This window comes from Somniosus microcephalus, unplaced genomic scaffold (genome assembly GCF_052327205.1).
Source record: "Somniosus microcephalus isolate GS21.2 unplaced genomic scaffold, FLI_Smic_1.0 scaffold33, whole genome shotgun sequence".
Classification (NCBI taxonomy): Eukaryota; Metazoa; Chordata; class Chondrichthyes; order Squaliformes; family Somniosidae; genus Somniosus; species Somniosus microcephalus.
This window is the reverse complement of record NW_028225220.1, coordinates 226,983-299,071: the sequence shown is the minus strand read 5'-3', so window position 1 is coordinate 299,071 and position 72,089 is coordinate 226,983. Positions and strand designations below refer to the sequence as shown.

General features: G+C 44.2%; 1 protein-coding gene across 1 annotated transcript; it reads right to left on the bottom strand.

The window, feature by feature from the left end:
- Positions 1 to 19,670: 19,670 nt before the first annotated feature.
- Positions 19,671 to 63,095, bottom strand: LOC147083870 (scavenger receptor cysteine-rich domain-containing protein DMBT1-like). The gene is made up of 16 exons (XM_085980080.1): positions 63,050 to 63,095; positions 55,770 to 55,802; positions 54,668 to 54,982; positions 47,741 to 48,055; positions 44,959 to 45,273; positions 43,480 to 43,794; positions 41,575 to 41,889; positions 29,803 to 30,120; positions 29,642 to 29,719; positions 29,236 to 29,553; positions 29,063 to 29,102; positions 28,751 to 28,869; positions 27,674 to 27,781; positions 23,153 to 23,263; positions 20,282 to 20,413; positions 19,671 to 19,831 (listed from the first exon to the last, which is right to left on the bottom strand). The coding sequence occupies exons 1-16, from the start codon at positions 63,093 to 63,095 to the stop codon at positions 19,671 to 19,673; spliced, it is 3,039 nt and encodes a 1,012-aa protein (XP_085836206.1).
- Between the last annotated feature and the right edge of the window lie 8,994 nt (positions 63,096 to 72,089).

Genomic DNA, 72,089 nt, shown 5'->3' with positions numbered 1-72,089 from the left:
TTGCAAATGACGATTATATTGCAGTGATGTTCCATTGCAATGTTCTCTTGCATTGCAACTGACTAATATATGGCATGGTACTATTCCATTGCAATGTTCTATTGCATTGCAAATGACAATCTATTGCAAAGTGATATTCCTTTGCAATGTGCATTTGCATTGCAAGTAACTATTACATTGCTAAGTGATCACAGAATCACAGAATCACAGAAACCCCACAGTGCAGATAGAGGCCATTTCGGCCCATCGAGCCTGCACCGACACATATCCCACCCAATCCCTGTAACCCCTACACCAACACATATCCCACCCTATCCCCGTAACCCCACGTATTTAATCCCCCTAACACTAAGGGTCAATTTATCATAGCCAATCAACCTAACCCGCACATCTTTGGACAGTGGGAGGAAACCGGAGCACCCGGAGGAAACCCACGCAAACACGGGGAGAATGTGCAAACTCCACACAGACAGTCACCCGAGGCCGGATTCGAACCCGGGTCCCTGGCGCTGTGAGGCAACAGTGCTAACCACTATGCCACCTATGCCACCATTGCAATGTTCTATTGCATTAAAAATGACTTCTATGCTGTTAAGTGATATTCCATTGCAATGTTCTATTGCATTGCAAATGACGATCGCATTGCAAAGTGATATCCCATTGAAATATTCTATTGCATTGCAAATGACTATTATATTGCAAGGTAATATTCCATTCCAATGTTCTATTGCAATGCAAATTACTATTATATTGCAAACTGATAGTCCATTGAAATGTTCTATCACATTGCAAATGATGAAATTATTGCAGTGATGTTCCATTGCAATTTTCTATTGCATTGCAAAAGACTGTTATATTTTAAAGTAATATTCCATTGCCATATGCCATTGCATTTCAAATGGCTATAATATTGCAAAATGATAGTCCATTGAAATGGTTTATCGCATTGCAAATGACGATTGTTCTGCAGTGATGTAAGAATTCGCAATAATTTACAGTTCTGAAGATTCATGTTTTTTGATTAAAGTATCCCTGGGCAATTTGCTTTTTAAATTTCCAGGGATAAAATGGCTGTCACACCACATGGCCGAATGACAAAAGAGGTTTGGAATGCAGCTTTCTGTGTCTGGAAGTAAGGTTCAATGAAGACAAAGGACATTGCTTTGTTTATAAAGCAATTGAATGCTATTAGCATTTGTTTGTATATCGAGTGGATACACCTAAACTGCAGAAGAGACTCTTTGTATCTTGAATGGGTTTCCAATCACCCAGTACTGGACTATAGAGCAGATGTATCTCCCTTTTGTTTCAGCAAAGGGAGCTCTGAAAATCACATTCACTCAATCTAACCACTTTGAGTTAGCCTATCACAGCTTTGGGGTTAATTTTGCACACAGCCCTTGCAAGGCAGGATGTGAGGGGCTCACCAGGTATAAAAAAAGGGCTGAGCAGCCAGCTCGCTCTCTTGACTCTTGGCTCTTGCCTCTTGACTTCCTGGGACATAGGTGAGCTCTCTCTCTCTCTCTCTCTCTCTTCGCTGGACCATGTGAGCAGAGATTTTCTGACTCTCAACAAGGCAACCTAGCAGGAGTTAAGGGGGGATGGTGATTTAAGGGAATTGCTTAGATTGTTTAAATAACATTGTAGCCATTGTACCCCTCGTTTTCACCATCTGCAACCCCCCTGCTGTATAGTTTTACAATTTTACTGTGTTCGTGTGGGATAGTTTGATATTGTGATTGTAGTTTCTTTTAGTTAATAAAGCTTGATTTTTTTCTCTCATCCAAACCACATGTTCCGTTTTAATATCATTAATTATAAGTTCCTCCACTCATAACTAAAGGAGGGGTAGCGATTCAAAACCGCTGTTTGTAAATTGATTTAGAGTGCAGCAGCAAAAAGACTGCTGGCCAGGTAGATTACCTTAAACCAGTTTAAACGAAGCCCCCAAAATCCTTACAATGGCGAGCCAGGTAGGAGTGGAGGCAGTTTTTGATTTAATAAGTGGTCTGGATCTGGAGAAAGCATCAGCTCTTGTTTCTCTCGTTGTTTTCAGTATGTGAGTAGCCCTGCGGATGTTAGCAGCAGCGTGTAGGCTGACCTATCGGGGTATAGGTGGCTGGGTTAGGAAGGGAGAGAAGAGAGAGCAGGAGGAAAGGTTTAGGGAAGCAAGGGCAGCTTATAAGCTGGCCTGCGCCCTAAGGTTTGAGGAAGCAGATCATGGCCCCTGTAGTGCAGAGATAGAAAGCCTTAACATGGCTTTAAATGCATCAAAGGGGATGATTTGTCTGATCAGCCCGAAGGCAGGTCAGCTGGATTTTACTGGCAGCCCAAATCAAACTATCCCACAGGCATCACCCAGGGAAAGGCTGGCTAGGGAATTAGAGATCCCAAGGCAGCAGCCCACAGCTCCGGGTTTTGAGGAGCTCTGGCAGTGAGGAGGGGTGGACAATGGGGTGGTAGGAGACATAGGGAGGGAGCTGACACCAGGTTTTGGATCAGGAGAGAGAGATTTGTACCAGCAGGCTTCCAGGTACATTATACAGTGCGGGCTATTTGGACATGGGGGAGAAGGTTCCCAGCCAGCTGGGGCTGTGACCCAAGCTCAGGGTCTGCCAGCCAAGGTTTCCCCCATAGAGACACCCCTCAGAAGGTCTCAGCGGGTGCCCCAGCCTAAGAAAGCATGGTCACCCACTTTACAGTGGAATAGAGCGGTTTCCCGAGCCAGGGAAAAGCCAGAGAACAGAGGCCCCCACTCAACAGCCATAAGCTGTGGGGGACCAGAGACAGGAGGCAGTCCAGCTTCGCTGCAGCCAGCAGCAATCTGTGACAGTGCCAGAGATTAGACTGGCCGTCCAGAGACGGGCGGCATTTGTATTATAGCTATGTGAGTGTATAAAGCTTGATAAGGTGTTTAATGATTTTTATTTAACTAGTTTTAAGTAAGTTTAACATGTGTGCCGAATGTTTGTATTTTGGTCCGAGGTCAAGGGACCCGACCATGTCTCCACCTAAGGCAGCAGGTCAGTGAGACCTGGCTGCATGTCCTTTTAAGTTTTTGCAGGAGATTGGAAAATGAAGCAGCCATGTTCGCCCAGCCCGAGCTGGACACCGAATGAAGATACGGAATGTTGGGGATCACCTCGCCACTGGACGAATCCAGGAGACCCGGCAGCGATCTTCGGGAAAAATTGGACAGAGTCTGGAGGAACTTGCCTTCTCCTCCTACGGGGAGGAGATGGCCCCAGCTGGGTGGGGCATGGCCCCCAACCCAGCACTATCCTGACCGAAGTTCACGTGCGGGAAACCTCGCTGTTGAGGAGTCACGATGGGGAAGCGCGGGTGCCTGTTCATAGGGACGCGTTCCCCGGGGGTGGGTGGTGATGGCCCGGGAATTATTGTATAGAGGAGGGGGAGACCCAAGAGTCACGTGGGTGCGGTCGGGGGAGGGAGGAACTCACCCGGGGGCCCACGGGCCAAGAAGATAAGTTGTGGCTGGGAAGGATGAGTGGGTGGCCGGATCAGTGTGGGGCCAGGGAGTGCCGCCACACAGGCACCCATCATTTTCTGCAGCCAGTCGAGGGAAGATGGGATGGGGAGGGACTGGGAGTCATGAGATCCCATACTCCCCGGTCTCGGTCTGTGCCAAGGTATATTTTAAACGTGAGAGGTACCCCGCCTCCACAAAAGAACAAGGGAATGGCTCGGGGCTGTTGGAGCAGGCTGGTCGCTAAATCCATTCTGCCTGTTTTAAAGTTTAAGCTGATCAAAGGGGGGTGGAAGGTATTTTTACTGCCCGAGTGGGAGGAGCAATACCCACTCGAATTTCGCGACCCATCATCGGCACGTGAAGATCGGGTTTCATTTAAGCATGTTGTTTAATGATTTTTTGTATTTTGTGTTGCAGCCCCAAGTTGAGCAGAGGCGTCGGATCCTCTCCGTGCTTGGGACCAGTTTGTGACAACTCCAAGTTGAGCAGAGGCGTAGGACCCTCTCCGTGCTTGCGATAATTTGAGTACATTGTGTAACTAAGATTGCAACATTTTGTAATAAATTATGATGTAAAAAAAAAGTGATTGTAAATTTGGTTTACACTGTATAATTTTACAAGCGTGTAGTTGTATGAGACCCCTTATTGAAAACTGAAGTATCTGTAAGATGCCAACTGTACCATGGTTTTTTCTTGAATTTAAGGGGAATAGACAGGACGGGGATCAGTGGCAGATAGCTATTAGGTAAATACAGGGGATGGTTGTTTGTGGGGGGTCAGAAATCATTGCTCATTTCTTCAAGAGGATACTACAAGCAAGCTGGAAGTATCCAAGGGCGGACTGTAAGAATTCGCAATAATTTACAGTTCTGAAGATTCATGTTTTTGATTAAAGTATCCCTGGGCAATGTGCTTTTTAAATTTCCAGGGATAAAATGGCAGTCGCACCACATGGCCGAATGACAAAAGAGGTTTGGAATGCAGCTTCCTGTGTCTGGAAGTAAGGTTCAATGAAGACAAAGGACATTGCTTTGTTTATAAAGCAATTGAATGCTATTAGCATTTGTTTGTATATCGAGTGGATACACCTAAACTGCAGAAGAGACTCTTTGTATCTTGAATGGGTTTCCAATCACCCAGTACTGGACTATAGAGCAGATGTATCTCCCTTTTGTTTCAGCAAAGGGAGCTCTGAAAATCACATTCACTCAATCTAACCACTTTGAGTTAGCCTATCACAGCTTTGGGGTTAATTTTGCACACAGCCCTTGCAAGGCAGGATGTGAGGGGCTCACCAGGTATAAAAAAAGGGCTGAGCAGCCAGCTCGCTCTCTTGACTCTTGGCTCTTGCCTCTTGACTTCCTGGGACATAGGTGAGCTCTCTCTCTCTCTCTCTCTCTCTTCGCTGGACCATGTGAGCAGAGATTTTCTGACTCTCAACAAGGCAACCTAGCAGGAGTTAAGGGGGGATGGTGATTTAAGGGAATTGCTAAGATTGTTTAAATAACATTGTAGCCATTGTACCCCTCGTTTTCACCATCTGCAACCCTCCTGCTGTATAGTTTTACAATTTTACTGCGTTCGTGTGGGATAGTTTGATATTGTGATTGTAGTTTCTTTTAGTTAATAAAGCTTGATTTTTTTCTCTCATCCAAACCACGTGTTCCGTTTTAATATCATTAATTATAAGTTCCTCCACTCAGAACTAAAGGAGGGGTAGCGATTCGAAACCGCTGTTTGTAAATTGGTTTAGAGTGCAGCAGCAAAAAGACTGCGGGCCAGGTAGATTACCTTAAACCAGTTTAAACGAAGCCCCCGAAATCCTTACAGTGATGTTCCATTGCAATGTTCTATTGCATTGCAAAAGCATAATATATGGCAAAGTGATATTCCGTTGCAATGTGCCATTGCATTTCAAATGACTATTATATTACAACATGATATTAGATTGCAATCTTCTATTGCATTACAAATGACTACTATATTCTTATGTGATATTCCATTGCAATATGCTATTGCATTGCTAATGATTATTACATTGCAAAGTGATATTCCATTAGAATGAGGTAATGCATTGCAAATGACTTATATTGCAAGGTAATATTCCAGTGCAAAGTTCTATTGCATTGCAGATCACTATTATACTGCAAAATGTTATTCCATTGCAATGTTCTATTGCATTGCAAATGACAATTATATTTCAAATTGATATTCCATTGCAATATGCTATTTCATTGCCAATTATGAATTTATTTTAAAGGGATGTTCCATTACAATCTGATATTGCATTGCAATTACTATTATATTGCAAATTTATATTTCATTGCAATTTGCTATTGCATTGCAAATGACTATTAGATTGCAAAGTGATATTCCATTGCATTTTGTATTGCATTGCAAATGACGATGATATTGCAAAGCAACCTTGCATTCCAATGAGCTAGTGCATTGCATATTCAATTGCAAGGTTATATTGCATTGCAAGTAACGATTATTTTGCAAATCGATGTTCCATTGCAATTTGCTATTGCGTTGCAAATGACAATTATATAGCAAAGTGGTATTCCTTTGCAATGTGCTTTTGCATTGCAAGTAACTGTTACATTGCTAAGTGATATACCATTGCAATGTTCTATTGCATTACAAATGACTATTATATTGCAAGGTAATATTACATTCCAATGTTCTATTGCAATGCAAATGACTTTTACATTGCAAACTGATAGTCCATTGAAATGTTCTATCGCATTGCAAATGATGGAATTATTGCAGCGATATTCCATTGCCATGTTCTATTGCATTACAAAAGACTCTTATATTTTAATGTAATAATGCATTGCCATATGCCTTTGCATTTCAAATGGCTATTATAATGCAAACAGATAGTCCATTGAAATGTTTTTTCGCATTGCAAATGACGATTATATTGCAGTGATGTTCCATTGCAATGTTCTCTTGCATTGCAAATGACTAATATATGGCATGGTACTATTCCATTGCAATGTTCTATTGCATTGCAAATGACAATTTATTGCAAAGTGATATTCCTTTGCAATGTGCATTTGCATTGCAAGTAACTATTACATTGCTAAGTGATATACCATTGCAATGTTCTATTGCATTAAAAATGACTTCTATGCTGTTAAGTGATATTCCATTGCAATGTTCTATTGCATTGCAAATGACGATCGTATTGCAAAGTGATATCCCATTGAAATATTCTTTTGCATTGCAAATGACTATTATATTGCAAGGTAATATTCCATTCCAATGTTCTATTGCAATGCAAATTACTATTATATTGCAAACTGATAGTCTATTGAAATGTTCTATCACATTGCAAATGATGAAATTATTGCAGTGATGTTCCATTGCAATTTTCTATTGCATTGCAAAAGACTGTTATATTTTAAAGTAATATTCCATTGCCATATGCCATTGCATTTCAAATGGCTATAATATTGCAAAATGATAGTCCATTGAAATGGTTTATCGCATTGCAAATGACAATTGTTCTGCAGTGATGTTCCATTGCAATGTTCTATTGCATTGCAAAAGCATAATATATGGCAAAGTGATATTCCGTTGCAATGTGCCATTGCATTTCCAATGACTATTATATTACAACGTGATATTAGATTGTAATCTTCTATTGCATTACAAATGACTACTATATTCTTATGTGATATTCCATTGCAATATGCTATTGCATTGCCAATGATTATTACATTGCAAAGTGATATCCCATTAGAATGAGGTAATGCATTGCAAATGACTATTATATGGCAAAGTGATATTCCATTGCAATGTTCTATTGCTTTGCAAATGACGATTATATTTCAAATTGATATTCCATTGCAATATGCTATTGCATTGCCAATTACGATTTTATTTTAAAGCAATATTCCATTACAACGTGATGTTGAATTGCAAATACTATTATATTGTAAATTTATATTCCATTGCAATTTGATATTGCATTGCAAATGACTATTATATTGCAAAGTGATATTAAATTGCATTATTATATTGCACTGCAAATGACAATTATATAGAAAAGTGACATTGCATTCCAATGTGATGTTGCATTGCAAATGACTATCATATTGCAAATTTGTATTCCATTGCACTTTGCTATTGCATTGCAAGTGACTATTATATTGTAAAGTAATATTCCATTGCAATGTTATATTGCATTGCAAATGACTAATGTATTGTAAAGTGATATCCTATTGCAATTTTCTATTGCATTGCAAATGACTATTATATTCACACAGAATCACACAGAAACCCCACAGTGCAGATAGAGGCCATTTCAGGCCATCGAGCCTGCACCGACACATATCCCACCCGATCCCCGTAACCCCTACATCAACACATATCCCACCCTATCCCCGTAACCCCACGTATTTAATCCCCCTAACACTAAGGGTCAATTTATCATAGCCAATCAACCTAACCCGCACATCTTTGGACTGTGGGAGGAAACCGGAGCACCCGGAGAAAACCCACGCAAACACGGGGAGAATGTGCAAACTCCACACAGACAGTCACCCGAGGCCGGATTCGAACCCGGGTCCCTGGCGCTGTGAGGCAACAGTGCTAACCACTAAGCCATCGTTGCAAAGTGATATTTAATTGCAATGTTATATTGCATTGCAAATAACGAATATTTTGCAAATCGATATTCCATTGCAATTTGCTATTGCATTGCAAAAGCATATTATGTTGCAAAGCGATATTCCATTGTAATGAGCTTTTGCATTGCAAGTGACTATTACATTGTTAAGTGATATACCATTGCAATGTTCTATTGCATTACAAATGACTACTATGCTGTTAAGTGATATATCATTGCAATGTTAATATGCATTGCCAATGACTATTACTCTGCAAACTGAAATTACATTGCAATGTGTTGTTGCATTGCAAATGATGATAATATTGCAAAGCGATATTCCATTGCAATCATCTATTGCATTGCAAATGACGATTATATTGCAGTGATGTTCCTTTGCAATGTTCTCTTGATTTGCAAATGACTCATATATGGCACGGTACTATTCCATTGCAATGTTCTATTGCATTGCAAATGACAATTATATTGCAAAGTGATATTACATTGCATTGTTATATAGTTTTCAAAATAGTTGTGTTTTGGGAAATGATATTCCATTGCAATTTGCTTTGGCATTGCCAATGATGATTATATTGCAAAGCAAAATTACATTGCAATGTGCCATTGCACTGCCAATGACTATTATAGTGCAAAGTGATATTCCATTGCAACCTACTGTAGCATTGCAAATGACTGTTATATTTTAAATTGATATTCCATTGCAATGTTCTATTGTGTCGTAATGTACTATTGCATTGCAAATGATGATTGTATTGCAAATTGATATTCCATTGCAATATGTTATTGCATTGCCAATTACAAATTTGATTTAAAGCGTTATTCCATTACAATGCGATATTGCTTTGCAAATGACTATTATATTGCAAATTTATATTCCATTGCAAAGTGCTATTGCATTGCAAATGACGATTATATTGCAAATCGATATGACATGGCAATTTGCTATTGTATTGCAAATGACAATTATATTGCAAAGTGATATTCTATTTCAATGTGATTTTGCATTGCAAATGACGAGCATATTGCAAAGTCATATTCCATTGCAATGTTCTGTTGCATTGCAAATGACTATTATATTGAAAGGTAATATTCCATTGCAGTGTTCTATTGCATTGCAAATGACTATGATATTGCAAAGTGAAATTCCATTGCAATGTGCTGTTGCATTTCAATTGAGTATTATATTACAACATGATATTAGATTGCAATCTTCTATTACATTACAAATGACGACTGTATTCTTAAGTGATATTCCATTGCAATATGATATTGCATTACAAATGACTATTATATTACACAGTGATATTAGATTGCAATGTTATTTTCATTGCAAATAACGATTACTCTGCAAATCGATATTCCATTGCATTGTTCTATTGCATTGCAAATGACTATTATATTGCCAACTGATAGATTGAAATGTTCTTTCGCATTGCAAATGATGATTATATTGCAGTGAGGTTCCATTGCAATGTTCTATTGTATTGCAAATGATGGTTATATTGCAAAGCAGCATTGCATTACAAGGTGTTATTGCATTGCAAATGACTATTAAATTGCAAAGTAATATTCCATTGCAATGTTTTATTGCATTGCAAGTGATGATTATATTTCAGAGTGATGTTCCATTGCAATGTTCTCTTGCATTGCAGATGACTAATATATTGCAAGGTAATATTCCATTGCAATGTTCTATTGCATTGCAAATAACTATTATATTGCAAACTGATAGTCCATTGAAATGTTCTATTGCATTGCAAATGACGATTGTATTGCAGTGATGTTCCATTGCAATGTTCTATTGCATTGCAAAAGCATATTATATGGCAAAGTGATATTCCATTGCAATGTGCCATTGCATTTCAAATGACTATTATATTACAACGTGATATTAGATTGCAATCTTCTATTGCCTTACAAATGACTACTATATTCTTATGTGATATTCCGTTGCAGTATGCTATTGCATTGCTCATGATTATTACATTGCAAAGTGATATTCCATTAGAATGAGGTAATGCATTGCAAATGACTATTATATGGCAAAGTGATATTCCATTGCAATGTCTTAATGCTTTGCAAATGACGATTATATTTCAAATTGATATTCCATTGCAATATGCTATTACATTGCCTATTACGATTTTATTTTAAAACAATATTCCATTACATTGTGATGTTGCATTGCAAATGCTGATACATTGCAATTTTATATTCCATTGCAATTTGCTATTGCATTGCAAATGATTATTATATTGCAAAGTGATATTAAATTGCATTGTTATATTGCATTGCAAATGACAATTATATTGAAAAGCGACATTGCATTCCAATGTGATGTTGCATTGCAAATGACAATTATATTGCAAATTTATATTCCATTGCAATATTATATTGCATTGCAAGTGACTATTGTATTGTGAAGTGATATCCCATTGCAATTTTCTATTGCATTGCAAATGACTATTACATTGGAAAGTGATATTCAATTGCAATGTTATATTGCATTGCAAATAACGAATATTTTGCAAATCGATATTCCATTGCAATTTGCTATTGCATTGCAAATGACAATTATATTGCAAAGCGATATTCCATTGTAATGAGCTTTTGCATTGCAACTGACTATTACATTGCTAAGTGAAATACCATTGCAATGTTCTATTGCATTACAAATGACTACTATGCTGTTAAGTGATATTTCATTGTAATGTTCTAATGCATTGCCAATGACTATTACTCTACAAACTGAAATTACATTGCAATGTGTTGTTGCATTGCAAATGACGATAATATTGCAAAGCGATATTCCATTGCAATGTTCTTTTGCATTGCAAATGACTAATATATTGCAAGGTAACATTCCATTGCAATGTTCTATTGCATTGCAAATGACTATTATATTGCAAACTGAGAGTCCATTGAAATGTTCTATTGCATTGCAAATGACGATTATATTGCAGTGATGTTCCATTGCAATGTTCTATTGCATTGCAAAAGCATATTATATGGCAAAGTGATATTCTATTGTCATAGAGTCATAGAGTTTTGCAGCACAGAAAGAGGCCCTTCGGCCCATCGTGTCTGCGCCGCCCATCCATCCCTGTCCAGTCTAATCCCATTTTCCAGCATTTGGTCCATAGCCCTGTATGCAATGGCATTTCAAGTGCTCATCCAAATGCTTCTTGAATGTTGTGAGGGTTCCTGCCTCTACCACCCTTTTAGGCATTGAGTTCCACATTCCAACCACCCTCTTGCAAATGACTGTTATATTTTAAATTAATCTTCCATTGCCATGTGCCAATGCCTTTCAAATAACTATTATGTTGCAAACTGAGAGTCCATTGCAATGGTCTATTGCATTGTAATGTGCTGTTGCATTGCTAATGATGATAATATTGCAAAGTGATGTTCCATTGCAATATGCTGTTGCATTGCAGATAATGATTATATTATAAAGCGATATTCCATTACAATGCGCTATTGCATTGCAAATGCTTATTATATTGCAATGTTATCTTCCATTGCAATGTTCCATTGCATTGCAAATGCCTATTATATTGCAATGTTATATTCCATTGCAATGTTCTATTGCATTGCAAATGACAATTATATTTCAAAGTGATATTACATTGCATTGTTATCTTGTTTTCAAAATAGTTGTGTTTTGGAAAATGATATTCCATTGCAATTTGCTTTGGCATTGCAAGTGTCTATTATATTTCAAAGTGATATTCCATTGCAATGTACTGTTGCATTGCAAATGCCTATTATATTGCAAAGTGACATTTCATTAAAATGTGATATTGCTTTGCAAAAGACTATTATATTGCAAATTTATATTCCATTGCAAAGTGCTATTGCATTGCAAATGATGATTATATTGCAAAGCGAAATTAAATTGCAATGTGCTATTGCATTGCCAATGACTATTATATTGCAAAGTGATATTCCATTGCAATCTACTATTGCATTGCAAATGACTGTTATATTTTAAATTTATATTCCATTGCAATGCTCTATTGCATCGTAATGTGCTATTGCATTGCAAATGACAATTATATTGCCAATTGATATTCCATTGCAATATGTTATTGCATTGCAAATTACACATTTTATTTAAAGCGATATTCCATTACAATGCGATATTGCTTTGCAAAAGACTATTATATTGCAAATATATATTCCATTGCAAAGTGCTATTGCATTGCAAATGGTGATTATATTGCAAATCGATATTACATGGCAATTTGCTATTGTATTGCAAATGACAATTATATTGCAAAGTGATATTCCATTGCAATGTGCTTTTGCATTGCAAATGACAATCATATTGCAAATTGATATTCCATTGCAATGTTCTGTTGCATTGCAAATTATTATTATATTGAAAGGTAATATTTCATTGCAGTGTTCTATTGCATTGCAAATGACTATTATATTGCAAACTGATAGTACCTTGAAATGTTCTTTCGCATTGCAAATGACGATTATATTGCAGTGATATTCCATTGCACTGTTCTGTTGCATTGCAAATGGCTGTTATATTGCCAACTGATAGTAGCTTGAAATGTTCTTTCGCATTGCAAATGATGATTGTATTGCAGTGATGTTCCATTGCAATGTTCTATTGCATTGCAAATGATGGTTATATTGCAAAGTGGCATTGCATTACAAGGTGCTATTACATTGCAAATGACTATTAAATTGCAAAGTAATATTCCATTGAAATGTATTATTGCATTGCAAGTGACGATTATATTTCAGTGTGATATTCCATTGCAATGTGCTATTGCATTGCAAATTATTGTTCTATTTTAAATTGATATTCCATTGCAATTCACAAGATCCTGCAAATCCATTGGCAGAATAGGCGCACCAGTGTCAGTGTTCTTGCTCAGGCCAACATTCGCCGCATCGAAGCTTTGACCATGCTTGATCAGCTCCGATGGATGGGTCACATTGTCCGCATGCCCAATACGGGACTCCCAAAACAAGTGATCTACTCGGAGCTCCGACACAGCAAGAGAGCCCCAGGTGGGTAGAGGAAACACTTCAAGGTCACCCTCAAAGCCTCCTTGAAAAAGTGTAACATTCCCACCGAGACCTGGGAATTCCTGGCCGAAGACCGCACAAAGTTGAGGAGAAGCATCCGGGAAAGCGCCGCACACCTCAAGTCTCTTCACCAGGAGCACGCAGAAGCCAAGCGCAGGCAGCGCAAGGAGCGCACGTCAACCCAAGCACACCACCCAACCTCCCCTTCAACCACTGTCTGCCCCACCTGTAACAGAGACTGTAGGTCCCGCATTGGACTCATCAGTCACCTGAGAACTCATTTCTAATGTGGAAGCAAGTCATCCACGGTTCCATGCACTGCCTCAGAAGATCACAGAATCACAGAAACCCCACAGTGCAGATAGAGGCCATTTCGGCCCATCGAGCCTGCACCGACACATATCCCACCCGATCCCCGCAACCCCTACACCAACACATATCCCACTCTATCCCCGTATTTAATCCCCCTAACACTAAGGGTCAATTTATCATAGCCAATCAACCTAACCCGCACAGATGCGGCGGAGACAGAGAAACTAGAAAAATGGAATAGAGTCCTTACAGGAAGCGGGGTAGGAGGAAGTGTAGTCCAGGTAGCTGCGGGAGTCGGTGGGCTTGTACTGGATGTTTGTTGAAAGCTGATCGCCAGAAATGGAGACGGAGAAATCAAGGAAGGGAAAGGAAGTGTCAGAGATGGACCATGTGAAGGTGAGGGAAGGGTGGAAATTGGAAGTAAAGTGAATGAACTTATCTAGTTCAGGGCGAGGGCAGGAAACGGCACCAATACAGTCATCAATGTAGCAGAAAAAGTGGTGAGGGATGGGACCTGTGTAGGACTGGAACAAAGAATGTTACACATATCCCATGAACAGGCTGGCATAGCTAGGCCCCATGCGGGTTCCCATAGCAATACCTTTAATTTGGAGGACGTGAGTGGAGTCAAAGGAGAACTTGTTCAATGTGAGAACAAGTTCAGCCAGGCGGAGGAGGGTGGTGGTGGATGGGGACTGGTTTGGCCACTGTTCAACGAAGAAATGGAGCGCCCAAAGGCCGTCCTGCTGGGGGATGGAGGAGTAGAGGGATTGGACGTCCATAGTGAAAAGGAGACGGTTGGGGCCAGGAAACTGGAAACTGTTAAAGTGAAGGAGGGCATCAGAAGAGTCGCGAATATAGGTGGGAAGAGACTGGACAAGGGGAGAAAAAATAGAGTTGAGATAGGAAGAGCTAAGTTCCGTGGGGCAAGAACAAGCTGAACCGATGGGTCTTCCAGGGCAGTCCTGTTTGTGGATCTTGGGAAGGAGGTAGAAGCGGGCTGTGTGGGGTTGGGGGACTATGAGGTTGGCGGCCATGGAGGGAAGATCCCCAGAGGAGATGAGGTCAGTGACATACTTGGGAACAATGGCTTGATGTTTGCTAGTGGGGTCATGGTCAAGGCGAAGGTAGGAGGAGGTGTTGGAGAGTTTGCGTTCAGCTTCCGCACGGTAGAGGTCGGTTCGCCAAACAACAACAGCACCACCCTTATCAGCAGGTTTAATGATAATGTTAGGTTTGGATTGGACAGAACGGAGTGCTGCAAGTTCAGAGAGAGGTAGGTTGGAGTGAGAGAGGGGAGCAGAGAAATGGAGACAGCTGATGTCAAGTCGGCAGTTAGCAATGAAAAGATCTAGAGAGGGTAAAGGCCAGAGGGAGGGTTCCAAGTAGAAGGAGAATTTAGAAAACGGGAGAAAGCATCAGCCATGCGGGGGAAAACTCCTGGCCAGAGAAGTGGGCATGCAGATGAAGGCAACGGAAGAAGAGCTCAGCATCGTGCCGAGCTCGAAATTCATTCAGTTAGGGGCATAAGGGGATGAAGCTCAGGCCTTTGCTGAGGACTGATCGTTCGGGGTCAGAGAGGGGAAGGTCAGAGGGGATAGTGAAAACATGGCCAATCCTTTCTCCCGCTTTCTAAATGCTCCTTCTACTTGGACCCCTCCCTCTGGCCTTTACCCTCTCTAGATCTTTTCGTTGCTAACTGCCGACGTGACATCGGCCATCTCAATTTCTGTGCTCCCCTCTCTCACTCCAACCTACCTCCCTCTGAACTTGCAGCACTCCATTCTCTCCGACCCAACCCTAACATTATCATTAAACCTGCTGATAAGGGTGGTGCTGTTGTTGTTTGGCGAACCAACCTCTACCGTGTGGAAGCTGAACGCCAACTCTCCAACACCTCCTCCAACCTCTGCCTGGACCATGACCCCATTAGCAAACATCAAGCCATTGTTTCCAAGTGTGTCACTGTCCTCATCTCCACTGGAGATCTACCCTCCATGGCCGCCAACCTCATAGTCCCCCAACGCTGCACACCCTGCTTCTAACTACTTCCCGAGATCCACAAACAGGACTGCCCTGGTAGACCCATCGTTTCAGCCTGTTCTTGCCCCACGGATCTTATTTCTTCCTATCTCCACTCTATTTTTTCTCCCCTTCTCCAGTCTCTTCCCACCTACATTCGCGACTCTTCCGACGCCCTCCGTCACTTCAACAGTTTCCAGTTTATTGGCCCCAACCATCTCCTTTTCACTATGGACGTCCAATCCCTCTACACTTCCATCCCCCACCAGGGCGGACTTTGGGCGCTCCGTTTCTTCCTTGAACAGAGGCCCAACCAGTCCCCGTCAACCACCACCCTCCTCTGCCTGGCTGAACTTGTTCTCACGTTGAACAACTTTTCCTTTGACTCCACTCACTTCCACCAAATTAAGGGTGTTGCTATGGGAACCCGCATGGGCCCTAGCTGTGCCAGCCTGTTCATGGGATATGTGGAACATTCTTTGTTCCAGTCCTACTCAGGTCCCCTCCCTCACCTCTTTTTCTGGTACATCGATGACTGTACTGGTGCCATTTCCTGCTCTCGCCCTGAACTAGATAAGTTCATTCACTTTACTTCCAATTTCCACCCATCCCTCACCTTCACATGGTCCATCTCCGACTCTTCCCTTCCCTTCGTTGACTTCTCCGTCGCCATTTCTGGTGATCGGCTTTCGACCAACATCCACTACAAGCCCACCAACTCCCACAGCTACCTGGACTACACTTCCTCCCACCCCGCTTCCTGTAAGGACTCTATTCCATTCTCCCAGTTTCTCCGTCTCCGTCGCGTCTGTTCTGACGATGCCACCTTCCATACCAGTGCTTCCAACATGTCTTCCTTTTTCCTCAACCGAGGATTCCCCTCTACCGTGGTTGACACGGCCCTCGACCGTGTCCGTTCTATTTCCCGCACTGCTGCTCTCACCCCTTCCCCTCTTTAATAGAACCACGATAGCGTTCCACTTGTCCTCACCTTTCACCTCACCAGCCTCCACATTCAATGGATCATCCTCCGCCATTTCCGCCACCTCCAACGTGATCCCACCACCAAACACATCTTCCCCTCACCTCCCCTTTCAGCATTCCAAAGGGACCGCTCCCTCCACGACACCCTGGTCCATTCCTCAATCACCCCCAACAGCCCTTCTCCTTCGCCCGGCACCTTCCCGTGCAAGCATCTGCCCTTTCACCTCCTCCCTTCCCACTGTCCAGGGCCCCAAGCACCCCTTCCAGGTGAAACAGCGATTTACTTGTACTTCTTGCAATTTAATATACTGTATTTGCTGCTCACAATGCGGTCTCCTCTACATTGGGGAGACCAAACGCAGATTGGGCGACCGCTTTGCGGAACACCTCCGTTCAGTCCGTAAGGGTGACCCTGAGCATCCGGTCGCCTGTCACTTTAATTCACCGCTTCACTCCCGCTGTGATCTCACTGTCCTCGGCCCATTACACTGTTCCAATGAAGCTCAAGGTAAGCTCTAGGAACAGCACCTCATCTTTTGATTAGGCACTTTACAGCCTTCCGGACTCAACATTCAGTTCAACAATTTCAGATAATTATCCCTGCCCCCATTTTTCATGCAGTATGATTTTTGCCATTCCCATTTGCAACATTTTATCTTTCCTGCCTCTTACAAAAGTACAGGATGTTCTTTCAATTCCTTCCTCCCCTCCTAACCAACCCCCCTGTCTCTGATCCTGCTTAATATCTGTTACATCTCCAGGTTTTCCAGTTCTGATGAAGGGTCCCAGACCTGAAACATTAACTCTGTCTCTTTCTCCACGGATGCTGCCTGGCCTGCTGAGTATTTCCAGCATTTTCTGATCGAAATTTTCTTGACAGATCCTCCGTATCCCCGGGAGATGGGCCTCTGCGGGTGGAGATTTCCGCTATTTGCCCAACTTGCGCCCGCTGAATGCCTGTGAAGTTCTTATGCCTGATAAATGCAGGTGTAACGCCTGCTGTTACCAGAATAAGAGTTTTAAAAAATAGCAAACTAAAATGTGATCACTCATTTATACATAAAAAAAACTGTGCAATAATGTAAGTTCATTTTTAGCCCCGTTAATACATTTAATTTAAAAAAAAAACTTAAACTTTCGTTTAAAATAATTAATTAAATGGCATTTTAATTAATTTTACAAATGTAATTTATTTATTTATTTTATGTGTTTGTGTATTTTTAAAGTGATCCCATTCATATTTATGGGAGCTCCGGACGCACGAAACTCCCAGAAGTATGAATGGGGATTCCCTTCTTTTATTGGTTGAGCTGGCCCATGTGATCCCAGGGGCGCTTGTGAGCCGCATGCGCACCTGAGATCCCTGGGCCTCTGCCCGCGCGCACCCGGAGAAGCCCAGGATCGCGAGCCTCCAACCCTCCCGGGCCACCAGGGAAATGCGGAGGGTGGAAGCCTCCGATCGCAAATTGTGGGCCTTTGTGTTTAGACCCCACAAGGTGGCGCTATTTTCATCACACAACAACAGCGACTCCCTTATCAGCAGAATTAATGATAATGTCAGGTTTGTACCTGAGAGAATGGAATGCTGCAATTCACAGGGACATGGATCAGAGTGAGGGAAGCGAGGATTCACTGAATCACTCCTGCCCTCCATCCTATCACAGACCTTCAGCCTTTTGATCTTTTCATGCCCCCTTTTCCCTGGCTCTTTATTTACTAAAAGCGGTTAATCTGACATTTTAAATTTCTGAAGATATCACTGACATGAAACGTTAACTTTTTCTCTTTCCACAGATGCTGCCTGACCTGCTGAGTGGTTCCAGCATTTCCTGTTTTATTTATAATAATGTTCGCCCTCTGCTGGTGGACACTTGCCATTGCAGTGGTCACACTGATGGAATAAGCATCGCCACCTGCTGGCGGACACTGCACGGTACAGTCGTTTTGCTGATTGAGTGACCATTGCTCCCTGCGGCTGAATAACTGAAATATTTAGCTTTTAGAATTAAAGTCCAAAAACAGTGGCCGTGGAACTCTGATTAGATTCTCCTGGTCTCCTGCCATACGCCGAATTCCCAGGGACAGGTGTCGTGCAGCAAAACAACATTGTGCTGTATCTAGGGATTGGTGTGTGTTTACTGATGGGACATAATAAAAACATGAACATGGACAAAGGCACAGATTTCAAATAATATTTAATAAATGCATTTTTATTTTTCAACGCAATGTACATCACCATTTCCAGTAGGAGACTGCAGCAGTCTCTGTACATTGAGTATATGACGGTGCAGGGACCAGTTACAATAAAGGGAGATAAAACAGACAGACTATTCCTTTGACCCCCTGCGGGTTCTGAACAATCTTAAATGGAGGATGTAAAAGTGAAGCGGTTACAAAATGAAGTTCATATAAAACCTTCAGCAATAAACAGATGTTCTTAATCTCTTTTACACAGTTGCTTAATCCACGCAGAGCAGTGTATTACAGTATTACTGTAGACAGAGCAATGATCCGAATACATTCTTCCTGTTTTATAATGTTTAATTAAGCAGAACGCAGCCAGAATATAGAGAAAAGCTAAATCTATGTATTTCAAAACAAATTAACATGGCGATTGATCAAATAAAATGGTGTTTATATCGTGAAGAAAGGCACATTCAGCATGTTCACACTGTTCGTTAAGTTAATGGATATTCTCTCAGATTTAACACAGGTTATTTCCCGCTACACCGGGACATCGCAACCAGGATTTTCCACTTAATTCTCTCTGAAAGGAAAAAAAAACACCTTGAGAGAGAGAGAGGATTAAACAATTCAACAACACACCATACAATCAAATGGAGTCTTTTTCACTACTCAGAATGTTCTCTCTGATACTTCACTTCAATTAGCCTTTTATTTAAATAATAAATAAACAACATCTCTCTGACAGTTTCAGTATCATTTGCCGTTAAACACACTCCCCACAATCACAGAATTGAATTAATTACAGCCAGTATAATGGGGTATTTATTTCCACAGTAAATACACAGCATGTTCTCTCTGCTAGTTTCAGTATCACTACCGGTTGAACACACTGCCCATTGTCACACAGTAGAATCCACCCGGGACTGAACACTCCCCCAGCACTGGGGCACAAACAATGCAACAGGTAATAAAACATTGCTCTTACCGGCTTGACGTAGATGTAACATTTTCAGCCACACAGTCACTGCCCATCGGTGGCGGAATGTCCGGGGTTGTGAACGTGTCACAGTGAACATGGTCATTGTTACCAGGAGTGGAAGGAACCGGTAAACCGGGATCAGTGCGGGTCTGAGAGCTGTACACTGTGGGAGAGACAGATTATGGGTTAATGATGGCGGTAAAACCCGCATCAGTGTGGGTCACATATATCTGTCAATTTGGTGAAGGGGCTGGACTTTGCTGGTCTGTGAGTGGAAGAGAATTGTTTTCTACCCACACCCCCGTGCTGGGTTTTACCGCTGGGTGACAGCAGACGAGGTGCGTCTAATATCCGAGAGTCGGGCGGTTCAGTTTGAGCACTGGAATGATTCCTGGTGCGAATATTAACAAGGAAGATAATCCACACTGAACAGCATCAGGGTCTCTTTTCTAGAATATCTCTTTTCTAGAACACTTCATTTCCTGTAATCACAACATGACTTAAATCAACCATCGCCCTGTGTCACCGCCGATTGAAAGGGAATTTAAAACAGCGCCAGCCCATTCCTACACAGAGGGCTGGTGACTGCGGGAATGTCAGAGATGTAACTCACCGAGAGTGGAGAGATCACCGCCGGCACTTCTGAGTGTGAGGAGAACATCAGGAGCACCGTCCAGCAGAAAGTGACCACCCTGAGTGTCAGTGACTCCAGTCTCGACATCGTCATAATCGCCCGGAACCGGACCTGGGAGGAAACAGAGATTTCCACTGAAACCAAATGCCAGCACTGAGTACTCAGAATGATATTATTATAAATCAATCTACCCGGGCCTTGCAGGGCGGGAGAGTGGACCAATGTGGTCTTCGGGTGAAGTGGGGTTATCTGGGGCAATGATTGGACCGTGTCGTGTCGAGGTAGTTTAGTCTCCGTGTTAAAGTCACAAATATCGCATTGAATCACCCACCCAACCTGCACACACAATTCACATTTCACGGCCCATAGAGCCGTGTGAGGAAACACAATGAACTGAATGTTTCCTTCCATTATACCATTGGGGGAAATCGATATGATTTTGTTTCAAATCCAAAGTATTTCCACAACATTTTGTAACTAAAATCACTGTCCAGTACTACGGATCCTTGGCGCTGTCATTTTTCGGCGAGTAAGCTCTGATGTCTTTAGTTGTTGGTTTTAGGTAATAAACTGTGTGAAGTCCAACAAATGCTTGTAGTAATTGGGATTTTTACCCACCCTGAATAGTGGCGGTGTTCCCTTCAGGATTTTCTGATCCCGGATCAATTTCACCCAAAATGTCACTGGTGTAATATTCGATCTGATTGAGGGAGTCAAAGGAACCAGAAACTGTCAAACACAAAAAATGGAGATTGATAGCACATTGGAGCAGACAACATAATCCCTTCATCGACCCATTGACAAAATCCTGGAATTTGGTAACTGACACCATTGTGGGGGATCATTCACTACAAGGACTGTAGTGGTTCAGAGGAAGGCCCACCACTACCTTATCAGGGCAACTAGAGATGGAACATAAATGTCGGCCCTCCCTGCAGTCAGACACAATAATGTACAGTTCATTAGTACAGGTAATACCTCAGGTATCAGAGCAGAGAAAATAGTGTATAACACAGTCGGTTAGTACAGAGAGAGTGAGCGGGGTTTCCTGCTCATGATCCCCCTTGGACATGACAGCAGCACACCCAGCCCAGTCAACACTGCAAAGTCCTGCTCACGAACATCTGGGGACTTGTTCCAAAATTGTGCGAGCTGTCCACAGACTAGCAAGCAACAGCCTGACATATGATGCTCACAGAATCATACATTAAAGCCATTAGGTAACCTCTCCAACACCAACCCTTGGTATGTCTTGTCCCACCGGCAGGATAGACCCACCAGAGGTGGCGGTACAGTGCTATACATTCGGGAGGGAGTGGTAATGGGAGTGCTGAACATTGACTCCAGCACCATGAAGTCTTATGGCTTCAGGTCGAGCTGGGCAAGGAAACCAGCTGCTGATTACCACCTACCACCCTCCCTCAGCTGCTGAATCAGTACTCCTCCATGTTGGACACCACTTGGAAGAAGCACTGAGGGCAGCAAGATTACAGAATTTACAGAATCAATGGTTCAGATCAAAGCTCTGCAGTCCTGTCACATCCAGTAGTGAATGGTGGCGGATAATGAAATATCTAATGGGAGGAAGAGGCTTCATCAATATCCCCATCCCCAATGATGGTGGAGCTTAGCACGTGAGTGAAAAATACAAGGCTGCAATGTTTGCAACCATCTTCAGCCGGAAGTGCCGAGTGGATGATCCATATCGGCCTCCTCCTCAGGTCCCCAATATCACAGAAGCCAGTCTGCAGCCAACTCAATTCACTCCACGTGGTATCAAGAAATGGCTGAATGCACTGGATACAGCAAAGGCTATGGGCTCTAACAACATGCCGGCTGAAGACCTGTGCTCCAGAACCAGCGACGCCTCTAGCCAAGCTGTCCCAGTACAGCTACAGCACTGGCATGTACCCAACAATGTGGAAAACTGCCCAGGTATGACTTGTTCACAAAATGCAGGACAAATCCTATCCGGCCCATTATCGCTCCATCAGCAAAGAAATGGAAGGTGTCACCATTGACCAGACACATAAATACTATGACTACAAGAGCAGATCAGAGGCTGGGTATTCTACGGCGACTGTCTCATTTCCTGACTGCCCAAAGCCTTTCCAGCATCTACAAGGCACAAGTCAGGAGTGTGCTGGAATACTCTCCACTTGCCTGGATGAGTGCAGCTCCTGCAACACTCAAGAAGCTCAACACCATTGAGGACAATTCAGCCCGCTTGATTGGCACCCCATCCAGCACCTTATAGATTCACTCCCTCCACCACCAGTGCCCCGTGGCTCCAGTGTGTACCATCTACAAGATACACTGCAGCAACTCACCAAGGCGTCTTCAGCAGTACCTCCCAAACCCGCGACCTCTACCACCTAGAAGGACAAGGCCAGCAGGCACCTGGGACCACCATCTACTTCAAGTTCCCTCCAAGTTGCACACCATTCTGACATGGAAATATATCGACATTCCTTCATCGTCGTTGGGTCAAAATCCTGTAACTCCCTCTGTAACTGCACTGTGGGAATACCCTCACCACAGGGACTCAAGCGGTTCAAGAAGGCATCTCACCTCCACCTTCTCAAGGGCAATTAGGGATGGGCAATAAATGTTGGCCTTGCCAGCCAATCCAGGAACGGAAAAAAAATCCATTGTGGGAAATTAACATGACCTTGTTTCAAATCCAAATTATTTCTACAATATTTTTTAACCAAATCCACTGTCCGGTATTGTGGGTCCTTGTCAGTGTCATTAATCGGCAAGTAAGCTTTTTATCTTTAGTTGTTGGTTTTAGGTAGTAGAAAGCGTGAAGTGCAAAAAAGAGATTGTAGGAAGTAAAAATGTACCCACCCTGAATACTGGAGGACTTCCCTTCAGGATTTTCTGATCCCGGGTCAGTGTCACCCAAAACGTCACTGGTGTAATATTCAATCTGATTGAGGGAGTCAGTGGAACCATAAACTGTCAAACACAAATAATGGATGGTTATTGGAGAGGTTGTTCAGGATATCGGAGCAGAAAACATAAACCGGATTTTCCGGGGCCTATGATCGCATACACACAACGTACATGATCATAAGTGTCCCACAAGTTCCGTGTTTCCACATGTGATGCACTTGAACAAAAACGCAGAGCTTGCAATCTGTCAAGATTCTGTTTGACAGATGGTGCTCACCCGCAGGAAATGGACATTCGCAGGCGCAGGATTCAGCTCTTTGCCCAACTACCGCCCAGCGAATGAACACAACACTTACACCTGGTAAAAGCAAGAGTAAGGCCTTCTTGTACGATAGCAAAATACTGCAGATGTTGGAAATCCGAAATAACAACAGAAAATGCTGGAAAAACTCAGCAAGTCAGGCAACATCCGTGGAGAGAAATTTGAGTTGACGTTTCGGGTTTGACCCTTCTTCAAAACTGGAGAGAAAAGGAACTAGATCGAAGGCAGGGCTGCGATCGGACAAAAGAATAAAAGAACCAAAAGAAGTAAAAGAGAAGTAAAAGGCCTTCTTGTACCAGTGTAAGCATTTAAATACACAGTAAAATACATTTATTTAAATGATTTAAACATACATAAACGTTTAAAATTAGTTTCCGATATTTTATGCCCCTTGAAAAAAGTTTAAATTTATTTTTCAAAATATTTAATTTTCTTTTAAATGTTTAATTACATTTTATTTTAATTAATTTTGACCATGTGATGATTTACTTTTATTTCAGTTTTGTTAAAATGTATTTTTTAGGGGATTCCTATTATGCTTACGTGGATTCCGTATGTAAATATTTGTCCTTCAATCAACATAACAAGAACAGATTATCCGGTCATTATCACATTGCTGTTTGTGGGAGCTTGCTGTGCGTAACTTGCCTGCCGCATTTTCCACATTGCAACAGTGACTGCACTCTAAAAGTACTTCATTAATTGTAAAGCGCTTTGAGGCGTCCAGTTGTCATAAAAGGCGCTATATAAATGCAAGTCTTTCTTTAAATTGAATCCCCATAAGAATAATGAGAACCCCCTTTGTGATTTATTGGGCTGGCCCACCTGATCCCAGGGGCGCTTGCAAGTGCTCCTGGGATACGTGGGCCTTTACACAGGCATATGCCTGGAGGCCCAGGAGCGCAAATGTCCGAAGGTCCAGGGGCAGCAGGTAGGTGCTGAGTTTACTTGTGGTTCAGAGGCATTCACCCGCGGGAAGCCTCCAACTGCAATTTCCAGCCCTATCCCGGATTTTCCGTGGCCTAAGACGGCGTACACACACCATCGTAAGTTTCCCGCAAGTTCCGGGGTTCCGCGCGTGATGCCCGACAATCCAGAACTTGCAATCTGTCCAGATTCTGTTTTACACATCGTTGGAATCCGCAGGATATTGACATTCACTGGTGCAGAGTTGGACTATTTGCCCAACTGCTGCCCAGCGAATGCCCACGAAACCCTTATGCCTGCTAAAAACAGTGGTATGGCATTTTTTTACCAGCGTAAGGGTTTAAATAATTCTTGAAATAAATTTTTTAAAGTGATGTAAATATTTAAAATTAGTTTAGGTTATTTTTGCCCCTTTAAAAATGTTTATATTTAGTCTACAAGAAAAATGGTTTTAAATTGTATTTTAACTGATTTGGAACCTCTGATTATTTATTTTGATTTAAGTGGTGTGAAACTGCGCTTTCAATTTGCGGTCGCAGGCTTCCCGCGGGCGGTTGCCTCCGAGCCGCAAGAATAGTGCGAACCGACCTGATGGTCACGGATATTCGGACACTTGCGCTCCTGGGCCTCTCCGCGCACACCTGTGTAAAGGCCCACGTATCCCGGGGCGCACGCACTTCGCAAATACCTTGGGATCACGTGGGCCGGCCCAACCAATCATAAAGGGGAATCCCCATAATCATGATAGGAATCCCCTAAAAAAGACAATTACACACCAGTTAAATAAAAACAAATCATTACACATTCAAAATGAATTAAAATACAATTTAATGAAACTTATAAAGCTAAAGTTTAATTTTGCGAAATATAAATTTAAATGTTTTACAGGGGCTTAAAAGAACCTAAACTAATTTTAAAGGTTTGTTATTTTTATCTAATTTTAAAAGTATTTTAATAGTTACTTAAAGTCTTACGCTGTTAAAACAAAGTCCTTATCGCTGCTTTTACCAGGTGTAAATTTCACGGGCATTCGCTGGGCAGTAGTTGGGTAAATAGCCCAGCTCTCCCCAGCGAATGTTCATTTCCGGGGATGCGGTGGATCTGTCGAGCTGAAACTTGACAAATCGTATGTTCTGAGTTTTCGCGCATGTTCATCGTGGAAACCCAGTGGTTGCGGGGCACTAGCGGCTGCGTACACACCGCGTACTCGGTCATCGGCCCAAGAAAATCTGGACCATTCTGGTTACCGAGACTCCATACTAAAATGGAATCCCCATACGCAAAATAGGAATTCCCCATTGAGATTGATTGGACTGGCACACTGCTTGCGAACCGCTTGCGCCCCTGGGATATGGGGCATTTACGCATGTGGATGCCTGCAGGCCCAGGAGCGGAACAGAGCAAAGGTCTGGAGGCAGCAGGTAGCTGCATACTTTTCTTGTAGGAAGTCACACAACACCAGGTTATAGTCCAACAGCTTTATTTGAAATCACAAGCTTCCGGAGCGCTGCTCCTTCATCCACCTGACGAAGGAGCAGCGCTCCGAAAGTTTGTGATTTCAAATAAAGCTGTTGGACTATAACCTGGTGTTGTGTGACTTCCTACATTTGTCCACCCCAGTCCAACACCGGCATCTCCACATCATGGCTACTTTTCTTGTAGTTCAGAGTCGTTCGCCCGTGGCAGGACTCCAACTGCAATTTCGAGGCCAATTTTGGGCCATATTTTCTGATCAGAGACTTCCCGCGTGCGGAGGCCGCCGATCTGGAAAAAATCCACGGGCTAACCTGAGGGCTCCCGAGGTGAATATAGTTCTGCTCCTGGGCCTCTCCAAGTCTAAAGGCGCCGGGCCCACGTATCCCAGAGGCACATGCGGTTCGCAAGCGTCCCTGGGACCATGTGGGCACTGGGGAGCCAATCAAAGAAGGAAATCTCCCTTCATACACTTGACAGACAGTCCGGAAACAGTAAAACTTTAAATACATTTTAAAATAAGCCATCACCTTTTGAAAATTAGTTGAAATTACAAAAAGTTAAATATTTTTAAAAAAATGAAATTTTTTGAACAAAATAATTAAAGTTTTTTACGGGGCTAGAAATAAACTGACCTTTTTTGAAAGTATTTTTACATGATAACTGAGTGAAAACATTGTTTTGTTTTACTTTTTAATACTCTTATCCTGGTTAAAGCAGGCCTGCTTTTACCTGGTGTAAGAATTGTTTGGGTTTACTGCGGGCGGAGGGTCTCCAGAAAGCGGAACTCTCTGCCCGCGGAGGCCCTTCTCCAGGGCAGGCGGAGGATCTGTCTAGGCCATTCTTGACTGATCGGAAAAGCTGGTTTTCAGCACATCCGCTGTGCATGCGTGAAACCGGCATTTCCGATGTCCCTGCGGGTGCGTACACAGCGCGTAAACACCCGTAAGGATCAGAATATCTGGCCAAAGGAAAGGCGATAAGTGCAGGAATGAAGATGGGCAGCACGGTGGCATAGTGGTTAGCACTGTTGCCTCACAGCGCCAGGGACCCGGGTTCGAATCCGGCCTCGGGTGACTGTCTGTGTGGAGTTTGCACATTCTCCCCGTGTTTGCGTGGGTTTTCTCCGGGTGCTCCGGTTTCCTCCCACAGTCCAAAGATGTGCGGGGTTAGGTTGATTGGCTATGATAAAAATTGACCCTTAGTGTTAGGGGGATTAAATACGTGGGGTTATGGGGATAGGGTGGGATATGTGTAGGGGTTACGGGGATCGGGTGGGATATGTGTCGGTGCAGGCTTGATGGGCCGAAATGGCCTCTATCTGTACTGTGAGGTTTCTGTGATTTCTGTGATTTCTGTGAATCGATCTGTGACTTCATGTCATGTTTGAGTGAATATAAAGTAAAAGAATACAATCAGCCGCTGGGTTTATTATTCCTGGGCACAGATATCTGAGGGAGTCCGTGTGGAGCCGGGTGGGAAATAGAAACAGCGTCTCTGCTCGCTATTTACAACCAAACCATAAACCCGCTCTTTGAGCAATACCGACCAGTGGAAATCTTCCCAAACCATTGCTGTTCTCACTATACACATGGACACAGAGACACTCTCACTGTCATAGGACTCCTTCACATGGGGACAGTGAGCGGACTGCTGATCGTGTCCAGTCAGTACATTCACCACTAAAAGGGGTATTTAAGGGGAGGCAACATTTGTCCAGTGAAGATTCGATATCAACGGAAAATACAGACCTGAACCCTGGGTCTGAGCGGAATCCTCGCCAGGGGGAATATTCTCAATCTCTTCATAAATTGCTTGGTACAAACCAGCAGGTGACTCCCTACCGCGAGTGACAGCACCTGTTGGAGGGAGGGCGGGGAGATTAACATGTTGATTCACTTCACGCGCGTTTCACGGGAATTCATCTGCGAATAAATCCAAATAACAGATATAGTGATATTCAAGGGACAGAATCAGTTAGCGTGAAAGTGGAGGAGTTTAGTTGTGTTTGTGATTCCGTGTGTGTGTCTGTGTCTCTGTGCAGACACATGTTCACCTCCAGCAGACTGCGGCCAGTTGTATTGACCTGGGGAAGAGGGAATGAGGGGGTATCAGGAGAAATGAGCTCCAGTTGATCGGTCGGTTACGGGGCCACACGGGGAGTTCAGCTGAAGAGAAGCTGGGTGAAGTTGACTGATCTCTGCGGACAGCATCAGTTTGGAAGCGCGAGTGACGAGCTGATGGTTCTCTGGCATGTCCCGTCATTGTGAGAGGAGCCTTGCTGTGTACACAGAGCAGGAGTGTGTTGGGTGGGTGAGATAGGAGTGGAATAGTTGTGTTGGGATGTAGAGTAATCACCAGAGAATGCAGAAAGTCCTATAAAACTGTCACCTCTCAACATGGTGGGCAGAACCCGGTCAGAGAGTTCGAGATTGGGCATCCGGACCCAGAAACTAAAGGGGTGGAACGGATACCCAATGGAATAAATGAAGAACAACAGACCAATAAATAACTGAGCGCACAGCCTAAACAGTTCAATAAACTTTCTGTCCCATTGTTGCAGCAAGTAAATTCTTCAGGAATCTCATGTACCGGCTGATGAACTGGGACAGTGAATGTGAACACTTTAAATAACTCTCCATTTTAAATGTCCTATTTTACTAAATCGGGCAGCACATTGAATGGAACATTTCGCCAAAAGCTAATTCAGATTTATTGCTAACAAGACAACATGACACTCTATGGAAAATGTAGTGAACTGGAGACTCGCCCGGATATGAAGCGATCTGAGATCAAGTGTTAATTCAGCGGCAAGATATGAGCCTCACCTCTTCTTGTTGCCTTTCTCTGTATTACCGCCATCAGTGCGATCAGCTCACAGATTAGAAGGACTCCGAGCGTTATGCAGATGGCAACAAGGAAGGAGGTGGTTTTTCCTCCCTTTCCTTAATCACAAGATTACAGAAAGATTAAAACACAGACACAGTCCGCCTTGTATTTTAAAAATGTTCCAGTCAATTTGGAACCGATCACGTGATCTTCAGAAATTAACAAAATCAAGAAAATCTCAATAACACCAATACCACTAATACGATCGCTAACATCAATACTAATAATAGTACTAATAATGATAAGTAGCTGCAGGTGTGGAAGGAGAAGCAGCAGGAGGCAAATCGAGTTCTGTGGAATATATTGTACAAACATTTCATGAACTTCAAACATTAGGTTTTATATTAAAAATATAAACGTTGTTATTAATTTGCGAAATCCATGAGTAATGATCACAGAACGAGGAAACCCCTGCGACCCTTACCGGAACAAATTACACTGGCATGTTCCTTGGGATCACAGTCATGCTGACCTGGCGGTGAGGAACGACAGTCGGACAGAAAGGATTCACTTCCGGTGCACTTCACCTCATCCAGCCAGATAAGACCAGCACCCTGGGCCATGGCGGCCCCTCCTGCGGCCAATAGAGCGGAGCCGCAACCCAGCTGTCTGCAGACAACATTGGCATCGGCCATATCCCAGGAGTCATCACACACCGTGCCCCAGCTGTTATTGGACAATATCTCCACTCTGCCGGAGCAATTGGTGTTGCCTCCAACCAGGCGCAACGGTTGTCCCGAGTCTATCAAAGAGAATCATTGATTGTTATTTATTTAGTACAAGCCTGGAATACAAGTCAGATAGTTGGTATAATGAAGGGGAGGAAGCACCTGATGAATGTTTATGTTTAGAACCAGATTCTCGAATGCAGACCCTTGAACTGTGGGATCTCTTCGGCAGTTTGACTTCTGTTGAGAAGAGAAATATGCTGACTGTATTGGACAGCAATGTTTGAAATGACACCCGCACATTGAGAGGTTCCTTGTGTTACCTGAACAAGCAACACCTGCATCCTCCCTGTGATCACAGTTGTGTTCCCCCCACGGGTCTGTCTGACACTGCCAAAGGAAGGATTCGTCCGAATCACACTCCATCGCATCGAGCCAAATGGGTCCAGATCCCGCTCCGAATATCCGAGTATCATAATCAATAGATGTGAGGGGGCCGCACTGTAACTGTTTACAGATCACTTCTGCATCATGCCGATCCAGTTTATCTGAGCACACTGTTCCCCAGGTCCCATTGTAGAACACTTCCACTCTTCCCTCACAGCGATGCTTTCCATTCACCAGTCGTATCTCTTTGTGCTCTGTCAATGAAACAAGAAATATCCAGGTGTTTCGATTGATCACTCTCTGTGTTCATACTGCACAACACATGTTGTACCGGCTGTGGTCACTGGTGTCGATAATTATTTCAGAAATTTAATAGAAATACAGCTAGAAATCGAAAATAAAACAAACAATAAAAACAGAGCATTCTGGAAATACTCAGCAGGTCAGGCAGCATCTGCGGAGAGAGAAACCGAATTCGATTTCCAGGACGATGACCATTCGTCAGAACTTGAATAAAGTTAGAGATGTAACAGGTTTTAAGCAAGTACAGGAGCGGGAAATTGGGGAGGGGAGGAAGGAACAAAAGGGAAAGTCAGTGATAGGGTGGAAGGCAGGAGAGATTGAGAGACAAAAGGGATGATGGTGCGAGGCAAAAGGAGATGATAATGGGACAAGGACAGAAACAAAATACAAACGCAAAACACTGTGGATGCTGAAAATCTGAAATAAAAACAAAAAGTGCTGGAAATACTCAGCAGGTCAGGCAGCATCTGTGGAGAGAGAAACAGAGTTAATGTTTCAGGACGATGACCCTTTCGTCAGATCTGGAAAATGCTGGAGTTGGAACAGGTTTTTAAGCAAGTACAGGAGCGGGAAATTGGGGAGGAGAGAAAGAACAAAAGGGAAGGTCTGTGATAGAGTGGAAGGCAGGAGAGTTTGAGAGCCAAAAGGGATGATGGTGCAAGGCAAAAGGAGATGGTAATGGGGCAAAAGAAACAAAAGATGTGTCCAGAGGAGGTATTAATAGGAATAACAGAATCATCAGCAATCGCTACTGCACGAAAACATTTGGGCAGAGGTTATGATCTGATATTGCTGAACTTAATGTTGAGTCCTGAACTCTGTAAATTTCCTTACCGAAAGATGAAGTGCTTCTTCTTCGAGTTTACATTGAGCTTCATGGACTGGTGTAGGAGTTTGAAGACAGCGAGGTCAGAGTGGGAGGGGGGCAAAGAATAAAAATGACAGGTCACTGGAAGCTTGGTGTCAGCTTGCAGACTGAATGGAGGTGTTCCACAAAGCGAACACCAATCTGCGTTTGGCCTCCCCAATGTAGAGGGGACCGCATCGTGAGCAGCGAATGCTCAATACTAAATTTAAAGAAGTACAAGTAAATCGCTGTTCCACCTGGAAGGAGTGTTTGGAGCCCTGGATGGTGGGAAGGGAAGTGGTAAAATGGCAGCTATTGATTCTCCTGCGCTTGCATGGGAAGGTGCTGTGGGAAGGCGATGGGGTGTTGGGGGTGATTGAGGAGTGGACCAGGGTGTCGCAGACGCAACGGTCCATTCAGAATGCTGAAAGGGGAGGGGACATGTGTTTGGTGGTGGGAACATGCTGGAAGTGGCAGAAATGTTGGAGGTTGATCTGTTGAATGCGAAGGCTGGTGGGGTCGAAGGTAAAGACAAGGGGAACCATATCGTGGTTCTGCGAGGGAGGAATGGGGTGAGAGCAGAGGTACGGGCAATGGAAAGGACAGTTCGAGTGCCCTTTCAACCATGGTGGAGGGGACTCCTCGGTTGAGGAAAAAGGAAGACATATCGGAAACACTAGGATGGAAGGTGGCATCATCAGAACAGATGCGATGGAGATGGAGAAACTGGGAGAATGGAATAGAATCCTTCCAGGAAGCAGCCTGGGAGGAAATGTAGTTAAGTTAGCTGTGGGAGTCAGTAGGCTTATAGCAGATATTGGTTGTTAGCCTATCCCCAGAAATGGAGAGAGAGATGTCGAGGAAGGGAAGAGTCTCAGATTGACCATGTGAAGGCCAGGTAGCGCTGGAAATTGCTCACAAAGTTGATGACATTTGCCAGTTCGGCACAAAAGGAGGAAATGGCATCGATACAGTCATCAACGTTCCAGAATCAGATGTGAGGGATGGGGCCTGAGTAAGAATGGAACAAAGAATGTTCCACATATCCCACGAAAAGACAAGCACAGCTAGGATACATACGGCTTCCCATAGCAAAGCCATTTATTTGGAAGAAGTGAGTGGAGTCAAATGAGACGTTGTTCAATGTGAGAACATTTTCAGCCAGGCAGGGGAGAATGGTGGTGGATGGTGACTGGTTGACCCACCATTCAATGAAGAAGCTGAGAATATTCAGGCTGTCCTGGTGGGGGATGGATGTGTAGAGTCCATGGCGAAAAGCAGATCGGTAGTGCCAGGAAACTGGAAGCTGTTCAAGTAGTGGAAGGTGTCAGAAGATTCATGGATGCAGGTGTGAAGAGGCTGGATAAGTTGAGAAAAAAAGTCGAGATAGGAAGGAATCATTTCCATGGGGCGAGAACAGGCTGAAACATTGGGTCTACCAGGGCAGTCCTGTTTGTAGATCTTGGGGTGGAGGTAGAATCGGGCTGTGTGGGGTTGGGGGTCTATGAAGTTGGAGGCCATTGAGGGAAGATGCGGTCGGCGACCGTCTTTCAAACAATGGCTTGATGTTCGGTGGTGGGGTCTTGGTCCACGGGGAGGTACGAGGTGGCTTCAGAGACTGGGCGTTCAGACTCTACAAGTTAGAGGTCGGTTCGCCAATCAACAGCAGCGCCACCCTTGCCAGCTGGTTTAATGACAATATTAGGATTAGATACAAGAGAATGGATCGCTGCAATGTCAGAGGGAGGTAGATTAGAGTGAGTGAGTGGAGCAGAGAAACTGAGACAGCCGATGTCACGTTGGCAGTTCCCAATGAAAGGAACTAGAGACGGTAGGAGGCCAGAGCAACGGGTATAGGGGGAACGAGAATTCTGAAGATGGTAGGAAGCATCCACTGTGCGGGGGCAGATTCTGGCCAGATAAGTGGGCACGGAGGTGATGGTGATGGAAGATTAGTGCAGCATTGTGCCGATCTCGAAATTCACTGAGTTAGGGGCATATGGGATGCTGATCATATGGGGTCAGACCGGATAGTGAAAACACAGCAAGGGCTGAAATTGAAAGTTCGATGTCAGCTCAAGGAACAGCTCCTCATCAATTGATTAGACACATTACAGCCTTCCAGATTCAAAATTGAGTTAAACAATTTCAGAACATAACTTTGCTGTAATTTTTTCAGATGGCAGCCATTGCTGATGATTCTGCGGTTCCCATTTACACCTCCACTAGACCCAACTTTAGTTTCTTTACTTGTCCCATTACCATCTGCTTTTGCTTGGCACCATCACCAGTTTTGTCATTTATTCTCCCCTGACTTTGCGTATGTTCTTTGCTCCACTCCCAGCTTTCCCACTACTGTACTTGCTTAAAAACCTGTTACATATTTTTCCAGTTCTGATGAAAAACCATCGATCTCAAACGTTAACTCTGTCAGTGTCACCAAAGATGCTGCCTGACCTGCATAATATTTCCAGCATTTTCTGTTTTTATTTCAGATATCCAGCAACTACAGTGTTTTGCTTTTATATGTAATAAAGAATAACCAACATGGATTTCAAAGAGAAAGTCATGCTTTACCAACGTTATTGAATTAATGAAGAAGTTACAGAAAATATAGACAAGGGTAATGTGGTGGGTGCAATATACGTGGATTTGAAAAAGGTCTTCGATACGTTAGCGCGTCATAGAAACAGGACTGAGGTCAGGCGATGTGGAGTCAGAGGACAAGTAGCAGAATAGATAGCTACCTGGCTACAAAACAGGAAACAGATAGTTGGGGTTAAAGGTATTTATCAGACTGGTGGAAGCTCAGAACTGGTGTTCCCCAAGGATCGGTGCAGGGACTGCTGCTGTTCATCATTTACATAAACGATTTGGACTTGGGATTTGGAAGTACAATTTTAAATAAATGGAGTACACCAATCTGGGGGCTATAGTTAATACCGAGGAAGATTGCAACAAAATATTAGAAGATATTAATAAACTTGCAGAATGGGCGTGTAAATGGTAAATTAATTTTTATATCAGTAAGTGTTAGGTCGTGCATTTGCATAAGCAGCATAAGGAGGCCACAAAATCTTTGGAAAATAAACGCTCAATTGGGATAGAGGAACAAAAGATACACTTAAACTAATAATTAAAACTAGCAATGGAAGTTAACAAGGGCATAAGAACGCAAACAAAGCAAGGAGGTTCAATTCAAGTGGAATTTAATTGAAAAGCAAGGACATTACTTTAAACGATAGCAAAATACTATAGATGCTGGAAATCCGAAATAACAACAGAAAATGCTGGAAAAACTCAGCAGGCCAGGCAACATCCATGGAGAGAGAAATAGAGTCAACGTTTCAGGTCAAAACCCTTTGTCAAGTCTGAAAAAACACAGGGAATGAAACACATTAAAAGGCCAGGCTGGGAGAGAACAAAAGAGAAGTGATGAAACATTAAGCATTATTCAAAAGGAGACGAGATGGTGATAGGAATAGTGGAGAAAATAAACAGCTCTAGATTAGGTGTGAAATGTGCTGGCAGAATGGGAGACAGCTGCCATGTGGGAGAGAAAAAAAGGGGGAGGGCCAAAACAAAGATATGGATAAAAAATATAAGTAAAAATGTAATGGGGGCCGAGGTCTGAGTGGGAATGGGGCGGTGAATTAAAAGGACAGGCGACCGGAAGCTCGGGGTCATCCTTATGGACTGAACGGAGGTATTCTGCAAAGCGGTCACCCAATCCGCGTTTGGTCTCCCCAATGTAGAGGAGACCACATCGTGAGCAGCGAATACATTATACTAGTTTGCAAGAAGTACAAATAAATCGCTGTTTCACCTGGAAGGGGTGTTTGGGGCCCTGGCCAGTGGGAAGGGGGGAGGTATAAGGGCAGGTGTTGCATCTCCTGTGCTTGCACGGGTAGGTTCCGGGCAAAGGGGAAGGGGTGCTGGGGGTGATAGAGGAGTGGACTAGGGTGTCTTGGAGGGAGTGGTCACTACTCAATGCTGAAAGGGGAGGGGAGGGGAAGATGCATTTGGTGGTGGGATCATGTTGGAGGTGGCGGAAGATGATCCGTTGAATGTGGAGGCTGGTGGGGTGAAAGGTGAGGACAAGGGGAAACCTATCGTGGGTCCGGGAGGGAGGGGCAGGGATGAGGGCAGATGTGCGGTGATAGAATGGACATGATCGAGGGCTGTGTCAACCATGGTAGAGGGGAATCCTCGGTTGAGGAAATAGGAAGGCATGTCGGAATCACTGGTGTGGAAGGTGGCATCGACGAAGCAGATGCAGGGGAGATGGAGAAACTGGGAGAATGTATAGAGTCCTGACAGGAGTCGGAGTGAGAGGAAGTGTAGTCCACGTAGCTGTGGGAGTCAGTGGGCTTGTAGTGAATGTTGGTCAATAACCTATCCCCAGAGATGGAAACGGAGAAGTCGAGGAAGAAACATAGAAACATAGAAGATAGGAGCAGAAGTAGGCCATTCGGCCCCTCGAGCCTGCTCCGCCATTCAATGAGATCATGGCTGATCATCCAAACTCAGTACCCTGTCCCTGCCTTCTCCCAATATCCCTTGATCCCTTTAGCCTTAAGAAATATATCTAACACCTTCTTCAATATATTTAATGAATTGGCCTCTACTGCCTTCTGTGGTAGAGAATTCCACAGGTTCACCACTCTGTGGGTGAAGAAATTCCTCCTCAGCTCTGTCCTAAATGGCTTCCCCCTTATCCTTAGACTGTGACAATTGGTTCTGCATTCCCCCGCCATCGGGAACATCCTTCCTGCATCTAGTCTGTCTAGTCCTGTTAGAATTTTATAAGTTTCAATGAGATCCACTGTCATTCTTCTAAACTCCAGCAAGTATAAGCCCAATCGACCCAATCTCTCCTCATACGTCATTCCTGCCATCCCAGGTGTCAGTCTGGTGAATCTTCGCTGCACTCCCTCCATGGCAAGAACATCCTTCCTCAGATAAGGCGACCAAAACTGCACACAATAGTCAAGGTGTGGACTCACCAATGCCCTGTACAACTGCAGCAATACATCCTTGTTCCTGTACTCAAACCCTCTCGCTACGAAGGCCAACATACCATTTGACTTCTCAACCACCTCCTGCACCTGCATGCTTACCTTCAGCGACTGGTGCACAAGGACGCCCAGCTCTTGTTGCACTTCCACTTCTCCCAAACTATTGCCGTTCAGACATTAATCTGCCTTGCTGTTTTTGCCACCGAAGTGGATAACCTCGCATTTATCCACATTATACTGCATCTGCCATGCATCTGCCCAATCACCAAATCTGTCCAAAACATGCTGGAGTTTCTCGGCACCCTCCTCACAGCACACACACCCACCCAGCTTTGTGCCGTCTGCAAACTTGGAGATATTACATCTAGTTTCCTCGTCTAGATCATTAATATATATTGTGAATGGCTGGGGTCCTAGGACCGATCCCTGCAGTACCCCAGTTGTCACAACCTGCCACTCAGAAAAAAACCCGTTTATCCAACTCTTTGCTTCCTGTCTGCCAACCAGTCATCTGTCCACGTCAGTACCTTGCCCCCAATCCCATGTGCCTTAACATTATATGCTAATCTCTTATGCGGGGCCTTATCAAAAGCCTTCTGAAAGTCCAAATACACCACATCCACTGGTTCTCCCTTATCTATTCTACCAGTTACATCCTCATAAAATTCCAGTAGATTCGTCAGGCACGATTTACCTTTTGTAAATCCATGTTGACTTTGCCCGATCTTGTCACTGTTTTCCAAGTGCTCTACTATTACATTTTTTATAATGGACTCTAGCATTTTCCCTACTACTGATGTCAGGCTTACCGGTCTATAATTCCCCGTTTTCTCTCTACCACCTTTTTTGAACAGTGGGGGAACATTAGCTACCCTCCAATCCATGGGAACTGTTCCAGAGTCTATAGAATTTTGGATGATGACCAGCATTGTATCTACTATTTCTAGGGCCACTTCCTTAAGTACCCTAGGATGTAGATGATCAGGCCCTGGGCATTTATTGGCCTTCAATCGCATCAATTTCCCTAACACCATTTCCCTACAAATACCGATTTCATTCAGTTCCTCCTTCTCATTAGAACCTATGTTCGCCGACATCTCTTGGAGGTTATTTTTGTCCTCCTTTCTGAAAACAGAACCAATGTATGTATTTAATTGATCTGCCATTTCTGTGTTCCCCATTAAAAAATCCCCTGATTCTGATGGCAAGGGACCTATGTTTGACTTCACCAATCTTTTTCTCTTCACATATCTATAAAAGCTTTTACAGTCAGTTTTTATGTTCACTGAAGCTTACTCTCATACTCTATTTCCCCCTCTTGATTAATCCCTTTTTCCTCCTTTGCTGAACCCTAAACTGCTCCCAATCCTCAGGTTTACTGCTTTTTCTGGCCAATTTGTATGTCCTCTCCTTGGATCTTATGCTATCCCTAATTTCCCTTGTTACCCACTGTTGAGTCACCTTTTTTGTTTTATTTTTATGCCAAACAGGGATGAACAAATTCTGTAGTTCATCCGTGCGATCTTTGAATGTTTGCCATTGCCTATCCACCCAATCAATCCTACCCAGCTCGCAACTCATATCATTGTAGTTTCATTTATTTAAATTCAGGACACTAGTCTCTGAGTCAACTACTTCACTCTCCATCTTAATGAAGAATTATATCACATTTTGATCGCTCCTCCCCAAGGGGCCTAGCGCAACAAGATTGCTAATTAATCCTTTCTCATGACATAGTACGCAGTCTAAGATGCCCTTGTCTCTAGTTGGTTCCTCGGCATATTGGTCCAGGAAAGCATCCCGTATACGCTCCAGGAATTTCTCCTCCACAGTATTGTTACTTATTTCGTTAGCCCAATCTATATGTAGATTAAAGTCTCCCATGATAACTGCTGTGCCCTTATTGCACGCTTCTCTAATTTCCCATTTTATGCCATCCCCAACGTTCGCATTACTGTTTGGGGGACTGTCTACCACTCCCACTAACGTTTTCTGCTCCTTGGTATTTCTCAGTTCTACCCATACAGATTCCACATCATCAGAGCTAATATCCTTCCTTACAATTGTGTTAATGCCCTCTTACCAGCAATGCTACCCCACCTCCTTTTCATTTTTGCCTGTCTTTCCTGAATATTGAATATGCCTGGATGTTGCATTCCCTGTCTTGGACACCCTGGAGCCATGTTTTCGTAATCCCTATCATATCATATCCATTTACCTCTATTTGCGCAGCTAATTCATCCACATTATTACGAATGCTCCTCGCATTAAGAGACAAAGCCTTCAGGCTTGTTTTTTAAACACTCTTAGACCTTTTAGAATTATTATTTACTGTGGCCATGTTTGGTTTAAACCCTTGATTTCTCTGACTGCCACCTTTGCTTGTCTCCTTCCTGTCTTTTGCTTCTATCATTGTTCCCCTTTCATCTGCCTCCCTGCTCACGTTCCCAACCCCCTGCCATTTTAGTTTAAACCTTCCCCTAGAGCACTAGCAAACAATCCCCCTAGGACATCAGTCCCGGTCCTGCCCAGGTGCAAACCATCCAGTTTGTACTAGTCCCACCTCCCCCAGAGCCGGTTGCAATGTCCCAGGAATTTGAATCCCTCCCCCTTGCGCCATTCCTCTAGCCATGTATTTATCTATTTCTACACTGACTAGCACGTGGCACCGGTAGCAATCCTGAGATTACTACCTTTGAGGCCCTATTTTTGAAATTTACCTCCTAACTCCCTATATTCAGCTTTTAGGACCTCATCCCGTTTTTTAGCTATATCGTTGGTACCTATATGCACCATTACAACTGGCTGTTCACCTTCCCCTTCCAAAATGGGAAGGGAAGAGTCAGAGATGGACCATGTGAAGGTGAGAGAAGCGTGGAAATTGGAGGCAAAGTGAATGGAATTGTGTAGCTCAGGGCGAGAGCAGGAAACGGCACCGATACATTCATCAATGTACCGGAAAAAGAGGTGAGGAAGGGAACCCGAGTGGGACTGGAACAAAGCGTGTTCCACATATCCCACAAAAATGCAGGCATAGCTAGGACCCATGAGGGTACCCATAGCAACACCTTTGATTTGGAGGAAATGAGTGGAGTCAAAAGAGAAGTTGTTCAATGTGAGAACAAGTTCAGCCTGTCAGAGTAGGGTGGTGGTGGATGGGGAATGGTCGGGACTCTGTTCAAGGAAGAAGCGGAGTGCCATCAGGCCATCTTGGTGGGGGATGGAAATGTAGAGGGATTGTACGTCCATGGTGAAAAGGAAGTGGTTGGGGCCAGGAAACTGCAAAATGTTAAAGTGGCGGAGAGCATCAGAAGTGTCGCGGATGTAGGTGGGAAGAGACTGGACAAGTGGAGAAAAGATAGAGTCGAGATAGGAAGAGATAAGTTCCGTGGGGCAAGAACAGGCTGAAACAATGGGTCTAGCAGGGCAGTCCTGTTTGTGGATCTTGGGAAGGAGGTAGAAGCGGGCTGTGCAGGGATGGGGAACTATGAGGTTGGTGGCCGCTGGGGGAAGATCTCGAGAGTAGATGAGGTCAGTGACGGTCTTGGAAAAGATGGATTGGTGTTCGGTAGTGGGGTCATGGTCCAGGTGGAGGTGGGATGAGGTGTCGGATAGTTGGCATTCAGCTTCCGCTAGGTAGAGGTCAGTTGGCCAAACAACAACAGCACCACCCTTGTCAGTAGGTTTAATGGCATGTCAGAGTTGGTTTAGAGAATGGAGTGCTGCAATTTCAGTGGGATGTAGGTTGGAGTTAGTGAGGGGAGCAGTGAAATGGAGACAGCCAATGTCATGGCAGCAGAACCTTTTTCCTCAACCGAGGATTCCCCTCTACCTTGGTTGACACGGCCCTCGACCGTGTCCATTCTATCTCCCGCACTTCTGCCCTCACCCCTGCCCCTCCCTCCCGGAACCACGATAGGCTTCCCTTGTCCTCTCCTTTTACCCCACCAGCCTCCACATTCAATGAATCAACCTCCGCCATTTCTGCCACCTCCAACGTGATCCCACCACCAAATGCATCTTCCCCTCCCCTCCCCTTTCAGCATTCCATAGGGACAGCTCCCTCCGAGACACTCTAGTCCACTCCTCTATAACCGCCCGCACCCATTCCCCTTCGCTCGACACCATCCTGTGCATGCGCAGGAGATGCAACACCTGCCCTTATAGCTCCCCCCTTCCCACTGTCCAGGGCCCCAAACAGCCCTTCCAGCTGAAACAATGATTTACTTGTACTTCTTGCAATCTAGTATACTGTATTTGCTGCTCACGATGTGGTCTCTTCTACATTGGGGAGACCAAACGCACATTCAGTGACCGCTTTGTGGAACACCTCCGTTCTGTCCATAAAGGTGACCCCGAGCTTCCTGTCGCCTGTCATTTTAATTCACCGCTCCATTCCCACTCAGACCTCACTGTACTCGGGCACTTGTATTGTTCCACGGAAGCTCAGCATAAGCTCGAGGAACAGCACCTCATCATCTGATTAGGCACTTTACAGCCTTCCAGACTCAATATCGAGTTCAACAATTTCAGATCATAACCTCGGCCCCCATTACATTTTAACTTATATTTTATCCACATCTTTGTTTTGGCCCTCCCCCCTTTTTCTCTCTCCCACATGGCAGCTGCCTCCCATTCTGCCAGCGCATTTCACACCTAATCTAGAGCCGTCTTTTGTCTCCAGTAGTCCTATCACCATCTCGTCTCGTTTTCAATACCTCTTAATGTCTCTTCACTTCTCTTTTGCTCTCTCCCAGCCTGGCCTTTTAATGTGTTTCATTTCCTGGGCTTTTTCAGTCTTGACAAAGGGTTTCGGCCTGACACGTTGACTCTATTTCTCTCTCCATGGATGTTGCCTGGCCTGCTGAGTTTTTCCAGCATTTTCTGTTGTTATTTTTGAAATTACTTTAAAACTTGTATGGAAACTTGGTTTAGAACCCACTTAGAGTAATGTATAGTATACTGGTCTAAAAAAGGATACACAAGCACTGCAGAAAGAGCAAAAAACGAGTTGCAAAAATGATACCAGAACACAAAGTTTAGAACTATCAAATAAGACTGAATAGGCTGCGGCTCTTTTCTCTAGAAAAGAGAAGGCTGAAGGGTGTCCTCAAAGAGGTCTTTAAAATTATGAAGGGAATAGGTAGGTGGACATAGAGAAGATGTTTCCAATTGTGGGGAGTCCAGAACAAGGTTACCTGTATATAAAATAGCCGCTTGTCCAACAGGGAATTCAGGAGAAACCTCTTTACCCAGAGAGTGGTTAGAATGTGGAACTTGCTACCACATAGAGTAGTTGAGGCGAATAGCGTAGATGCTTTTAGTTGAAGCTAGATATGTACATGAGGGAGAATGAACAAAAGGATATGGAGATAGAGTTAGATGAAGTACGGAGTGAGGAGGCACGTGCGGAGCAAAGATATCGCACAGACCATTTGGGTCAAATGGCCGGTTTCTGTGCTGTAGATTCTGTGTAAAACCTCCCGAGTAAAGCCTCGCATATAACCCTGCAGAAATGAGCAGATAGAAAGCTCCCTTACCTGAACACACCACCCTCACATCTTCTTTATGACTCCAGTCGTGTTTACCCCACGGCGCTGAGGGACATTCCCACAGAAACGATTCGTTTCCCGAACAGTGCAGTTCATCCAACCAAACTGGGCCTGAACTTTGTCCACAAGCAGCAGGAAGTTCCACATCCACCGCATTTCCGCAACGCAGCTGTTTGCAAACCACGTTAGCGTCGGCCAGGTCCCAGGAATCATCACAAACTGAGCCCCAGGTCCCATTGTAATAAACCTCCACTCGCCCAGCACATGGGCTTGCACCGCCGGACAGCCTTAACTGCACGTGTTCTGTTAGAGAACAATACAGGAGGATTATACTTCAAATATACATTTATCTCATCACTCAATCCAAACATTGCTGCTCCTCCAGCTAAAAAAATGGTGCTTTATATGTGTCTGTGACAGGTACATGATATTATATCCCGCAACATCTGTCTGCACTTACATATTACATAGAATTATACAGAATGTACAGCACAGAGTCAGGCCATTCGGCCCAAAGGGTCCAACCCGGTATTCATGCTCCACACTAACCTCCTCCCACCCCACTTCCCCTAATCCTTTCAGGATAACATTCTATTCATTTCTCCATCGTTCGATTTATTGCCTCCAGTTCTCCCGTTTGGTTTGGAATGCTGTGCACATAGATGTACAGCCAATATAATTTGTTTTTATTAATTGTGCTACTCACTTTATTTTTAACAATCAATTTATAATTCTGTTCTATAAGTGTATCTGTTCCCTAACCGTTAATCTTACCCGTATTGGTTACCTTGGTCTGACATTCACTCACACCTCCTCTTTCTTTTATCTTCAGGCTTATGTTAATTTCACCAGATTCCTCCCCCCGTAATACTAGCTTATAGACTTATCCACAGCTTTATTTATCACTTCCGCTGCACACTGCATACTGCAGAATGCAACGTACGTACAGCATAATGGAACTTACACCATTTCAGGCCCAGAATGTCTGTCTACATTCACATGCTGTGTAATAACACTAAGACCAGTCCATGCCAAAACATCCTTCCATACTTATACACAACATAATGGAACTTAGACCAGTGAATCTCCAGCACATCTGTCTGCACTTTTATGCTGCACAATGGAACTGATTTGCAAACTCGGCCGCATTTGACCGCCGAGCTGAGCTTCCAATCCCACGTGCTCTCCGTCACAAAGACCGCCGACTTCCACCTCTGTATCATCACTCATCTCCGTCCCTGCCTCGGCCCATCTGCTGCTGAAACGCCGTCCTCCCATCCTGCACCCTCCATAACCTTCAGCTCACCCGAAAACTTCTGATATCCTGACCCGCACCAAGTCACACTCACCATCATCCCTGTGCTCACTGCTCTGCATTGGCTTCCTGTCCGGCAAAGACTCCAGTTTTAAATTACCATCCTCAGGTTCAAATATCACTATAACCGCCTCCAGCCCTAATCATTTCGGGAACTCTACTTTTCTGCAAATGTGGCCTCTTGTGCATCATTCACTTCCTCCCTCCACAATTGGCGGCCGTGAATTTCTCCGTCTTGGTCCCAAGATCAGGAATTCCCTCCCTAAACCTTCCGCCTCTCCTGGTTTAAGACCAGCTCTTGATCTTACCCAAATGGCCAGGCTTTTAGTCGCCTGTTCTAATACCTTCATCTCTCTTCCTGTGAAGCACCTTACGACGGTTGTCTTTCGTTTAAGGCGCTATATAAATGCAAGTTCTCGTTTTTTTCCAGTTCTGTCCGTGTCCTCTCGCTTTTCGCTCATCCCCTGAGTTAAATAACTGGTGTAGAGACACCGAGGAACAAGTGACCAATTTACCACTTTTCTCAGCAGATTAGCTATTCCCTTTGATGGTTCTGTAAAATTGAACCATTTGTTCACCTGAACACAGGACCCCTACGCCGATGCTGTCATTGAGAGATGGATTCAATGTGAATGAGCTGCAGTTCCGGAGCTGAGGCTCGTTTCCTTCACACTGGACATCATTCACCCACACGGGCCCTTCACTCTCTCCGTACTTTGAAGAGTTATAAGCGGCTATCGCAGAGCCGCAGCCCAGCTGTCTGCAGACCACGTTGGCATCATTTAGGTCCCAGAGGTTGTCCCTCACTCTCCCCCAGCTGCCGTTGTAGTAAATCTCCACTCGGCCGTCACAGCGGCTTCCCCCATTAGTCAGTCTCGGCGGCCAACCTTCATCTACAAACAGAAACACATTGCGAGCAACGGTTAAACTGAGCCAAAATATTCCATAATTTACTAACTCTCACCCGGACAGTTATTGTTAATTTTAATGATTATATTTCTGTAATAATTACCCACAAGGTTTGTAGGCAGATCCTCTCCGCCAATTCCTTTTCTCAGTGAATTGATTTTAGAGAGATGCCGAGCAGCTTCCGGAGGCTAATCTGGGGAAAGGGGCTAAAAACTAACTGGGGGCGGGCGGCCCAGGCCGGCTATTGATACGAGCTGTGATCAAAGGCAGGAGCACGGGCACAAAATAGCTTCTGGCTGCTCACAGTTCAGCTAATGTGGAGAGAAACAAACAGAAGTGTAATTGATAGAGCGCTTCCCAGGACGGCCCAAAGCTCTTCACAGCCACTGAAGTACTTCTGATTTGTTGTCACTGCGACAGCGGCGGGACAGGCCGGAGGGGCTGAAGGGCCTCCTCCTGTCCACATGTTGCGATGTTTTAAGTGTGAAACGCGAGAGCTGATTTGCGCTCAGTCAGTCCCCACAAACAGCAATGAGATAACGGACCAGATAATCTGTTATAAGGTGGGGCTGGTTGATGGATAAATGTGTTCCAGGACACCGGGATAACTGTGATGTGCGTAAAGTTCGTGAATAATCAGAGAGACAGAGCAGTTTATGGATATTAAAACTCATCTCGCACTATTTATCTGGCAAGAAATTAACAGAATGTTCTGTGAAAATGCAGCTGATCTATGCGGAGAATTCTATGTTGATTCATATTTGAACCGCTAACATTGATAACGGTCCCAACACTGGTGCAGTGTTTCCGTGCTATAGCAGTGGTCACGGGGGCTTTTTGCCGTTTCAATAGCTGTTGGTGGCGAACGCTGGGTGTTGCTCTGTATTTACAAAGATTTACACCGTAACACGAGATATGTATTTATTAAACGTGCACTGGATTGAAAGCCTTTGATTCATTGCTTATACACTTCAGTCCAATCGACCGACACACACACCTCAGACTCGCTTAGTGTCAGAGGAAGAAGGTGATCTTGATCAGTAAAACGAGTGAATCAGTGACTTACAGAAATAGTGCCACTGGTGTGAGACTCTGCTCGACAGGAGAACAGTTGGTGTATTTCAGTTCAATAAACTGAGTGGACTCACCCGAGCAGATGACACTGGTGTCATTTCCATGTGAGCAGCTAAACTGATCCCAGGATGAAACCGGACAATCCCACAATCGGGACTCGTTCCCCCGGCACCTGTAGTTCTCCTTCCACACTGGGCCGGTTCCCTCCCCAAAGTGAGCTGCTCCCGGGGTTGCGGTGACTGCCCCGCACTGAAGGTGCTCACAGACCACGCTGGCATCTTCGAAACCGAAATAAACATCACACAGAGTCCCCCACTGGTCTCCGTGTAGCACTTCCACCCGGCCGGAGCACCTGTTCTCCCCACCGACCAATCGTGGTCCATGGTTCCCTGTTTTGGAAACAAATACAGATTCAAATAGAATGTAAATCACCTTTAGTATACATAAGGGGCAAAATAGAAAATGGGGGAAGCTTATCCACCACTATCGCACTTCCGTAATTTATCAAATAGTTATTTCTTTGTCGCATGCAAGACCCCAAGAAGTTGTGTGATAACTCAAAGTTGACAGCTCTCCCTGAAAAACGAATGGAATGTTAGCCGTTATCTCAACGGGCTTGGAATATAAAAGTGAGGAAGTGATGTTTCAGTTGTACCGAGTCTTGGTCAGACACAAACTGGGGCACTGCTCTCAGTTTTGGGCACCGCATTTCAGAAAAGATATATTGGCCTTGGAGGTGTTGCAGCGCAGATTCAGCAGAATGACAACAGTGCTTAAAGTGATGGAGGGACTGGATGTTTAAGGTGGTGGATGGGCAGGCAATCAAGTGGACGGCTTTCATCTGGATAGTGTCGGAATTCTTGAGTATTGTTGCAGCTGCACCCAACTAGAGAGGATTCTATCAACTCCTGACCTGAGCCTTGCCGGTGGTGGAGAGGCTTTGGGGAGTCAGAAGGTGGGCCACTCGCTGCAGAATACCCAGCATCTGACCTGCTGTATTAGACACGGCATTTATGTGGCTGGTCATGTAGGGTTTCTAGTGAAAGGCCACACAGAGGATATTGATGGTGGGGGATCGGCGATGGTAAAGCCAATTAATATCAAGAGGAGGTGGTCAGAGTTTGCCATGTTGGAGATGGTCATTGCCTGACCCTTGTGTGGCAGGAATGTTACTCGTGAACTATCAGCCCAAGTCTGGATGATGTCCACACTTGCAAGTGGCCATGGCTTGCTTCATTATCTAAGGAATTGCGAATGGAGCTGAACACTCTGCAATCATCAGCAAACAGCACCACTTCTGACGTTATGTTGGAGGGAAGGCAACTTATGAAGCAACTGACGACAGTTGGGTCAAAGACTGAAATTGGGAAGAAACTTTTCACCTAAAGAGTAGTGGAAATCTGGAATTTCTCCACCTGCTCCCTAAAGGAAAGCCTTTGCATGCTGTGTTCAATCGAAATGTTCAACACTGTGATAGATTCTTGTTTGTTAAGGGTAGCAAGGAGTGTGGCTCAAAGGAAGATAAATAGAGTTGAGATACATATCAGTCATGATCTAATAGAATGACCGAACAGGCTAGAGGTAGGGAATCACCTATTTATGATCATATGGATTTGTTTCCCATCATATCAGCTGTGGGGAGTAAAGAGAATTGATTCCATAATATAACTGCCCAATCTTCTCCCTCTGGCCTGATTGTACTGACCAGTGCGGGAGTACAGCCGCCCCCTGATACCCTGCTGTTCAGTAAGTGTGACTCTGGACAGGGTGGGTCGAAATGCTATTGCCATGTGGTACAATTAATGGGGCCTGGTGTTCACATCAAAGTATCTAATTAGGTCAATGCGCGTTTATGAAGTCAATGTCCGACTTTTGGGGACAATGGTCAATTATCTAGGTCAGTCAACAGTTAATGAGATAAGTGATCAGTGTCTTGTTAATACGATTGATGTTAATTAAAGTGACTGCACCACTGAGAAGTTCAGTGCGGGTCCCCTAAGTCAGTGTACCGGTAAAGTTGACGGTGCACGGCTGGTGACATCATTGCGCTGTTAATCAAGTGAATGTCGGGCTAATGACCGCAGTGCAGGCACCATCACACAGGAGCATCAGCAATGGAAATGGTGCCCGGGGTTTAGGACAGTGCCGGTTTAATGACGTCAGCGGATGGGTAAGGAGCGCAGTGAAGGGACCAGAAAGTCCGTGTTTGGGCAACGAGGCCAATCGACCGCCCGTAACATCAGTGCACGACAAATCAAGTCAGAATCATGGGATGGTTAACAAAAAGGAACCAAACCAATGACGTCAATGCACAGTTCATCAAGTCAGCTTATTTTTAGCAAGGTTTCTGAGTTGTTACTTTCGTGAAACTGTGGTTAATAAAGTCTGTAATTTGTTAATGGGTCAAAGTACATTGAACGATGTTCTCCGTCAATGATGTCAGCGTGTGATTAATGATGATAACCCGTAGTGAATGAGGCGGTGTCCTATTAATGAACCTACCGTGATGGTCTATGAGGTGTGCACAAGTTAATGAGACAGTGCGCGACTAGCGAGTTGTTAGACACCGATTGTGACATCAACTGTCTAAGAGAAAAATACGTTCAGAGCAGGCGGTAAATAAACTAGCAACAAATCTGCTTACTTCAGAACAAATCTTTAAGTTTAGAAACTTTCTATTGACAAATTATTGCGGGTATTTTGACGTGTTCGGCCAGACCTATAACAATAATAGGAAACTGTAAGGACTAGTTTATATGTGATATTGTTAGAGAGAGAAACACAGGAATGTCACCTTCCTCAGTTTTCCCATCATTAAGGAGGAAGTTGTCTGTTGTACAGTAAGTCTGTACTCACCGGAACAGATCACACTGGCATCGTTCCTGTGGGTGCACTGGTGGTGATTTACTGGAGAAAGAGGGCAGCCAACCAGACTTGTCTCGCTGCCTGTACATTCAAAGACATCACTCCGTAGAAGTCCTGTGCCCTCTCCAAAATAAGCCCCTCTTGGCACGGACACCGCGACTCCACACTGAAGCTGAGCACAGGCCACATTGGCGTCATTCAAATCCCAGCGAAGGTCGCACACTGTTCCCCAGGTTTCACCGTGCTGGACCTCCAGTCTGCCCGAGCATGGGGAGTCTCCGGATACTAGTCTAGGAAATCTGTGATCTGAATAATCATAATAATCACAACACTCACGATATTCACAATAAAATATTTACAAATGAATACACATCTGATTAATGACAGATCTGACACTATTGGTTCTCAGATTGGTTCCATTCTGGTCCAATACCGATGATGCTTTTTTTCCTCTAACGCTAGTCGTTATAATGTGACTGTCTGGCTTTTTATAATATCGCTTTATTTGTTGGTACCTTACCCAGTGGCCGTCACTCTGATGTTACAAACACGCACTGTATCAGCAGAGAGAACGCAGCAAAGTATCGATAGAGAGAGAAGAGTAAATCGAAGTCAAGCAATCTCTGTCCTCCCTGCACCCACTTCGGGTTCGCTCCGCTGCCGGCCGCATCCATGTTCTCCTCCAGAAAGCAGAGGCCGAGATGGGCCGGCAGAGGGCGCCCTCGCTTTCCCCCTGTAACTGCAGGACGCCGAGGGGAGAATTTCCCGACCACCCCGTCTCCCTCCAGGAACACCCTGCCTTTACACAACACACGATGCATCCGTTTGATGATGACGGTTGGAGCCGGTACAGCTCATTAACCCAGAATGACCCGAAAGACGGCTTTTCGCAAATGCCTTTTCCATGATTCGATTTTCCTCAATCAATCTGCACCAGATTCCAGACCAGTCCTCCATCGCTCTCTGTGAGAAGAGTATCCGGACACCAGTCCTAAGTCTGTCTTTCTCTCCCTTCAGTATTTCACACCTTGTTGTATTGACATGTTGAAATTAAAGTTTTTTTTTCTCAGATTCACCATTTCGCCCCATTTACTGCCTCCAGTAGCTCACTTCCTGCTACAAGGCCCATTATTCAGCACAGCGGTTTGTAGAGATCTGACTCCAGTTTTGGCTCTACACCACTTCCAGGGTTTAATTGTCCCTGTGTACCTGGTTACCGGAACTATACACGGTGCACAAGGCGAGGCCTGGTCAGAGCACTGTCTAGTTTAACTCTGAGCTCTTGTGCCTCGTGACCGGATGTATACACACAGCACAAGGCGTGACTGGATGGAGCTCTGTTCGGTGAAATCCAGACACCCTGATTTGCCCTGCACTCTTTTGCTTACATAGTTGAGCATTCGGTTTGTTTGCTGATTGCTGTTGTTCGCTGATTGGACATCAGAGGATCAAGGCCAAGAGCTACGCTCGATCAAAAACAGATAGAGCCGTGAATTTCTAAATGGTGAAAAGGTAGAAACATTGAAGGCCCAAAGAAATTGAGGGGTACATGTACACAGATCAATAAACTGCAGTGGTCAGTTACAAAAACATAATATAACATGCTAATGGAATGTTAGCCTTTATATCTAGAGGGCTAAAATTTAAACGGGAGGAGGTTTTCCTACAGCTATACAGCGCCCTGGTTAGACCACATCTGGAGAGCTGGGTACAGTTCTGGGCACCGCACCACAGAACGAAGATATTGGCCTTGGAAGGAGTGCAGCGCAAATTCACCAGAACACTGCCAGTGCTCCAAGCGTTAAATTATGAGGATGGATGACATGAACGAGGCTTGTATTAACTGAAGTTTAGAAGGTTAAGGGGAAATTTAAATTGTGTTTATAGAATTTTGAAAGGAACTGGTAGGACTGATAGAGAGAAACTTCTTCCACTGGCGGGGAGTCTGGGACCAGGGGACAGAACCTTTAAATCAGAGCCAGGCCATTCAATAGAGTTCAGGAACAATTCTTCACATTAAGGTTGGTAAAAGTGTGGAACTCCTTCCCACAAAAAGCAGTAGATGCAAGCTCAATTAATAACATTAAATCGCCATATAGGGGCCGATCTCTAACATCAGATTCAAAGTTTTACAGTGAAATTCCCATAACCACTTATTCATTTAATCAAACAGTTCAGCAAATCTCCTCAGAAGACGACGACTATAGTGACCATGATTGATGAGAAACACGGGCCGGAGTGCAGATTTCCAGCCATGTTCTCTCTCTTCCCCACTCGCTCCTGTTTAACTGAGACAGAGAGTGTCGATGTGAAGGGAGCCGCAGTGATCCCAATCCTCCCTCATCGACCTCCGCCACTAACAGCGAGTAACCGTTCAGCACATACCCCGAATTACCCGGATTAATTTCGGGGAACGCAAATCAATAGTCACCACAACTCTCAGTAAACAGGATCTCTTAACTCCGACCAACACTTATACGACCGGATCCAGGACGTTCCCTTTGATAACCGGGACCCAGACCGATCCCTTTGATAACCGGACCCAGACCACTCCCTTTCATAACCGGACCCAGACCGCTCCCTTTCATAACCGGACCCAGACCGCTCCCTTTCATAACCGAATCCAGACCGCTCCCTTTGATAACCGGGACCCAGGCCACTCCCTTTCATAACCGGACCCAGACCGCTCCCTTTGATAACCAGATCCAGCCCGCTCCCTTTCATAACCGGACCCAGACCACTCCCTTTCATAACCGGACCCAGATCGCTCCCATTCATAACCGGACCCAGACCACTCCCTTTCATAACTGGACCCAGACCACTCCCTTTGATAACCAGACCCAGACCGCTCCCTTTCATAACCGGACCCAGACCGCTCCCTTTCATAACCGGACCCAGGCCACTCCCTTTGATAACCGGACCCAGACCGCTCCCTTTGAGAACCTGGACCCAGACCGCTCCATTTGATAACCGGACCCAGACCACTCCCTGTGATAACCGGGACCCAGACCGCTCCCTTTGATAACCGGACCCAGACCACTCCCTTTCATAACCGGACCCAGACCACTCCCTTTGATAACCGGACCCAGACCGCTCCCTTTCATAACCGGGACCCAGACCGCTCCCTTTGATAACCGGGTCCCAGACAGATTGTGATAATCCTGGGAAATCCGCATTTTTATTTTCTCTTACTGAAATGAACTAAATCAATGATTATATTATGCATTCTAGTTTAAAGATTTCATTGTGTATTGCTTCATTTATAACCATACTTGTAAACCCTGATTATAACCATACTTGGAAACCCTGATGTAATATGCCATGGGTAGACCTGATTAGATTTTAAAATGGAATAAACCGAGGCGCTGGGCCTCCCTTGATTAACTTTTTAAAAGTGCCTCTCAGCAAACAGAATAATAAGAACAGACAGCGTATCTGTGGGAACAGAACTAGCAAGGTCCTGTGTGGCTGCCACTTTGTGGAATGTTCTGATATCTGCAGTGAATTAAAAACATAGTCAAACAGCAAGGACACCACATCTCAGCCTATGGAGACATGTTCCGTTTGTGTTGCCAGAACTACCCCAGATAGGAGTCTTGATGGTCAAAAACAGATGATGTCAGGGTGTTACGGGATGAGGGCCTGACGGGGGCAGGCGGGATCATTAGGTTCGGGGCATCACTGTAATTGCACAGGGGCTTTCAGGTGTAAGTCAGTGATTGGGTTAACTGCTCACCAGAGGCTTTGCTGGGATGAAGTATAAGAAGGGAGTTTCTCAAACACATAGATTGTAGAGACAGTCAGCAAAGAGCTTGGGAACATCCTCCAGACCAGCCGAGGAGGGATTCGGGTTGTTGGAGGACCCACACGCGTCACACCAGGCGGCCGGGCGAGCCTCGAGGCCAGGGCCGATTGGAGTTGAACCCCGGATATCGCGTCTTCTACCCAGGGCATAACGGGAAATATAAATCTTGATTGCACCTTGTTTCACTACCGCTCAGATGCTGTAATGTATCAAATCTCACTTAAACTGAACAAAATATAATAACTGTCACCAATACGGGTCAAGTCGAATCTTTTGGAACTTGAGAGTGAAAGGGTTAATTGGCAACGACCCAGAACCTCTACACGCTCCCTTTGATAACCGGGTCACAGACCGTTCCCTTTGATAAGCGGGACCCAGACCACTCCATTTGATAATGGCTACCATCTCTGCACAGGGATTGTTCCCCCAATAACAGCAGCTGCCCCCGAATATTCCCTCTTGCTTTCGTAATGATGAAATGTCATCGACCTGAAACGTTAACTCTATCTTTTCACAGATGCTCCCTGGCCAGCGGAGTGCTTCCAGCATTATCGGATTTTAGTTCAGATTTCCAGCAGCTGGAGTATTTTGCTTTTGTTTTAGAGTGAAATTCCGGGAATTTGATGTATGAGTTCGGGTAGTAGCAGAATGGATAGTAAACAACACAATAAGTCATTTTTCTTGGAAAGTAAGTGCCTAAATTGGGTAGAGTAGCAATGGGATCTAGAGGTACAGATACACAAATCATTAAAAGTAGTGACGCAAGTTAATAAAGCCATAGAAAAAGCACACAAAGCCCTGGGGTTTGTTTCTAGAGGGACAGAATTGAAAAGGAGAATAGTTATGTTTGACTTGTATAGAACCTTGGTTGAACCATACTTAGATTAACATAGAAACATAGAAGATAGGAGCCCCTCGAGCCTGCTCCGCCATTCAATGCGATCATGGCTGATCATCCAAATTCTGTACCCGGTCCCTGCTTTCTCCCCATACCCCTTGATCCCTTTCGCCTTGAGAAATATATCCAAATCCTTCTTGAATATATTTAATGAATTGGCCTCTACTGCCTTCTGTGGTAGAAAATTCCACAGGTTCACCACTCTCTGGGTGAAGAAATTCCTCCTAATTTCTGTCCTAAATGGCTTACCCCTTATCCTTAGACTGTGACCCCTGGTCCTGGACTCCCCGGCCATCGGGAACATCCTTCCAGCATCTAGTCTGTCTAGTCCTGTTAGAATTTTATAAGTTTCGAGGAGATCCCCTCTCATTCTTCTAAACTCCAGCGAGTACAAGCCCAATCGATCCAATCTCTCCTCATACGTCATTCCTGCCATCCCAAGTATCAGTCTGGTGAATTTTCGCTGAACTCCTTCCATGGCAAGAACATCCTTCCTCAGATAAGGCGACCAAAACTGCACCCAATACTCAAGATGTGCTCTCACCAAGGCCCTGTACAAATGCAGCAAGACATCCTTATTGCTGTACTCAAACCCTTTCGCTATGAAGGCCAACATAGCATTAGCCTTCTTAACCGCCTGCTGCACCTGCATGCGCACCTTCAGCGACTGGTGCACAAGGACACCCAGGTCTCTTTGCACTTCCCCTTCTCCCAATCTATTGCCATTCAGATAATAATCTGCCTTCCTGTTTTTGCTACCAAAATGGATAACCTCACATTAATCCACGTTATATTGCATCTTCCATGCTTCTACCCAATCACCCAACCTGTCCAAATCATCCTGGAGTTTCTCGGCATCCTCCTCACAGCACACACGCCCACCCAGCTTTGTGTCGTCTGCAAATTTGGAGATATTACATCTAGTTCCCTTGTCTCGATCATTAATATATATTGTGAATAGCTGGGGTCCAAGGACCGATCCCTGTGGTACCCCACTAGTCACTGCCTGCCACTTTGAAAAAGACCTGTTTATTCCAACTCTTTGCTTTCTGTCTGCCAACCAGTTCTCTATCCAAGTCAGTACCTTGCCCCCAATCCCATGTACCTTAACTTTACACACTAATCTCTTATGCGGGACCTTATCGAAAGCCTTCTGAAAGTCCAAATACACCACATCCACTGGTTCTCCCTTATCTATTTTATCAGTTACATCCTCCAAAAATTCCAGTAGATTAGTCAAGCATGATTTACCCTTTGGAAATGTATGTTGACTTTGTCCGATCCTGTGCATAGTTCGGATTTCCAATTTATAAAACGGATAAAGAGGCACTGAGAAAATAAAGATTTACAACGGTGATTCTGGAACTGAGAGGCAATACCTATCAGGAAAGACTGAACAAGCTAGAAAAAAGACGGCTGAGGGGCTGAATTAGTAGTGATATTTAAGAATATGACAGCATTTGATAGGGTAGAATAGAGAAGGTTTCCACTTGTGGGGTGAGCAAAACTTGGAGCCATAAATATAAGCGGGTCACAAATGAACCACTCTCTGGGTAAATTTGTTGCTCCTGAATTCCCTATTGGAGTCATTTCTCTGAGATTATATCCTATTTTTCGTCTCGTTCAAAACTCGAAATAAATGGGAATATACAGGCAGCTGTGGGATCTTACTGTGTATTTCCTCCCGTGCTGCCCACAGTAACCGCGGACCCATTGCCCAGGCTCCCCGAGGCTGAGAAACCTCCCTCCCCAGTCTCAGATTCACAGTCTGTGGAAAATATCAGATCTCACAACAAGCGATGAGCGCAGGCGCAGAGCCGGGCTCACGGCGCATGCCCGGTAGCGGCTGTTGGGTTGAGAATGGAGAGTTGGATTGAGATTGTGACATTTCCAGCGGGTCAGCTCATTCACTGCGGCTTTGGGGCAAATCTCAATGGAAACTTGTTCTGTCTGCATTGTAAATGGGCCCAGTGTCAGCTATTTACTGCTCCCGGTGGGGGGGGGGGGGTGTTTATCGTATAAAATAACAGTAATATTATAATAACACAAACATTAATCCTAATATTAATAATATAACATTAAAAATAACCGGGGAATACTGGAATTATAATCTCTCGCTTTCCGGGGACGGACACCCGCTGATAATTTTACTTCCGCTTTATTCCGGAAACAATCAGAGGCGGCGGGAGATGAGAGACAGAAGAAAGATGTTTACCTGCACAGATGACGCCGGCATCATAGGAGTGTGACAGTGAAGAGTGACCCCATTGATCTGAATCACACTCCCGCAGAGCGGCCTCGGTCCCGCCGCACTGAACATCATACGTCACAATGGGTCCGGACCCTTCCCCAAAGTGAGCCCCGCCCGGTGCTGACAGCGCGGCCCCGCAGCCCAGCTCCCGGCACACAACAGCGGCGTCCGGCAGGTCCCAGAGATCATGGTCCACAGTCCCCCACTGTCCCCTGTAGTGAATCTCCAGTCTCCCAGCGCACGGACTGCCCCCATTCACCAGTCTCAGCTTCACCGTCTCTGTAAAATATCAGAAATAACATCAAGCGGTTAGAGTGCATTAAACCCGCAGTCTACCAGCGCACGGACCGCCCCCATTCCCCAGGCCAGAAGGACCATGTGAGGAATCAATGGGAACATCAGACTGTGCCCAGACCCCGAATAAAACCCGGAGTAAATATTAAACATGGCAAAAGGGAGAGGGAAATATTAATAAACGGTGTGAACGAGCAGGGAACCGGGAGTCAGCGGGAAGTTCCCAGCGCCAGAGCGGCTCCCACGGGGCCGGGTGGCGATTGGCTCAGAATATATTCCAGCCTCCAGAGGTCGGAGGATGGGCGTGGCTACAATGGTCAGCTGTCCATCATGGTCAGCACCGATTGGCCGAACGTAGTGAGAGCACAGCCCCAGTCAGGATTGGAAGAAATTCCCCCCAATCCCCGGAGACAATAGAGGAAGAGGCGGGGCTGGATGGTCATGTGATCCTAATGTCAGCACTGATTGGTGAGGTGGAAAGTGAGAGCTGCTGTGGGACCGGCAGCAGTGTCAGTGGAGCCGGCCCTTCACACTCTGCCCTTCAGGGACCCCGTTTATTGTCCCTCTGCATGAAGGCAGCAGCCGCCTCTCAGCTGGAATTAAAGATCTTTAGTAACAGTCCCCGGGAAACACTCTTGTTGTCCGAGGAACACACGAGGAGCGGGTTAATCGGTGATCAAAAAGGCCCTGAGATTGTCACCCAGCCTTAATATTCAATGGGATGGATCAGAGCAGAGAGATACCAGATAACGTGAAAATAAAAGGCGATTACCTGACGGGTGAGCTTGACTGTTCCCGGGTCTGCCTGAAATGAGACATTGAGAATTAGAGTTCGCTTGGGCAAGAAATGGATAAAACTGTCAGAAAAAAAAGTCACAAATACAAAGAACTGTGCGGTAAAATTTCCCATCAATTTGCGAAAGAACTGATACCGGGGTCTGTGATTTCATCTGTTCTTCATTCCTTATAAAACCGCAAATACAATCTATGCAGCAACCTGACATTTGTAAAGTGCCTACAGTTTATCGAGAATGATTTTCACACAAACACACACTGATCCCTGGGCGCACTCTCTCCTTGTGGTGACGGTGCTCGGGCCCCATTTATTACCAGTGTGTCGGTGCCCAGAGATGGCGGTGGTGATGGACCTGCTCCTCCCGAATGCTTCTCCTCAACGTTGTGCGGTCTTGGGCCAGGGATTCCCAGGTGTCGGTGGGGTTGTTGCACTTATTCAAGGAGACTTTGCGGGTGTCCTTGAAGTGTTTCCTCTGCCCACCTGGGGTTCTCTTGCCGTGTTGGAGCTCCGAGTAGAGCGCTTGCTTTGGGAGTCTCGTATTGGGCATGCGGATGTCCTGGCTCGTCGATCGGATCTGATAGAGCGTGGACAAAGTTTCGATGCTGGACATGATGGCCTGAGCGAGAATACTGACGTTGGTGCCTTTATCCTGCCAATGGATTTGCAGGATGTTGCGGAGGCAGCATTCGTGGTAATTCTCCAGTGCTTTTAGGTGGGAGAAGCAGGTCCATCACCACCGCCATCTCTGGGCACCGACACACTGGTAATAAATGGGGCCCGAGCACCGTCACCACAAGGAGAGAGTGCGCCCAGGGGTCAGTGTGCGTTTGTGTGAAGGCCCATGCCTCTGAAGCATACAGGAGGGCGGGTATCACTACTGCTCTTTTGACTGTGAGATTGGTGCTGGGTTTGAGGTCCTGGTCTTCAAACACTCACTTCCTCAGGCGACCGAAGGCTGCACTGGCGGTGTTGGACTTTGTCATCGATGTCTGCCCTTGTTGACAGTAGGCTCCCGAGGTACGGAAAGTGGCCCGTGTTGTCCAAGGTGTCGTCATGGATTTTGATAATCGGGGAGCAGTATTGTGTGGCGGGTGCAGGTTGATAGAGGACCTTTGCCTTACGGATGTTTAGGGTAAGGCCCATGCTCACGTACGCTTCAGTGAAGGTGTTGACGATGGTTTGGAGTTCGACCTCAGAGTGTGTGCAGAAGCAAGCATTGTCTGCTTAATGTAATTTGATGAGAGAGGATGGGACGACCTTGGACCTGGACTTGAGGTGATGGAGGTTGAACAGTTCTTGTTTGTTCTGTAGATTAGCTCCACTCCAGCGAGGAGCTTACTGAGGATGAGATGGAGCATTGCAGCAAGGAAGATTGAGAAGAGCGTTGCTGCGATAACACAACCTTGCTTGACCACGGTCCATACGTGAATTGGGTTTGTGGTGGATCCATTGGTCTGGAACACGGATGGCATATTGTCGTGAAGCAGCCAGAGGATGGTGACAACTTTTGAGGGCAGCCGAATTTGAGGGCTCTCTCACAGTGATATTAGGTAGCGAGGTAAAGGATTCCCATGCAAAGTTCATGATGGAACATAAATATGATTGAAATTATGTTACAGATAATCTTATTGTGTGATGCATTTCATCTCTTTTATTTTAAACCAATGTTTTCCACGTGGAAATTTCAAAGTTTCAATAAAGTTGTAACTGGAAGTTTCTGCTACTCATTTTATTTCTAAGTTCACCAAACAAAACAAAATGAGCCGTTTGTCAGGCGGGTTCCCACCTCCTATATCCGTGCTGGGTGTTCCTCATTAAGTTCCTGCTGAGCGAATTCTCTTGTAAACTGTCCTCGCCGATTGGTCCATCATTTTACCTGTTAATGATATTCGGTTGATGGTCCTCTCATTCACTGCTTAAGCTTTGCTGCTTTTTGAAATGCAGCCAGTTTGTTGACCTGCTTCCAACCCCCCTGATGGTATTGTGTCCCACAGATCTCCAGGTCTCTTTCTATTCTCCCGGCTATATATTACAGACAACGTGACACCATTCCTGTCATCAGCTGCGTTTGTCAAGAATACTTGAATGAGAGCAGTTTCCAAACAGAATCTCTCTGGTCTCGTTTTGGCCCGGGCTCTGTAATGTTGACAGAGCGTTACAAACTTCCACTCCAGGAGAGCCTCTGCAGTCCTTCCCAACACTCTGCTGTCCTGCAAATTCATCTTTATTGTTAACCATTGACAGACTAGTGGGAAAATTCTTTCAGTATTTACTCAAAAACGTTAAAAACTCAACGCTTCTGTTAGAATTGGTCATTTTGAGATTACAAAATAGAGTCACTAGAGAGTGTTTATAAGAAAATTGTTCTCATGTCAGACTATCAGGTCTGTCAAGAATCCAAATAATTATTTTATATTAAATGATTTCAAGTCCGACTTGAACAGCTTTCACAATTAAATGAGTTCCTGTTATGTTTAAGAAGCAAATGAATAGAAAATCTTTAATTGTAGGTTAAAACCTCCAGTAAAACACCAGAGGGAGCTCACACCAAACAATCCAGACTCTGCGCGTTAACAGCGCAAAGAGTAATTTCAAACAAAATATCTCCATAGCCCTTAACTAGTGCTTGGATAAACGTTACAATGGTTAGAAAATCAGCAAACACGCATCGAATATTGACAAGAACAGGAAAAAGTGCTCTGATCGCTATCTGCCGAAGTTAAATATACAAACAAAATCAGGATTTGTTACACAAAACTACCAGAGCATGGGACATGTGGAAGGAGATTGAGAAACATGTCCCGCTATCTCACTAAATGCTATCTAAAACTATGGAGTAATTGGTAGGATATTAAGAAACACGACATGACAATGTATATAAAGTATGGGACATGTGGCAAGAGATTGAGAAACATGTCCCGTTATCTCATTAAACACTACATGATTCTGTAGAAAAAGTATGGGCCATGTGGAAAGAGACTGAGAAACATTAATTGTTACATGACACTGTTCGTATAAATGTATGAAATAGAAAGCTTAATTTAACATAAAAAGCTCATAGTTTTGACGATCCTCACAAATTAAACAAAAATAGCATACAGCAAAACCCGGTGTGATTTAGGATCTTTCAATACCATCAGTTATGATGAGTGTACTTGATAACAACTCCATAAATAATGATTACTAATTGAGGCAATATTGGTTCCACCTCTAGTTAATATTTAACTTTTACAATATTTATAGTCCTTGTCAAATGCTCCAACGCTGAACACATTTTTAAAAATAGGTCAATTCTCTGCATCACATGGTGTCAGACAGCGCTTCACTGAGAAATATCTGGGACCGAAATCTCTATGTGGGTTCATTCGGCAGTAGGTGCAGCTTTGACTGGTTCTACACTCAGTGAGTTCACTTACACCCCAGACTCCGATACACTCTATTCTAACAGTGACCGCGCTCTACTTCCAACAGGCTCTGTTTGAAACACCGACTGGAATATCATCTCCAGTCTGCTCTGTCTGTACGAGAGCCGCAGGGAACAAAATAACAATAACTGGTGCGGAGTTTGTGCTCGATTTCGGTTTAAAATCTAAATTTGACACAAAGATCCTCTGAAAATTAAAGTAAGTTTTGATCAGATGCAATATATAATACACATATTTACTGTCACCGACAGAATTGAACAATTGTTTCCAATTTGAAGTTGATGGAATTTTAAAATCAAACAAACAACCCAAATATGTATTAAATTAAAATTCTACAAATTAACAAAAACATTTCAATATTCACTTCACTTCACTTCATTTCATACGATCCCAATGAATGACATATTTGAATGAAATATGCCCATTATCTGTAAATTGATTTTCATCAACACGCGATTTGTGAAAATGATTCAGGGAGTGGGATACATTTCATGATTTTTCTCCGTTCTATAATTTGCAGAAAATGTTCTTTAAGCTATCTATAAAACAGGATTTTAGTTTCCAATCAGTTTTATAACATCAAATAAATCACGGTAACATATTTCGTTAAATGTACAATGCATCTGATAACAGTGCGATAATGTTACCCTGTCAGTAAACCAGGCTTTGTTAATGATCGAGATTAATGAATATAACCAAACACACACTGGAAACTGAGAGAAACTGAATGAAGTCATCGACCGACAAACTCAGCAAAGATTATCGAGCAGTTGGAAGGAGATTGAGAAACCAGTCGGGATATCTTATTAAACACTACCTGATATTGTATAAAAAACATGGGTATGTGGAAGGAGACTGAGGTACGTTAATTATTACGTGACACTGTTAATATAAATGTATGAAATAGAAGGATTAATTTCAGATAAAAAGTTCATAATTTTGAAGGTCATCACTGACTAAACAACAATACGCACACTCCCGGACAGTGTGGAAATTTCAGGAACATATTTGTTTGGAGAGTAACCTTAACAATGATTGTACTGATAATGAATGCAAATTGAACAATATTGGTTCCACGTCTAAGTAGTATTTATCTTAACACACTCAGTGAGTTCACTTACACCCCAGACTCCGACACACTCTATTCTAACAGTGAGTGCGCACTGCTTCTAGCAGGCTCGGTTTAAATAATTGGATTAGAATTTCAACTCCAGTCTGCTCTGTCTGTTCAGGAGCTGCAGGGGACAAAATAAAACAAACTGCTGCGGTAGTGACTTAGATTTCGGTTTTAAAACTAAATTTCACTCAAGGCTCACCTGGGAATTTAAAATAATTGCTATTCGGATGTAAAATATTCTTATATCTGAATAGAATGACATCGACAGAAATGGGTAAAGTTTCCCTATTTGTAGTTGATGCAATTTAAAATGAAACAACCAACCCAAAATATGTTTTAAAAGAGAATTCTTCAAAAGGCGTAAAGCATTTCAATATTCACTTCATGCGATCCCAATGAATGACAAATTTGAAGAGAAGATGCCCGTTTTCTTCAAATTGAATTTGATCAGCAGGCGACTTGAGACAATGATTCAGGGAGTGATAGACATTTCATGCTTTTTCTCCGTTCTATGATTTGCAGAAAATGTTCTTTAAATTATCTACAAAACAGGATTTTAGTATTCAATAGGTTTTTTAAAATAAAATAAATTTAACCACAGAAGTCTATCTCTTTAAACTCACAAAGTGTCTGATAGCAGTACGATAACGTTTCCCTGTCAGTAAACCAGCATTTGTTATTGATAGAGGTTAATAAATATAACCAAACACACGCTGGAAACAGAGAGAAACTGAATGGAGTCACCGACCAAAAACCTCAGCAAAAAATATCGAGCAAGTGCAAGGAGACTGAGGAACAAGTCCCGAAATATGAATAAACCCTACATGACACTTTATAAAAAGTATGGAGAATGTGGAAGGAGATTTAGAAACAATCTCAATAGCTCATTAAATTCTACATGACTCTGTGTGAAAAGTATGGGGCACGTGGACACAGACTGAGAAAGCTTAATTATTACATGACTCTGTACAGGTAATTGTTCGATCTGGAACAATAATTTAATATTAAAAGTTCAAAACTTAGAAGGTAATCACTAACTAAGCGACAACACACACAGAAAATTCTCCAAACATTTAGGAAATTATATTAACATCAATAGTTGGAGAGTGTATTTAATTATAATTGTACTAATGATTAACGTAAATTTTTACAATATTGGTTCCACCACTAGTTAATATTTTATTAGAAAATATTTATAAACTCATCCAACATTCTAATACTGAAAAACTTTTTAAAATATTTCAGTTCACTCTATCACACGGGGGTCAGACAGCACTTCTACTGAGAAATATCTGTCACAGAAATGTGTGTGTGAGTTCAGTCGGCAGTAGGTGCAGCTTTGACTGGTGTTCTACACTCAGAGATTTCACTTACACCCCAGACTCCGATACACTCTATTCTATCAGTGAATGCGCTCTACATCTAACAGGCTCAGCTTAAATAATCCGATTATATTTTCCACTCTAGTCCGCTCTGTCTGTACAAAAGGCACAGGTGGAAGGCGAATGCGAAATCAGTCCGATATCTCATTAAACTCTACAGGACACTATTAAAATTCAAGGAAACAACCTTAAAATTCCACATCACCTCAATGTCTTCCGTAGTAAAGACCAATAATTATATTATCGTGGTAATAAAAAGCGTATACATAGATAAACTAAACAACAACACTCACAGCAAACTCCCCAGAGATTCAAGAAGTTTCAGTGACATCTTCTTTTGGGATAAAGTACTAAAAAATACTAAGAATTAATGCTAATTGAAACAATATTGATTGCACCGCTAGTTAATATTTTATTATACAATATTATAGACCTGGTACAACACTCTAACGCTGGACAAACTGTGTGTTAGTTCCAGTCTCGGCAAAACACTGGGGTCAGACAGCATTTCTGCTGAGAAATATCAGTCACAGAAATGTGTGTGGGTTCAGTCGGCAGTAGGTGCAGCTTTGACTGGTGTTCTACACTCAGTGACTTCACTTACACCCCAGACACCGATACACTCTATTCTAACAGTGACCGCGCTCTGCTTCTAGCAGGCTCGGTTTAAATAATTCGATTAGAATTTCAACTCCAGTCTGTTCTGTCTGTACAAGAGCCGCAGGGGACAAAACAAAACAAAACTGCCGCGGTATTTGTGACCGATTTCTGTTTTAAATCTAAGTTTGACACAAATCTCGAGTGGCAATTTAAAATCGGTGTTAATCAGTTGAAGAGTATTCTAAACCCGCTCATTGTCACCGACAGAAATGGAGAATTGATTCCCTATTTGAAGTTGATGGAACTTAAAATCAAACAAACTGCCCAAAATATGTATTAAATGAAACTTCTACAAATTAAATAAACCATTTCAATATTCACCTCATACGATCCCAATCAATTGCAAACTTGAATAAAATATACCAGTTTTCTGTAAATGGACCCAGACCCCGATACACTCCTTTATATCAGTGAACGCGCTCTACTTCGAACAGGTTCAGTTTAAATCGTCCGATTAGATTTTGAACTCCAGTCTGCTCTGTCTGTACAGGAGCAGCATGTGAAGGCGATTGAGAAACCAGCCCCGATATCCCATTAAGCTCTAGATGACGTTATTACAATTCAAGAAAACAACATTTGCTTTCCACATCACCTCAATATGTTCAGTAGTAAAGAGCAATAATTGTATTAATGAGGCGCAGATTATAATATTAATAATCAGCGATGACTCACAGTTGAGAAGCTGCAGTAAAAAGATGGTCAGGAAAGACCGCAGCATCGTCCCCGGAGCCGGTTACAGCGACAGGACATGAACATTAACCGAATGTTCTTCCCAGTTACCGAGCGGGCCCTCCAGCACCTTCCGACACCCCGACTGAGCTGGAACTTAATTCGTGGATTACTGTTTGTACAGAAACCAATGTTTCTTTCAAAATAACCAATAGATTTTGAAATGTGTTAACCGTGAATTGCAGCCTGGTAAAATACACCAATGAGAAGGAACCTGCTCATTAATGGATGCAAAGAGCCCAGGTTCCATCCACTGCGGTTGATCTGCGTGAGTCTGATAAACAAAATGAATCACCGACCCCGCATCCGGATCACAGAATCATACAGAACAGAAGGAGGCCATTCGGCCCGTTCTGCTTGTGCCGGCTCTTAGAAAGAGCTGTTCAATTTAGTTCCACATCCCCAGCTGTTTGCCTATAACCCGAAACTCCTTTCTTAAGTCTGGTGCGCAGAATTGTATCCAATACTCCAGCTGAGGCAAAACCAGAGATTTGTAAAGTTTTAGCATTATTGACTAGTTTTTTATATTCAATACCCATATTTACAAAGCCAACTATCCCATACGCATTCTTTACCACCCTCTCAACTTCCCCAGTCATCTACAAATATTTGTCAGTTCCCTCTGTTCTTGCACCCCTCAAAATAGTACCATTTAGATTATACTGTCTCTCCATATTATTCCTCTCAAAGTGCAGCATTTCACACTTATCCACGTTAAATTGCATGTTCTATGCGTCTGCCCATTTCACCGGTATGTCTATGTCTTTCTGAATTCTGCTGCTATAATGTTCACTGACATAATAAAACTCACTACACAATTGGTTTGTGCATAAAGCAAGGCTTTAATCAACCTGTTTCAGAACATGGAGGTCTAGTTGTACTTCACTAGTTCCTTGTCTTACAAAATGTCCCTGGTAGGCTGGGGCCGATGCCCGAGTACTTATACTCCTTGGACGGCGCCATCAGCTGGCCATCCAGCATTATTTCACGAGAAGTTTCTTGATGAATTATGACATTTATAAAACTCACTATATAATACGTTGCATCAATGTATATCATCTGCAATATTTGAAATTGTATTCCATGCACATAAGTCCAGGTCATTTATAGATTGCAAGAAAAGCAATGGTCCTAATACCGACACCTGGGGGACCCCACTTCATAATTCTATCCAGTCAGATAAAAATTCCTTCACCACTACTCTCTGCCTCCTATTCCTTAGCCAATGTACTGCACAAGTTACCATCATCCCTTTAATATAATGAGCGTCTATTTTCGGATTAGTCTTCTGTGAGATACTTTATTAAATGGCTTTTGAAAGTCCATTGATACAACATGTACTGCAGTACCTTCATCAGTCATCTCTGTTACTTCATCAGAGAACTCAATCAGTTTAGTCAGAAACGAATTACCTTTAAATAATACATGCTGGCTCTCCGTTATTAACCTATGCTTCTCCAAGTGAGAATTAATTTTGTGCTTGACAATGGCCTCTAGTAGTTTTATCCAACCGCCACTGACGTTAGACTGACTGGCCTGTAGTTTCCTGGTTTTTCCCTCTCCGCATTTTTGAACAGGTGTGTGACAGTTACAATCCTCCAGCCCTCTGGCACCACTCCAATATCCATGGAGATTGCAAGCTTGTGGTCAGAGCATCTGTTATCTCTATCCTAGCTTCCCTTAGCAAGCTCGGATTCACCTATCTGGACCGGGTGACTTGTTAACTTTGTGTGGTGCCAACATATTTAGCAGCTCCTTTATATCTTTTTTATCTTATCCAATATCTCTACTCCCCACTCCTCTACTCCGACATTAACATCATTCTCTTCCTTTGTGAAAATAGATGCAAAGTATTCATTCAGTAGCTCAGTCATGCCCTCTGCCTCCACAAGAATATTTCATTATTTGCCCCTAATCGGCCTCACAATTCCTTTAACTATCCTTTCGCTTCTTATACGTATGTAGAAGATTTGGGGGTTCCTTTTACATTACAAGCTAATATTTTAGCATTCTCTCTCTTTGCTCTTATATCCTTTTTCAATTGCCCTCTGCACTCTCTTTAATTTGCCTGGTTATCAATTGTATTCTCTATCTTCCTTTTGTCATAAACCTCAGTTTTCTGTTTTATTTTAATCTCTATTTCCTTTGTCATCCAGGGAGCTCTAGTTTTGGATACCCAATTTTCCCTCTTTATGGGGATATGTTTGTAGTGTGCCCGAAACATCTCCGCCTTCAAGGCCGGTCATTGTCCCTTTACTGTTTTCCTGGACATTTTTTTAATCTACATATGCTAGATCACTTCTCAAATCAGTGAAATTTTAGTTCTCTTCCATTTGATTACTTTCACATTTAATTTTTCTTGTACCATGTTCATAACAAGTTACACATAATTATATTATGATCACTATTACCCAGATGTTCTCACTCTGAATCACACTGCACTTGCTCTACTTCGTTACCCAGAACTAGATCCAGTACTGTTTCATTCCTCAGAAATATAACAGCTCATTTTCTGTCCCGTAACTCTAGGCTAATCTATTCAGTGTTTTAACTATCTAATATACCATCCCTTTCAAGAACTGTAATATTATCCTTGATCAATCTGCCAGCCCTCCATTATTTTCCCCTTCCCTATCCATCCTTACTATATTGTAGCCATGAATGTTTAGTTCACATTCCTGCCCATGTTTAAGCCAGTTTTCCATCATGGTGAATTTATTATAAACCCATGTGGCAACTTGCACCTGTAGCTCGTCAACATTATTTGTAGCAGTCCTTGCACTAACACACATGCATTCCAAAACCATGCTAGTCGGCTTTGTTTCTTTCCTCATTTTCTTTTCTTCTCTTAATAAGTTATTGTTTGTTCTGTTGCTGTTTCTATGCACCTGGTCTCTCCTCCGTGCTGCTACATCCTGCTACATTTGGCCCTTTCCCCGGCCAAATTAGTTCAAACCCTCGCCCAGGGCACTAATAAAACTCCCCATGAGGACATTGGTCCCAACCCTGCTCAGGTGCAACCTGTCCTGCCTGTACAGGTCCCCTCTACCCGACAACTGGTCACAATGCCCCAGAAATCTGAAGTCTTCCATCCTGCACCACTTCTCCAGCCACGCATTCACCTGCACTGTCTTCCTGTTTATGCGCTCACTGGCACGTGGCACTGGGAGAATTTCAGAGCAGATCACCTTTGAGGACCTATTCTTTAATAGTTTTCCATCTTCTGAAATTCTGCCTGTTTGACCTCAGCCTTTTTCCTGCCAATGCCATTGTTTCCAATATGGACCACAACTTCTCCTGTTCCCCTTCCCCTCGCACAATGTCCTGCACCCGTTCAATGATATATTTTACCTCGGCACCAGGGAGGCAATACACCATTGGGAACTCATATTTGTGGTTGCAGAAACGCCTGTCTATTCCCCTGATTATCAAATCTCCAAAGCCCCCCAGAGCTACACACTCTTGTGCCCCACTGTGCAGTACAGACTCCCACAGTGCCGCACATTTGCTTCTGACTCCAAGACCCCGCGCTTATTCCACCCGGACTGTTATTCAACACTGAATACCGGTTTGTGAGTGAAAATAGGAGTCTATCAGGGAAACACGGACGTAAATCCCCATGAGAGATGATTTTGGTCTCAGACCAACTTTACTGATCGTTATTACTGATATTATCATTTTATTACATATAAAGAAGAATGAATCCTCTCACTTTCTGATGTGCTGCAGCCCTTTACCCAGCACTAAAGTATTCGGAAAAGGATTGAGTGACTAAACACCAACAATCAGATGGATTCAATCCCAGTTAATGCCTTTCCCAAGAGCGGTTCGTAGCGTAGCGGCGCTCACTTCTTTAAATTGACTTCACCGATTCAGAGAGGAGAATGTGAGATCCATGTACACTCCGAGCCGGGAGATTCCCAAATCGGGCCGGTCACCATTCCCGCTGTCGGTCGGCACCAGCTGGGCTAGAGCTGGACCGATAACCCCATTGGGACAGGCCCGGAGCAGCAACAGGTCACCTCACACATTAGAGCAGCAGTTGCTTTAAATTATAACATATTGAGGTAATTATATGTAACACATTAATATGAAATCATTCTCCCTTCTGATAAATACCGTGATTGTTAATCACCCGGTAGGATTCCCTTCGTCCCTTACACGCACTAAAGCTGGAGTTTAATATCAGTGATCGGCCCCAGAATGGTTCCAGTGGCTCCCCCCAGTACTGCAGCTATAATGATCTCACTCTGAACAGAGATTCAGTCTTTGGTTTATTCACTTTAACCGCGTCCCCGAGTGTTCCTCGCCCTGGACTATACAGGGGTAGAGAGCCGATCCACGGACAATTCCCCATTAGTTGGCGGCCTATATGACTGGTTCTGGTGAAAAAGGAGACACAGACTAAACTGTCGCTCAGGTCCATTTGTGTTTCCCGATATCACATCTGACACCTTCTGCCTCTAATGTAATATATCGGCTACAGAACAAAACGGGATTTACAATCACAGGGTGAATGAAACTTGCTTTCACACAACTGTTCAATCTCCCGAATATAAAGAAAAGCGGAACATGAGCCTCCAAACCCAGTGACTCTTTCCAGTCAATACTAAATGTGATGTGATAATTAGGACAGCTCCACAGAGAAAGGAAACGTAGTGAGGGAGAATAAAACAAGAATTCAGGCACCTCAGAAATTTGGGGAAACAGTGACAGGTAAGGACACCAACAGACTCATTTGGAGCCGGACACTGCAGTGCTGGAGTGTTAGAGACACGGAGCAGAATGGCAGAGGGGCAACTGAGAGACCAATGTTTCCAGTAAACCAGTGTCAAGAAGAAAACACAGGTCGAGGTAGGGATTCCAAACCCTCTCCCTGACAGACAGACTCTATTGACCTGACTGCAGAGAGTGTCGATGCATTTTGACAGAACAACGTGTTCGGGGCCTCTTGTATCCAAGTGTTCCACTGAAGTTTATCCAGCGGACCGGGGCCGTTTTCCAGTACAGAGCACTGGGCGGGTTCTTCAGGCTACAGGTAATGTCTCTACTGCATTCCCCAGTGTAGTGTATGTACCTTTATGGGGAGAACTACTTTTTTACAGCTCCTGTATACTGTAGTACCGGCAGTGACCACACCTGTATATGAACCCTGAGTAGGGATCTGTACGTTTAGTTTTAGAGTAACCCTCATCCAGTAAATACCTGTTGATTGTTCCTGCAGTCTCGTGTCTAGTTATTGAAGGACACACAACATCAGAAATACACGGATGTAACACTGGCGACGAGGCAGACTCGAACCTACCTGCAACTCTGCATTACCTCCCAGGGATTCGCTCCTGGAGAACAGTGGAAGAAAGTTGAGGCCAGAAGCACGGGCGTGTACCACGAGCAACCGCCCAGTCATCCAGCAGAGATTGAGCATCGCAGGGGAGGCTGTTGAGTGCTGGGCTTGGTTCTCCAGTCACTGTGGTCCAGCAAAACTGGCTGGCAACATGTATGGTGCAGACCGTTCCCGGACAGTGGCGGCTAGAGCTGACCGACGGCACAGAAAAGGCCGAGTAGCGTCGACGGGAGAAGAGAGAGGGTAGAGCGCACAGGGCGCAGCCAGTGTTCAGAAACGAGCGGCATTGACGGGAGAAGAGAGAGGGTAGAGCGCAGAGGGCGCAGCGGTTTTCAGGACTGAATGATGTCGATGGGAGAAGAGAGAGGGTAGAGCGCACAGGGCGCAGCCAGTGTTCAGGACCGAATGGCGTCAATGGGAGAAGAGAGAGAGGCATGAAGGGGGAACGCGCAGGGCGCAGCCGGTGTTCCAGGGCCGAGCAGCCACAGCGGAGAAGAAGGGAGAGCGTGGGAAAATGCCATTTTGAGCCGCAGCGGAGAAGAAGGGAGAGCGCGGGAAAGCAACATTTTGAGCCGCAGCGTTGATGAAGGGAAGCACGGGAAAACACCATTTTGAGCCAGTCTAACCACACCCAGGGATGCCGAAGAGTGGCAGTATCACAGCGTTCGACAATGAAGCCGAAGATTGGATGACATATGTCGAACGCATAGAGGTGTACTGCAAGGCGAATGAAGTGCCAGATGAGAGGAAAGCACTGGTATTGTTGAATTCCATGGGAGCAAAATTATATGGCTTATTGCAAAACCTAATAACCCCAGAGAAGCCAGTGGACAAGGATTTTGGAAACATAGTGTCATTCCTACAGAACCACTTAAAGCCCACACCGCTGCTGATAGCAGAAAGATTTAAGTTTCACAAAAGGAACCAACATAAAGATGAAAGTAATGCTGAGTATTTAACGGAACTGCGCAAGCTATCGAAACACTGCCAGTTTGGAACGGGACTAGCAGATATGTAATGGGACAAATTTGTGTGTGGGCTTCAAAGTGAAGGAACCCAGAAATGGCTTCTATCAGTAAAGGATCTTACGCTGGGCAAGGCTTTCAGCATGGCAGTATCACACGAAGCAGCCGCACGGGGTGCTGCAGAGATACAACGGAGACTGCAAGACTATGGCACAAATGAAATGTCACATGGAACAGTGAAGTGCTATCGCTGCGGCAGAACAACACACAACCACAATGATTGCTGGTTTAAGGACAAAGTGTGCAGAAAGTGTGGAAAAGTAGGACACATAGCAAGAGTCTGCAGGTCGGGAAAGAAAACCAGCAGCAAGAAATCTCCACAGGAGAAGTACAAGAAGGTACATAAGGTGACGGAGAGTAGTTCAGACGAACAGAAAAGTGATACAGACTCTGGAAGCAAGGAGCTGGGTTGCCTGAAACTACACAAGGTGATCCAAACAGAGGATCATCAAACTATCTGGGTCACGCTCAAGATAGCTGGAGTCCAAGTGAAAATGGAATTAGACACAGGATCAGCCCTAACAGTCATAAACCGAAGGGACTACAAGCAGCTATTCTCACATATACCCTTGAGAGATACAAAGATTGTCTTGAAGATGTACACGGGGCAAAAAGTCTACCCCAAAGAAAAAATAAGGGTGAACGTTGTATATATCGGTAAGGAAACACCAAAAATGGAACTATATGTATTGCCAGACGGAGGACCACCACTACTCGGACGTGAATGGATCTGGAAGTTACAGCTAGATTGGCATTCCATACAAGCACTGACTGTAGATGCCAAAAAGGAAGATGACGCCACACCTGGACGACTGTCAAAAATGCTAACTGATGCACAAGAAGTGTTCCAGGAGGGACTTGGAACACTAAAAGGCATAACAGCGACGATCAAAATAGAGGAAAATGCAAGCCCAAAGTTTTTTAAGGCCTTATGCGATCCGCCCAGCCGTCGAAGCAGAGCTGGAAGGTTTGGAACGTTCAGGAGTACTGTCCAAATGGACTGGAGTGAGTGGGCCACACCCATCATTCCTGTAATGAAGAGGTCGTTGAGTAATACGCCTGGGGAACCAAAGAAAGTTCGCATCTGTGGGGAATTTAAGGTGACAGTGAACCCAGTCCTTCACACGGTACAATATCCGCTTCCGCGGATTGAAGATATTTTCGCCTCGCTATCTGGAGGGAAATGCTTCGCTAAGATTGATCTGACCCAGGCGTACCTGCAAATGGAGGTAGAAGAAGCCTCGAAACAGTACCTCATGATCAACACTCATAAAGGTCTCTACCAATACAACCGGATGGTGTTCGGGGTAGCATCAGCTCCGCCTATTTGGCAAAGGGCAATTGATCAAGTCCTGCAAGGGATTCCAGGGACCCAGTGTTATTTGGACGACATCCTGGTCACGGGCAAAAATGACAGTGCTCACCTTGCCAACCTGGAGCATGTGCTCACTAGATTGAAGGAATATGGGCTCCGAGCAAATCGCCACAAATGCGAGTTTTTCCAGAAGCAGATCTCGTATTGTGGCCATGTTATTGATGAAGAGGGGTTACATAAGTTCCCTGAAAATATTGAGGCAGTAGTCAAGGCTCCAGCAACGGAAAACGTGTCACAACTGAGGTCGTTCCTCGGGCTGGTGAACTACTACCATAAGTTCTTGCCGAATTTGTCTGCAGTACTACACCCACTGAACACGCTACTGCAAACGGGGGTACCATGGAAGTGGAATGACGAATGTAAACGAGCTTTCCAGAAGTGCAAAGAATTGATCACATCAAAAGAGGTGTTGGCTCATTTCAACCCAGCACTACCCATTTGGTTGGCGTGTGATGCATCACCTTATGGCATTGGAGCGGTGCTGTCGCACAAGTTCCCGGACGGCTCGGAGAGGCCGGTAGCCTTTGCGTCTTGGTCACTAACCTCAGCCGAGCGTAACTATGCCCAGATTGACAGGGAGGCCCTCAGCCTAGTGTGGGGAGTGAAAAAGTTCAACCACTATCTGCACGGGCAGAAGTTCACCTTGCTGACGGACCACCAACCACTTGTCTCCATCTTTAATCCAAAGAAGGGCGTTCCGGTGATGACTGCGCAATGGCTACAAAGATGGTCACTTTTTCTAGGGGTGAACCAATATGAAATCGAGTATAAGGGCACGAAACAGCATGGAAACGCTGATGGGCTATCATGCCTGCCACTGCCTACTGTGGAGGAAGCACCAGCAGTGGACACTGTCGAAATATTTCATTCGACTATAATTGAATGCTTGCCAGTAACTAACGCTGATATAGAGAAGGAGACCCGAAATGACCCTCCACTGTCTCGGGTATATTACTTGAATGTGAAGGGATGGCCAACACATGGTGGCTCACTGTTGCCAGCATTCTCAACCAGAGGAGAACAGCTGTCAGTATGCCAGGGGACCTTGATGTGTGGATCCCGAGTGGTAATTCCACCCAAGTTAAGGGAGAGAGAGCTCAATGAGCTTCACGAAGGCCATCTGGGAGGGGTGAAAATGAAAAGCCTTGCTAGGGCTTATGTGTGGTGGCCGGGGATCGATCAGCAAATCGAGGACCTGACAAAGAGCCGCTCAGGATGCCAGAAGTTCCAAAATGCACC

What these genes read in the sequence shown, in the direction of transcription:
- LOC147083870 (XM_085980080.1), bottom strand. Translation starts at nt 63,095, where the DNA reads ATGCTGCGGTCTTTCCTGACCATCTTTTTACTGCAGCTTCTCAACT. An exon ending in CGTAGGGGTCCTGTGTTCAG is followed by an intron (nt 41,890 to 43,479) that starts GTGAACAAATGG and finishes GTTCTCTAACAG; the next exon opens with AACACGTGCAGTTAAGGCTG. An exon ending in TGCAGGTGTTGCTTGTTCAG is followed by an intron (nt 29,720 to 29,802) that starts GTAACACAAGGA and finishes TCTTCTCAACAG; the next exon opens with AAGTCAAACTGCCGAAGAGA.